We start from the raw sequence: 67,094 nt of genomic DNA, 5'->3' as shown, positions 1-67,094 counted from the left end.
GGTCGATGTTTCTCTCTCATCGATGTTTCTAGCTCTCTCTCTCTCCCTTCCTCTCTGTAAAAAATCAATAAAATATATTTAAAAAATAAAATAAATAAAAAATAAAATAAACTCAGCCCGATTTAAAGTTTTTAAACAAAATGAGGGGAACGGGGATAAAGTACAACTGAGCAACAGCCTTCCAATGCAGTGAGCGTGTCACGGTTAAGGAGGCCCTTTACCTTTCATTTCATCTATCTGTGTTTTCAGAAAATCATGAGTGGCAAGAACACTGCTCACCCTGCGCTGTATTTTAAATGAGCGATTCTTCCCGCACGCCCGAAGCTCTGGAGCCTCAGAATCAGCTCCACATCACTTCAGGGGAGAGCAAGTTCCCACACGCGTCACAAACCCCCTTACGACACCCCACACTGCCGTGTGCACAGGCACAGACACCACCCGACCCCCCCGCCGCCCGGCCTCCTCCCTGACCCCAGGAAGCACTGCCCGGACACCTCTGATCTGCCTTCAGAGCAGCCATCATGTCACTCCCCTCCTTCACCCCCTGCCCTTCCTCCCTCTCCCTCCCTTTCCGTGTCCTGCAGTCACAGAGAAAAGCCTGCCCTCCCTGTTCCCACGTCCTCCTTCTCCTGGTGGAGGGATATTTCCAATGGACAAGCATGGACACGGCCGTACCTCCAAATCAGAGACCTGGGAGCTCCGCACTCGGCCGTTACAGAGATGAAAACCGGGATAAAACCGGGGCGCCTCCCAGTCAGGTACAGCGAACAGAACATCCGGCCTATCTCTGCGCGCCGAACCCCACTAAACGCAGCCTCCGGCTCCTGAGCTCCGCGGATACTGAGCCCGAGCACGGCGCTCTGCTTCGGCCCTCTCCTCTGCTGAGTTCTCCCTTCTGGAGTCCATTCGCCACCGCAGTGCCTCTAAGTCCTTAAGAAGTACTTGAATGAGTGGGTGACAGATGACAGCACACCAGGAATGTCAACTTAATTTTGAGCAGTGCGAGGCAAAGCCAGAAACTGGAAGTTAGCAGTGCGAGAGGCAGGGCCGATGTCAGAACTCAGCGGCAGCCCGGGATCTCTGGGGCCTCAACAGTGACGGACAGAAAGCACGCACGACCCCAGCCTGCAGCAGCAATGCCCAGACCTCCTCCGCCCTCCACATCACGCACCCCCTCCCAGAAAGCTGGCCGCTGGCGCGGACCACACTACCCCTCAGCACCCAGGCCGGAGAGAGGAACCCCTCTCTGGCGAGACTGACAAGCCCAAGACAAAGAATTACTTTAGCAACTTCTGGCGCTCGCCCCTCCAACTGGCAAGGTCCCACCCTGTCTCCTCGAGGTGCGACAACATTTAACACTTGTCCACGCACAAAGAATGTCCCATCGGCCCACTCACGGTTATGAAAGAGCCAACCGTCACCAACATTTGGACAAAGGCTTCTGGCATCAAAGACAAAGGCCTACGTGGAAAAGAGGAGAAAAGGACTCAGAAGAACAGCGACAACACAGCAAACAGAAATTGTCTATAAAGTATAAATGTGTGTACATCAACCAATAACAAATTATACACAAGGAGAAATGTTCAGAAAAGGCACTGCCTTCATGAAACAAAACAGGATGTTACAGAGAGAAAGCCTGAGCCGGTGGGATTCAGTGGTGGAGTGCTGACCCAGGCACCAGGTCACCGGGGTCAGGGGTCAGGGCCCAGCCGGGTTGTGGGAGCGACCTCCAGTAGGAGACATGTAAGAGGCAGCCAATCAATGTTCACATTCTTCTCTCTTTGATGTTTCTATCTCTCTCTCTCTCTCTACAATCAATAAAAACAGTGAAAAGAAAGAAATACTGAGGACAAAAGCACTTAGAAATGAAACATATGATGGCAGAAATAAAAACTCAATGTAAGAACTAGGAGATAAAGTTGAGGGCCTCTCCCGGAAAAATCAAAACAAAAATATAATGAATGGAGGAGAGTAGGAGAAAAGGAAATTAGCAGGACATGCTAGAAGGTCCAACATCTGAATAATAGGGGATCAAGAAGGCTAGAATGGAGAAATCAGAGAAGTGATTATCAAGAAATAATCAGAAAAGTTTCCCAACTCTGAAGGACCCCAGCCAGTGTCCCCGCCCAAAGCCCCGCCACCCGCCAAGGAGCACCAGGAACAAAGACAAGGGCCTGCGAGCTTCAGGGGTGAAACAAGCCCCTCAGAGGCTTGGGAGTCACCAGGTCTCAGACTTCTCATGACCAAATCTGGGAGGCAGACAGCAACGGAGGGATGCTTTCAAACGTGTGAGGACACTGGTTTCCCACCTGGAATTCAACACTCAGGCAAACTGTCATTCAGTGTGAGCCAAGGAAAGGCATTTAGACAGGCTAGGTCTCACAAAACTTATCTCTGATGAACACTTTCTCAGGAAACCACTAGAAGACATACGCCACCCACAGGAGGAAGACATGAACTGCAGAAAGGGGACCAGCAGAGAGAGACACACCAGTTCCCGCAGGACAGAAGCCAGTCTCGGGGGTGGCTCAGCAGCAGCTGAGAGAGCAGGTGCGAGGCCCGGAAAACGGCAGGCTCTGCACGGGCGGAAAGCGGGAGACGACTCGGGGGTCAGGCTGCCTGGGGAGTCCCATCGAAACACCCGGGACTCCATTCATGACGGTGCACTGGCATCCAGCTAACGGGAAAAGAACTCATTCCGATAAAAACAAAACCCCCGTCTTTCCTAAGATCCACCTATGACAGCAACATAAGCAATGAGTATCAGTTTAAACCAAAATCGTTACACAACCTTATATTTGGGGAAAAGGAGAGAGAGGAAGGGATGTGTGTTTGGGGCACAGGTTGTGGGAAGGGGGTGAAAAGCACCAGCACGTGAAGTCGTGTGGAGGTTTGTGAAAAGGGGGAGGCGCTGACATTACAGCAGAGTTGAAGACAGCCCTGGCAGAGGCATTTAAGTCTGCGCGGGAGGGAAGCGTTCCTTTAGGTCTGGGGCTTGAGAGCTTCACCTAGGCCAGTGGTCGGCAAACTGCGGCTCTGTTGACTAATGAGTTTGCCGACCACTGCCTTAGGGAAAAACACTTAAAAAACATTTTAATAATGTACTAACGTCAAAACTTCCGGGTAAGGGTAAGGCCTTACGCAGTGGTCGGCAAACTCATTAGTCAACAGAGCGGCAAACCGCGGCTCTCGAGCCGCCGTTTGCCGACCACTGACCTAGGCCAGTGATCATGAAAACGAAAAGAAAAGGCTAAAATAAAACGGAGGTATTTCAAAGCAGGTGCCAGCAGAGGCCCAGGCTGACCATGGTCCAGTGGAGAAAAGGAACCCTGCTAGGGGCTGCTTGCTTAGAAATGATCCGGAACACGGCCAGAGTCTGAGTTTACCCAAGGGAGAGCGGGGGCGGGGTAGACGGCAGACATGTCACCACTCAAATTCCTGTTTTCAAAGCCCTGCCTCTGCAATTTTGGAGGCTAGAGAGACCATCACCGTCCCAATGGGGTGAGAATCATCTAAGAAAAATGAAGTTCCACATCTCCAAGAAGCTCTAAAACGGGATAAATTGAACTGAAATGTATGAGCCCTGGCTAACAGCTCAGTGGGTTCAGAGTGTCGTCCTGATACGCCAAGATTGCGGGTTCAGTCCCTAGTCAAGAGCACATAGAAGAATCAACCAATGAGTGCACAGAGAAGTGGAACAACGAATCAATGTCTCTCTCTCTCTCTCCCTCTCTCTAAAATCAATCAATTTTTAAGATTTTTTAAATTCAATTTAAATTTCTCTTTGAATTTATAATTGTTTCCTAAGGATAACAAAATCCAAAGTCTTCTATTATATAAATATCCTTTTTGGCAAAGCTTTAATCTAAAAACAATTCTGTTGCCAGCATCTGGCAGTCAATAAAATTTACCTACCAGTCAGAACCTAATACACAGATTGCCTGAAATCATCCTGTAGACTCTAAATTTACAGTGTAGAGTGTAACTTTTATTTCATAGGTAGTATCTTTTTTTTGTTTAAAGTATTACATGTCTCCTTTTCCCCCCACTGATCCCCCCCAGTATCTTTTTAAAAAGTTGTTCCTCTGTAGATTTTAAATATATATATATTTCACATTGTCAAAACACTTGGGATTTTACATTTAAGGAATGTGTATTTTCCTCTCAATCCATTTGCACACACATTTAAGATAACTTGAACATACTGTCATTCCGGAACACTCTAAGAATGTAAGAATCCAACTTAAACTGGGACAGGGACTAACAGAGTTGTGTTAGTTATGGGGGTTAGGGTGATGTGATTACAGGATTACTGCTTTTCTCAATTCTTTCTAAATTTCTTTTAATCCCACTTTGATTTTTAAAAAGGCTAAAAAATCCGTATTTGGTCTCTTCCAGCAAGATCCTTATTAGTCCCAACAGATACTCTGCCTCTTCACCGAGGAAGCATTCCATCGTTTGGCCGTACTTAATGTCGTTCGGAATTAACGTCTTGTTTGCTCAGTGTTCACCGTCGTCACCGTCAGCAGACAGGAGGGACCTCCGAGGACAGCGCGGCTGCGGCAGGGGGCGGGCAGCCGCAAGGGCAGGGGTGCGGGTTTTACCACGCGCATTACTTTGCCGGAGAGCAATTCGCTGACCGTGTCAGCTTTTCAGGCTGCTCACCTGGTGGTGCCCTAAAGTGAGAACAAATCTCTCCAACTTCGGTATTTCCTGGAGGTCTGGGCTCAGCACAGACTCCGCTGCCCACTTCCAAGTCTGTCGGTGAAGGAGGTTTTAGGAGAAGAGGGAAAGCCCGCATGGTGACGTTAGGCAGTTTCAGTTGTCCCAGCTCATGCGTTTTAAACAGCTGTTAATAAAACCTAAATTATGTTAGCCTCACCTTTTATTATGCAATCCCAACATCTCCCTACAACCTATATCTTATTATTCAAAAGACCTGCCTCTCAAATCTGTTACTTAAAGAGTGTTCTTGCCTTGGCCAGTGTAACTGAGGTGGTGGGAACATTGTCCAGTGCACTGAAGGGTCGTGGGTTTGATTCCCGGTCGGGTGTGTATGGGGGCAACCAATTGATATTTCTCTCTTGCACAATGTTTCTCTCTCTCTCTCTCTCTCTCCCCCCCTCTCTCTCCTTCTCTCTAAAATCAATAAAAAGCATATCCTTGGGTAAGGATTTTAAAAAGTTGTAAAAAAAAAAGTGCTCCCATGTTATGCAACCGCCCTAGCTGGAGAAACCACTCAGATTAGAATGAATCTTGAGATGCCCAGCACCATCTGCGAAGCCTGGATTGACTGATTTGCTAGTCATCCCACTCACACTAGCGCTGAGCACCCATCCCACAATGACAGATCCACCACTTCACATCGAAGGCGAGAGCTCTGAGAAGGCACCGCTGCAATCATAACGGGGAAATCACAAAGGAGAACGCTTAAAACTCCTTACAGAGGAAGTACGTCAGGAGGAGAGGAGATGCCCCGGCCCGGGAACCGGGCAGCCCAAGCCCAGGTCGGCCTCCACCAGGTGTGCCTACCCAGCCGCGAGCCCCGGACCTCCCACCGTCTGCGGCGTGGGGCCGCGCAGAGGGCCGCGAGCCCCGGACCTCCCACCATCTGCGGCGTGGGGCCGTGCAGAGGGCCATGTGCCTACCCAGCCGCGAGCCCCGGACCTCCCACCGTCTGCGGCGTGGGGCCGCGCAGAGGGCCGCTGTGGCCCACCCAATGCCGGACAGCAGCTCCATCCGATGCAGCACCGGCCACGATACGTAAGTGGTGCTGCAAAAGCATCTCCATGTGACAGGTGAGAGAACACCTCCTCTTAGCTGTCCGTACTTGTTGCTGTTCATGTGCTGAAATTTCAGTGTCTCGTGTGCTCTGCTTCAAACAGTATCAAATATGCATTAAGAAATAGCTTAAAAATACACGTGCAAAGCAGGACAGTTCCAACTTTTAATTAAGGCCCATGATTTAATAGAGGAAACTAATCAAACTATAAACACAATGAAAGGAAAACTAAAGACAAAAACCTGCAATGAAGCCAGGATGACTCTCCCCATGCAACACTGTGGAAATAAGAAAACAAGAGCCAGAGGCAGTCTTCTTTTAAAGGCAACAACTTTATTACCTGCCAGAGGCCCAGTGCACGAAATTCGTGCAGGGGAGGGAGGTCCCTCAGCCCAGCCTGCACCCTCTCCAATCCGGGACCCCTCGGGGGATGTCCGACTGCCGGCCTGGTCGCAATCCGGGACCACTGGCCCCTCACCACTCTGCCTGCCTGATCGCCCCTACCTGCTCCCCGCCTGCCTGATCGCCCCTAACCACCTCTGCCTGCCTGCCTGATCGCCCCTAACCATGTCTGTCTGCCTGCCTGATCGCCCCTAACCTCTCTGCCTGCCTACCTGCCTGCCTGATCGCCCCTAACCATGTCTGCCTGCCTGCCTGATCGCCCCTACCTGCTCCCCGCCTGCCTGATCGCCCCTAACCACCTCTGCCTGCCTGCCTGATCGCCCCTAACCACCTCTGTCTGCCTGCCTGATCGCCCCTAACCATGTCTGCCTGCCTGCCTGATCACCCCTAACTGCTCTCCCCTGTGGGCCTGATCGCCTCTAACCACCTCTGCCTTAGCCCCCGCCACCATGGCTTTGTCCGAAAGGACATCCAGAAGACATCTGGTCTAATTAGCATATTACCCTTTTATTAATATAGATACTTTCCAGATTTCCCCAAAGATTTCCTAGTAAGTCTCCAAGTCTGAGCTGAGTCAGCTATTTTTCTTCATTAAGTTTCAAGAATTCCACATAATTGTCCTTTGACAACTAGCAAGATTTGGAAGGTGGGAAAGGATTGGCCCTCTGCATGGCAGGACACAACCCAGCCAAGGCTTCAAACACCACACACAGTGTGACTCCAAAAACCCAACCATCCACAGGCTGAGAGCCTACACTAGCTTCCTGAGCAGAGGGAATTAGGGTGCCTGATAATGCTCCACAAAGAACTCTGTTAAAAAGACCATTCTTTGCCTCCCAATCTCAATCACCAGGCATCCCAAGTAACAATAAATAATGACTGCACGCACATCGTACTACTAACACACCACTGCAGTTACAGTGGCGCATATGTTAACATACAGGAGGCTCAGTACTATTCACAAAATATATTAGTATTTCATTAAAATGCCACCTTAAATTTAAGTCCATTCTTTCTCTGTGTAACTTCAAGTTTACACTTCCGTGTGAATTAAGTTCTGAGGGTAATGTAATTTATTAATAACTAGTGACCTGGTGCATGGATTTGTGCACACTGAAAGGAAATTAATTAGAAGGTGGCTGGTGGGGTGGGACTGGGCGAGATGGGCTGGACACACCCTAGAGCCAACCTCCCGTGGTCCCTCCCCAGCATCTGCAGAGTGAGCGGGGTCCCTCCGCAGGTGGGGTCCCTCAACCTGGCCTGTGGGGATCGGGTCGGAACTGACTCTCTGACATCCCCCAAGGGGTCCCAGCGTGCGAGAGGGCACTCTGTAAAGGTGCTGTCACACAGGGTGTGGAATGCAAACCCAAATGTGCAGTGAACCAGATTCGGGGCCGACAGTGCCCTAGCAACAACATGATTCCATTCCGAAGGTGGAATCATGCGGCCCCGTGAGGAATCAGGCTCCCTCCTTTCTGGTTTCGGGGTGTGTCACCCGAGAACTGTTGCTGCCAAGTCACTACAGCTCAGCAGCTCCTGCATTAAGCGTCTGCCCCCTAGTGGTCAGTTCGCATCATAGAACCCGTCAGATGGGCGGAGGGACACTTAGCATGTTATCCTTTTATATAGCCTATATAATAATCCTATATAATAAAAGGCTAATATGCAAATCGACTGAACGGTGGAATGGCCAGTTGCTATGGTGCGCACTGACCACCAGGGGGCGGACGCTCAACACAGGAGCTGCCCCTGGTGGTCAGTGTGCTCCCACAGGGGAAGCGCCCCTCAGCCGAGCACAGCAGTGCGGGGAGCGGGCCTAAGCCGTCAGTAGGACATCCCTGGAGGGCTCCCAGACTGCGAGAGGGCACAGGCTGGGCTGAGGAGACCCCCCCCCCTGCCCAGGGCACTAATTTTGTGCACCGGGCCTCTAGTCTTACCTTATAATAGACAAATATGCAAATTGACCGCACCTTCGCTACGCCCAAGCCACGCCCATCAACCACGCCCACCAGGAAACCGTTGAAGGGAAGCACTTGCTCCGATCACAGGAGCCAGCCGAACCCGCTCCTGCGATCGGGTCTCAGGGACGCTGGGGTGCGGTGGAGCCCAAGGCCCGGGAAGCCGCCCGGGGCTTTCCGGGCCTTGGGCGCCAGCCGGGTGCGAGCTCCGATCGCAGGAGCGAGCCGACCTGGCGGGTCGGCTCACTCCTGCGATTGGGTCACAGGGACGCTAGGGTGCAGTTTTCACCTGCACCAGTTTTCTGCCGGCACCAGGACCCTGAAAGAAGGTAGAAGGCGGTGGCCACAGCCAAGGCCTGGGTCCCCGGTGCCAGCAGAAAACTGGTGCAGGCAGCCAGGTGAATGAAGGTCTATTGCATGAATCTTCGTGCAAACGGGCTACTAGTATAGATTATAACTCCCCAAGGGCCAGGATACAATTTTGAAAATAGTTCTACCTTCATAGCACACAGCTCCTGTTCAGATCTGATAGACCTCCACGCATGCTGGGAGAGCCTCCTCCCGCGAAGCCCACCGCTCACAGAGGGGCTGACCCGCCTGGGGGGCGGGGCCTGCACCAGGACCACTGCTCCACAGGGACCAGCCCCAGTCCAGGCACAGCCCGATCCCCAGCCCACAGGCCAGCTGGTCCACACCTCACCAGCTAAAACCTTCCCTCTGCTCCTCCCTTCCATCATCCTATTACTCATAGGCTGAGCTGGGTTGAACCTGATTGTGGAGCTGGATTCCAAGATGAAACGCTCAGAAAGGAATGGCCAATACAATATTCAGAAGGCTGAGACGTAACAGGCACCGAAGACCTCACTTTCAAATTAACTGTGAAGCCGGTAAGTTGCTCAGCTGGAAATCAGGTCACTGATAAAGGACCCCAGAAAGCGAACACTCCCTGTCCCTTATACGGCATGTGACCAAGGCCGGGGGTCCCCACGGAAACACAGCATGACAGGGACAGGCGGCCCTGAGGGTCCGGGCCTCCTCCCGCCGCTGCTCTCACAGGACGTCATGTCACCATTTCCCTTAGGAGCAAAAAACCCCGGCAAGCCCTGCAAAGAACATGGCAACCTGAGCTTTAACTTGCGGACACAATTCCAATTCCGGTTACCATTTTGGCAGAGCAGGAGGCCTTACTACATTCGCTTGTTTCCTCATGTAAACAGCAGCCTGATCAGAGATTAGATTAGAAATGACTGGTGCGCACTGCCCGTCCTGCCTACCCGATGACACCAATGACCCAGGGACAGGGTTCTCCTAGGTGCGGCCTGCACACGGCACCGGCCAGGCCTTCCCACCGCTCGGTCTAGGTGAGTCTGAGGGTCTTGACAAGACGCCCGCGTTAGCAGAAGGGGAAGCCAACGGGTTTCACTGCCTTCCGGATTCTAAGGGTCATTAAATGGCTTAATCACATGTATGCCCCAATAAACATAACCGGTCAGGTGACCAAGACTACAGCACCACAGATCCCCGCATGAAGCGGAGGCGGCATGGAAAGATCGGGTGAAGAAAGCTGAGTGACGCCCACGGACTGACAGTCCAACTCCCCCCAAAACATGGCAAGGGTCCGGCGCCATCACCAAGGAACGAACCAGCGCGCTCTGGCGCGGTGCGCACCGAACACGGCTCCCGGCCTCCCAGCTCCCGTGGAGGAGCGACAGCGAGGGGGCTGCAGGCCGGCTGTCACCTAGGAGATGCAGCGGGGCGGGGGCCCACGGGCGGGGGGGGAGGCACTGGACGCCGATCCCGGACCCCACGGCGGGGGGCGGGGGCGGATATCCAGGCAGCGCTGCAGGAAATGATCTCCAGACTCCAGGGTGGATCTAGGAAGCGGCAGGGGCGATGGCCCGGCGAGGGGTGGGGGAGGGAGGAGGATGTGGCTCCCGGGGGCAGGATGAGGGGGCGGGCCGGCCGAACGCGGACGTGCGAAGGCCGGAGAGCGCAGGGAGGGACCGAGAGCCGCGCGGGGACCCGCGCCCGGGAGCGACCCGAGAGGGACGGGGCGGCGGGTGGGGCGGCAGCCCGAGGGCTGCGTGGAGGCGGCGGCAGGGTGGGGGCGGCCCGCGCGCACTTACCCCACTCGAGGAAGTCGGCCACGTACTTGTCGCGGCGCAGGGCCGCGTGGCTGCACTCGGTGTACAGGCAGACGAGCACGTCGAGCAGCGTCTCCACGCTCAGGGCGCTCTCGTGGCGCCGGGGCCCGTCGAGCAGCAGCTGCTCCAGCTTCTTGAGCCGCACCTTGGCCGACATGGTGCCGCGCGGCCCGCTCCGCGCGCGCCCGCCTCTCGCCGCCCGCTCGGCAGTCCGTCAGGGCGAGCCCTCGGGGACGCGGCGGCCGCCAGCCCCGGCAGCGCCTCGCCGCCGCCCCGTGCGCGTCGTCGCGCCCCGGCCTAGGCCGACATCTTGGGCTCGGTCCCGGTGGCGAAGCGTCTGGGGCGCCGGGCCCCGCGGGTCCATGGGCCGGTCTCCTCCCCTCGGCGCCGCCGCCCGCTCCGCCCGGCGCGGCCCGCCCCGCCCGCGCCCTCGGCCCCGCCCGCGGCCGCGCCCTCCCCGCCGCCCCGGACCCGAGCGCTGCGCGAGCCCGGCCGGCGCCCCAGCCCGACCCAGCCCGACCGGCGGCCCAGCCCCGCGGCCCGCAGCCAACCAGGGCGCGGCCAGGCGGGCGCAGCCAACCACGGCGGGGCCGGCCGTCGCCGCGCTGACCTCAGCGCGCCGCCCCGCCCCGCGTCCCGGCTCCAGGCTCCAGGCTCCCGGCGGGATCGGGCCTCGCCGCTCGCCGTAGGGAGGCGGGATGCCGGGAAGGCGGGGCGGGGCGGCGGGAGCCAGGGCGCCGCCGAGATTGCGGCGCGTGCGCAGGCGCGAGCGCCCGGCGGACCGGCTGGCGGGGTCCCAGGCCGGGGAGCCCGACGGTGACCCTTCGCGCCGCCGGGCCGCCCCGCAGCCGCAGCTCCGGTCGCCTCGGCGGCGGGACGTCCGAGCTCGGAGCGGCCCTTGGCCGGACGGGAGGCCGGGACCGCGCCCGGCGCGTTCGCGATGCCCGCGCCGTGGCCACGGCCAGTCGCACTGCCCCCCGCACCCCGCCCGCAAACACACGTCTCGGGGCGGCGGTCGGGTAGGAAGCCCCGGTTCCCGGCGGGCCGCCGGTTGCACTGAGGCTGTTGGCTTGTTGGGGTGACGGGGAGGAGGGTGATGGATATCCCCGCCCAGACAGACCCGGGCATCGGGAGACGAGGGGCCGCCCGGAACTCGTGGGCGATCACCCAGGCCCTGGGGTGGGTGCGGGCTGGGAGCGAGGGTGCGGGGCTGTGGACCCCCTGACCCGGGAGAGGGAGGGGCTCCTGTAGGGGCGGGGCAGCCACGTGGATGGAGCCCAGGAGGCGGCAGGTAAAGGGTTGAAGACGGGAACCACGGAGAAAGGGCAGAGGGAGGCCCCGGGGCTGGAGGGAAGGGGGTGTGGTGGGCGGTGGCTTCGCGGGGTGCCTGTGAGTAGCCGTCCCCACGCTGTACACCCAAGAGCAGTGCAAACCACTCGTAATTGTGCCTTAATCTTAAAGAGCGAGCCAAGACCGCTTTGGGGTTGGAGGTCCGAGTAGGGGCTTCTTGGGGGGATTATGAACTGGAAGGGGTGCGGGGGAGACCTCTGGGGAGGCAGGAGCATTCTGTGTCTTGATTAGGCAAACCCGGCTTATTGCATGGGTCGTTACATATATGAAACTCAGCCGTGTTCTAAGTATGTGTGCGCTAGCCAGCAGTGTGCCCAGTGGTTGAGCTTCGACCTGTGAACCAGGAGGCTGGGGTTCAATTCCCGTTGGGGCTGTGCCCGGGTTCCAGTCCCCAGGAGGGGGCGTGCAGGAGGCCGCCTGGTTCTCTGGCATCATTGCTGTTTCTCTCTCCCCCTATTCCTTCCTCTTTGAAATCAATAAAGACATATACTTAAAAATATAAATGTTTGTGCACTGTACTGTGTGTGTATACTACCTCAAAAAGGGCCGAAACCGGTTTGGCTCAGTGGATAGAGCGTCAGCCTGTGGACTCAAAGGTCCCGGGTTCGATTCCGGTCAGGGGCATGTACCTTGGTTGTGGGCACATCCCCAGTAGGGGGTGTGCAAGAGGCAGCTGATCGATGTTTCTAACTCTCTATTCCTCTCTCTGTAAAAAATCAATAAAATTAAAAAAACAACAAAAAGGAAAAAAGAAAAAAGGTGCCAGCCTGGCTCAACACCGAGATTTCCCACTGGTGTGAAGATAAAGACCGACTTTTTTGCCTTGGCCTTTAAAACATTGGGTGATCGGACCCCTGAATGTGTCTGGGACAGCCCCTGTTTTGTGTCTTTGTCCCAGTGTAAGTATAACCCTATCCTTCATCCCCCCATGTCCCCACTTGGGCAGTATATCCTTTCCTCTCCAGCCCGTCCCCGCTCAGCCCTCTGTCCTCACCCTCTTCAATCTCAGACTCCGGTTCCACAGCTGTTCCTGCCCCTCCTGCCCCAGGGCCTTGGCACTTGCCACATCCTCCGCCTTGGACGCTCCCCTCCAGCCACCCTCACTGCTCAGCACCGTCTGTTTTTCCTGGCTGGGGTCCATCAGAGTCCCCTGCACCTCCAGATCAGGGCCACGTGCTAAGCTCTGAGGACTCCCTTGAGAGCCACCCTCACCAGGCTTCAGGGGAAGGGCGGCACGCCCCATGCTGTGCCCCCCTCTCCTCGCTCACCTCTGAATCCGGGTCTGGGACAGGTTTCCGGGTATTGTCCTTGTACATATGGTGACCTGACACCTGATTTGAGAACCCACATTTGCTGTCCCTTGAGATTTCACTTTAGGGTTCTGATACATGTTACACCACGTACCCTGGACACAGGTCATTGTCCCTCGTGTTTGTCCGCCTGGTTCCCCCAGCCACTCCCCCCACGCCCTGTGAGTCTCCACTCCGGCTCCACTCTGATCGTGGGACCCTAGAGGGGCTGCCATGGGGAGTGGGCATGTCCCCCAGGCCCAGCTGGCCAGCTCTCCATCCCCCCGATCAGGGGTCATTGTGTGATTTGAGCCACACCAATCAGACCACTTCCTGAGGGTGTTTATACTAAAACTCGGAGAGAGAATGCTTGTCTTTTCCTTCAGACCAGAGGCAGGTGAACTTCTGCAAAGGGCTCGCGTCCCCGACAGGAGTGCTTCCACCAGGAAATAGTCCTGCTTCCGAGGAAGTAGCGCTGGGCGGCCCGACCCCCGGCAAGTTCTGGTCCCTCTGGCCACTGGCCAGCCAGCAGAGAAGGGGTCCCTGGACCCCCGGCCTCAGAGGGAACCTGACGAGCTCTCCACGTGGCGGCAGGTACTGTGAGGAGCCCTGGGGGTCCCTGCGGTGCTTCATGGCTCTCCCTCTTGGGAAAAGGGAAGGGGGCTCCTTAACCACAGGCCCATAAAGGACCCCTGTCCTGAAGGAACAGTTCGGGGACCCCCCCCCCCCCGGCTGAAAGGAAGTGCTGCTGAGGAGCGGTGGAGGAGGAAGGACGGGGTTGAAGACGCGGGGAAGTGGGCGCTGTCAGTGTTCCTCATGGGCTTTCCTTTTTTTCCTTAAATATGTTTTTTAAATTATTTTATTTTTAAAAATGTGTTTTTATTGATTTCAGAAAGGGAGAGAGAGATAGAAACATCAATGATGAGAGAGAATCATTGATCGGCTGCCTCTTGCACATCCCCCTACTGGGGATCGAGCCCACAACCCAGGCATGTTGCCCTTGACTGGAATCGAACCCGGGACCTCTCAGTCCGCAGCCGGACACTCTATCCACTGAGCCAAACTGGCCAGAGCCAGACTTTTCTTCTTGCCTGCCTCCACCCACCCTACATGAAGGGCACTTCTGATGTCCAAGGTCTCAGGCTCCAGGTGGGCACACTCTCCGGTGTCATCCCCCACGAGCATCAGAGGCCAGTGGTGGGACATCGCGCGCCCTGAGTGCTGACATTTCCCTACGGGACGAGGGGGATGCAGAAGGCTCGAGGGGGGAGAGTGTGCCTTCGCCCCTCCAGGTCCACTCGCCACCCTGCTCCACCTGCTGTGTGCCCCAAATGGGCTGTCCCCATGGGAAGGGGGGCTGGGGAGAGTGAGCCGCTCTCTACTCCCCCATCACTCAGCCCCAGCCTGCCTGGGACCTCTTCTAGAAGCAGCTGTCCCAGGTTCTGGCCACCCTGCCCTCCCGCTGCCCCCAGAGGACCCAGAGGTGGCCACAGCTCCCTGGCCCTGCCAGCTCCCCATCCCTTCCCTGCCCCAGCCCCTGCCCACACCTCGGTAAACAGCCCACTTTCCATGCTCTCCATTGCCCTGTCCCCGCGTGCCCCTGCTGGGACTCTAATGGTCATCTGTATATATAAAAGCCTAAGTGACCGGCCAACCGGTAGCTATGACACGCACTGACCACCAGGGGGTTGACGCTCAAGGTAGGAGCAGAAACCACAGGCATGGGAACATGGAAGAGACTGATGAATCTCAGCGGGAAGGGGAGAGGGGAGAGGGGAGAGTGGGAAGAGATTAACCAAAGATCTCATATGCATACTGGAGGCCTGGATTCGTGTACCAGTGGGGTCCCTTGGTGTGGCCTGCACCCTCTTGCAATCCAGGACCCCTCGGGGGATGTCAGAGAGCTGGTTTTGGCCTGATCCCCACAGGCCAGGCCAAGGGACCCCACCGGTGGATGAATCCATGCACCAGGCCTCTAGTATACAATAATAATCATTACTGGGTTATTTGCAATTAAAATAATGAAAACCACCCAGCCGGTGTGGCTCAGTGGTTGAGTGTCGACTATGAACCAGGAGGTCATGGTTTGATTTCTGGTCAGGGCACATGCCCGGGTTGTGGGCTCAATCCCCAACAGGGGACATCCAGGAGGCAGCCGATCAATGATTCTCTCTCATCACTGATGTTTCTATCTCTCTCTCCCTTCCTCTCTGAAATCAATAAAAATGTATTTAAATAATGAAAATGTAAACATCCATTGGTAGACACAGATAACTATGCATCCATCATATGGAATTGCATGTAGCTGTTAAGAAGTGATGTGGCTGCCGAAACCGGTTTGGCTCAGTGGATAGAGCGTCGGCCTGCGGACTCAGGGGTCCCAGGTTCAATTCCGGTCAAGGGCATGTGCCTTGGTTGCGGGCACATCCCCAGTGGGAGGTGTGCAGAAGGCAGCTGATCAGTGTTTCTCTCTCATCGATGTTTCTAACTCTCTATCCCGCTCCCTTCCTCTCTGTAAAAAAAATCAATGAAATATATTTTTTTTAAAAGTGATGTGGGTGCACTCATTCAACCAACCTGAAGCACTGGACGCTGCTACTGTCAGCCCTGTTCTAGGTGCCGAGGCGGAGGCCAAGACAGACACCCGAGGGTCCATCCATGCGGGGGGCAGACCACAGACCCGAGTGTCCATCCATGCTGGGGGCAGACCGCAGACCCGTGCACAAGCGTGAGAAGAGAGAATTGCTGAGCTGTGAGGGCTGTGAGGAAGGTGGCCACCGTGTGATGGCGAGGGAGGGGTGCCTGCCTCTGTAGCTGAGATGTGTGCAAGAGAAGGCCAGGCGGGTCGCTCTCCAGGTAGGAAACCCGCAGGCAGGGCCAGTGCGGAAGGCAGAGGGGAGGGGAGAGGAGGGAGAGAGGGAGGGGAGAGGAGGGGAGAGGAGGGGAGGGCAGGGGCGGGCCTTGGCCATGGGAGTCTGCGCTGCCTGCCAGGCCTGGTCCTCGGCTACCACAGCCCTGGCAGTGGCTCCTGAGGTTTCCTGCCGTCTGACTCTCGGGCCACAGCTCTCCCTGAGGGTGCTTCGCTTCCTCCTCGCGCCCAGGCTGACAACCGGAGGCAGCATGCAGCGCCCGCAGGACGGACACAAATGGCCACTGGGTGTGTGCGAGGAGGAAGGAGGGAGAGGGGCCAGGGGAGGCAGGTCGGACAGGCCTCTCTCCAGGTCCCGCCTCTCCTCCCTGCCCCCCTGGGGTGGCCCTGGGCAAGCTCTGCCCTCCCATCCCCATGCGTGTCCTTGCAGGGACCAGTCCACTGCACCAGCCGTGTGCCCCGCACCCCCAAACACAACCCCCGCCGTGCCCAGCAGTGCCCAGAGGGTGCCCTGTGGGCTGGGTGTGAGGACTGGCCTAGCTGGGACCCCCGGCTCCTTGTCTGAAAGGGAGATGGAGGCCCCCGGGCAGAGTCTGTGTGGCACAGCCTGCGGTCACACAGGCCCTCACCTGTGGGCAGTCAGCCGGGCGTGCTCCTGGAGAGGAACAGGCAGCGGTGCTGGGGGGAGGGACAGGTGGCCGGCACCAGCCTGTGCACCGGCCCCTGCCCTGCGCTCCTCCACCCGCAGGCTCCCCAAAGGCTGGCTCTGAGCACAGCTCCAGCTCAGAGGCCTTCCATGGCTCCCTGCTGCTCCCCCAGCGAGAACGGGGTCCTCCTGAGCCTCTGACACAGGATTCTTCGCCTTCCAGCGCCTTCAGCTTCCGGAGAGAGCCAGGTGCTGCCTGGACGGGCGGGCGGCGGAGGCACCCAGAGTGGAGGGGCCTCTGAGGAGGACGCCCACTGAGGCTGAACTGCAAACACTCACAGAGCCTGGGCCCAGCCCGCCCCCCTGTAAGCGGGGACAGGACTCGCCCCCTTTTTCAGAAGAGCAACCAGAGGAATAACTGCTGGTCCTGGCAGGGCGGCATCTGAGCCCCGAAACCCAGGCCCAGCACCCCTCCGGCCCTGGCACCCCTCCGTGCCCCCTTCCTCAAAGCAGCGGGCACCCTCTTCCCAGGAAGAGCCCTGTGAGGGGTGCTGACCCCCGCGACCCCTATTTGCCAGCACCTTCCACACAGCCTCTCCCTCTCTGCCCCCTGAGGCTCACAGCGGGCGAGAGACCGCCTCAGGGGCGGGGGGAGTGGAAGGGGGTGTCAGTAAAAGAGAGAACATGTCCACACTCCTGTGGCCGGCAGAGGCCTGGGCACCCCCTTCCACCCCCCCCCCCCCAGCACAGAGCTGTCCCGGGCGGTCAGCCTGCGGTGGACAGAGGAGGCCTGGGGGCAGACTGAGGGCACTCCTGTCCCTCTGGCCACCCTGCCCCACGGTGGCCCCGACCACCCAGCAGCGCCAGCCCCTGGGGGCCCAGACCCCCCCCCCTCAGACCCCAGGCGCCCCGTGGCTGCTGTGCGCTCACCTCCAGGGTGCGGGGACCTTCGGGGCGGAGCTCTGGGGCGGGGGGTGGGGAGGGGAGGGCAGTGCGGGCCTCACCTGACAGCCCAGCCCGGGAGGGAGGTTACCCCGCTCCCCAGGGGCCGCAGGGGCCGCCGCAGCCCCGTCGTGAGGGTGGGTCACATCACGACGCTCAGCCCTCGCGGAGCTCAGGCCCCACTGACGGGGCCCCTCCCACCCGCTCCCCCGCCGCTCCCCTCCCCGCAATCCGCGCCCCGGCGCACCCCCTGGAGCGCAGGGCTGGGGCCTCGGCCCGACCTGCGGGTTTGGTGACAACACAGGCGTTGGGGGCGCGGCGGGAGGCCTGGCGCTGCTGGGCGTGCGGAGGGCGGGGGGGGGGCGGTGCCGCCCAAAGAGTCGGTGGCCGAGGCTCCCGGGTGGGCAGTTGCTGCGTCGGCCGCGGGCCTGGCGCCGTCGGGCTGTCCGCGGGGGACAGGGCTCCGGGCAGCGGGCCGCGGGGGCGGGGAGCCCCGGGACCAGCCGCCCCCTCTCCGGGTCTCAGCGGGAGCCGGTGCGGGAGGGTGACCGCGGGGCGGGGCGACTGGGCGGCGTGGCCTCTCCCTCCCCCGCCGCCTTGGCCCGCGCCGCGGGGTCCGGCCTGGGTCCCAGCAGCAGCCCTGGGCTGCCCCCCGCTTCCACCCGCCCCCGCCCCAGGTCCCCTGTCCGGTCCCCCGTCCTTCAAGCCGGAAACCAAGCACCGCCCCCCCCACCCCATCACCCGGGCACAGTTCTCCAGGCCCGCCCAGCCCGACCCCGTCCTCCCGGTCCCGCCGTCCTCCCCAGTGAGCGGGTGTCAGCGCAGCGCGGGGCGCCGGTCCTCGGACCCACCCCTCTCTCTGAGCCTCAGTTTCCCCGGCTGTGCGGGGGCGGCGGCGCTCAGCGGGGAAGGAGGGTCACCGGGGCCTCCTCTGGCTCGTGCACCCCGGAACCCCCCCCCCGCCCCGCCCCGGGGGGAGAAAGGGGGCGCAGCGACTCGCAGAAACAGACGGAGAGACGGGTTCCGAGCCCCCAGGTCCGAGGGGAAGCGCCGGGGCTTCCTTCACCCCCACTCCCGCCGTCGGAGGGGCCAGGTCCCCGGCCGCAGCCCTCCGTCTGCCTCTCCGCCTGCGGCCGCTGGAGCCTCAGGGCAGCCGGGAACCGGGAGCGGGAACCCAGGAGCCTCGGGGCGACCGCCGGCTGCCCACCTGGCTGGCGCCCAGCCTCCGGCTCCCCTCCGGCCCGGCCCTCCTCCTCCCCCCGCCCCCATGACCTGCCCCACCTCCTGCAGCTGGGCGCGGGGGCAGCCGCAGGACCGGGGAGGCTGTGCCGTGGCCGTGCCCGCGGCTCCTGGGTTACCACGACCCTGGGAAGGGCGCCCTGCCCTGTGCCCCCACCTGCTCGCCCTGCTCCCAGGGGGCTGCCTCTTACGGTGGCATTTTTAAAACCATGAAGTCTGGTTGTTTATATTAGGAAGAAATGTCCAGAAACTGCGCAGTCAGCCAATAGTTAGGGGCGCGGCGGGGGGGGGGGGGGGTGAGTGTTGGGACAAGACCCTTGAGATCCCTGACTTCCCTTCCAGCGGAGGCAGTAGATAGGACGGGGGGACGGGTTCTCCAGCCAGACCCTCCTCTTCCCGCCGCCGATTCACCCCCTTGGGACCGTCCACTCCTCCCCGGGGTCATGCCCACCAGCCTGCCTCTCGCAGAAGGTCAGCACGTGAGGACAAAGTGTAGGACGGCCATGCTCATGCCACACTGCAAAACATTAAATGTGTCCCACTAACCCCAAACGCTGTTGTGTTGCTTTGCTCTGCTGTGACCTTCGCGGAGTCTGGGTGCTTTACCCAGGAATGGCCACAAGAGGGCTCCGAGAGCGAGCCTTCCTGGCCCTGCCCTGTGCCCTTCATTCCACCACCCCGTGGACACCCAGACCCGGGACGCTGCCCTCGCCTCCATTCACGCTTTGGAGGGTGAGTGTGTGGGTGAGGGGGCTGGGCAGGGGACAATTTCAATCTCAGGGATGACTGCTCTTCAGTCTTCATTTAGTCCAGTCCATCCTTCTACTGGATTGGCAGGGACAAGGGGCTCAGAGAGGGGCGGGGCTCCTAAGGACTCAGAGCAAAGGCTGGGCGTGGCCAGGACAAGCTTGCCTCCAGATCTGCCGGTTTCCTGTGGAAAGGTGGGGCGGGGCGGGGGGTAGGGGTGGGGTGGCTGAGAGAAGGGAAGGAGGGGGGAGGAGAAACAGAATGGAAGGCTGGAGGCAGAGATGGGACTCAGAGCTGACTGTGCAGGCTCAGATAAGGGCCTCCAGGCCCAGCTGTAAAGAGACTTCCTGTCCCCAGTTTTCTGCTCTTGGTCAGAGCTTTACTCCACAAGGGCCTTGAGCCCTGTTAGGAGCCACCCCCAGGAGCTGTGACACCCATCAGCTGACACCTTGGATGACATCCAACACCTTAGGTGACAGCTAGCACCCTCATTAACAGGTACGGGGAGCAATTCTGCCCACGTGGGAAGGAGTGGGGTGGCCTTGTGGGGGTTGAGGGGTGGAAGGGGGAGCATGCAGCACACACTTCCCGGACACCTGTGTGTCTGGGTGTGGAGCAGCCATGACCACTCCAGCTTTGTGGCCATAAGGTGCAGGGGCTTCGAGTGGACAAGGGTATGTACGTGAGTGGGGGTCTCCTGAGAAGTCAGCTGACTGGGGACTTGCCTCCCAGAGCGCCCTGTGTACTCAGACCCCATCCTCAGTCAGGCAGTCCTACCATGCATGTGCCAGCCTGTTTTCCACTCTCACCTCTCTCTTTTAAAAAAAATGTTTTTGTATTGATTTCAGAGAGGAAGAGAGAGGAACATCAATGATGAGAGAATCATTGATCAGCTGCCTCCTGCACGCCCCCTACTGGGCATCAAGCCTGCAACCCAGGCATGTGCCCTGACCAGGAATCAAACTGTGACCTCCTGGTTCCTAGGTGGATGCCCAACCCTGAGCCACGCTGGCCTGGCCAGGTCGCCTCTCTTTACACCCACATCATCAGGTCTCCCTCGCCGCAGACACTGTGCCCAGATCAGGCCTCGCCTGATTCCACTGTGACACCCCCCCCTCGCCCCCCCAGGCTCCTCATGACGAACTTGTGCAAAGAGCTCCAGCATCCCGTGGCCAGAAGATGGAGGCACCGGGATTTTGACACAATACACATGTTTACAATGATGTGTCTCTATCTGATCTATTCCCTCTGTGGACCATCATACCCTGAATTCATCAGACCATGAATTTGGATGGGATCTTTTCCTCTTGATGATCCCAGAACCCAGCACTGGAACTAGTAATAAATGTTTAATATTACATTTATCAATAAGTACATGTTTAGTTTATGAATGAATCGCAAAAGAATGGTAAGAAGATGGATGGATGGATGGATGGATGGATGGGTGAGTGATGAAGATGGGTGGTGGAGAGATGGAAGTGAGAGTGGTTCACTGATGTTTATGTGTATGGATAGCATAAGAACAAAATACAAGGATAATAGAAGAATGCATGTCAGGTTGATGGACAGGTGGTTACTAGGTAGGTGGATGGTTGGTGGGGATGAAGGGCTGTAAGGGGAGGTGAATAAACAGATGAATGATGCAAGGTAGAATGTGGGGGTGAGTAGATAATGGTTGTATAGGTTCTGGGAGCACGATAGATGGAGGTGCTAGGTTGTGGGCAGATGGGAGTGGTGGGTGGTGAATGCAGCTATGTGATGGTAGTTGGCTAAGATTGTAGATTGGATAGAGGGTAGAGGGATATGGACACAAAATTGATGAATTGATGGATCCCTGCAGCTTCGCCTCCGATTCTCAGACCCACCCCTCTCTCTGAGCCTCAGTTTCCCCGGCTGTGCGGGGGCGGCAGCTGCAGGTGGCGGCGGCGCTCAGCAGGGAAGGAGGGTCACCGGGGCCTCCTCTGGCTCGTGCACCCCGGAACCCCCGCTCCGCCCCGCCCTGGGGGGAGAAAGGGGGCGCAGCGACTCGCAGAAACAGACGGAGAGACGGGCTCCGATGGATACTGAAAGAACCTATAGTGGATTAATTGCAGGTAACAGGTGGTGACTGGCGGCTGAACCATAGAAGTATGGATGGATGGTGGATAGATAGGAAGTGGATGATGGTGATGGATCTATCCATAGAGAATGGATAAGTAGATGGGAGATAAATGTGATGTATACACAATTGATGGATGGATAATGAATGGTGGACAAGTATATGGTGGCTGGATAGTGCATGAATGGGGGAATAGATGGCAAATAAATGGATGGTTCCTAGGTGGCTGGGTAATGGATTGTGTACTGTGGATGTGGAGATGGAAGGTGAATAGGGAATAGATAATGGGTTCTGGATGAATAGATGATGATTAGGTGATTAATGGATGATGGCTGATACGTGGCAATATCTTGGAAAAGGGATTCATGAAAGGCGAGTGGTGGAGACGGTGGAGAGATGGATGGATGGTAAGTGGTGAGTGGTATGTGGCAAATGGATGGTTTAGTATATACTGGTAAATGGAGGAAGATTATGGCAAGTGGATGGTGAATGGATAGTGAATGAAGATGGATATTGAATGAATAGTGAATAATGGATGGGGATAATGCACAAATAATGAATAGATGGATGGTGGGTGGAGTGTTATGGTGGGTGAATGCTCACTGCTATCTCTGTATTCTATCCTGAGCACCTGGAATAATGCCTGGCACATAGAAGGCGCTCCATCAATCTTCTAGAATAAATGACTATGGATGGGTGGTAGATGATACTTGAACGGGTTTTGGATGAATAGGGAATTCCGTAGCTGGGAATTCCATTACCCAGCCACCTAGGAACCTTCTATCTATCTATAGCTGGGTAGTAGATAGATAGATAGATAGATAGATGGATGGATAGATAGAAGATTCTGTGAGATGGACAATGAATGGATAAATAGGAGTAAGAGATGGTTGGGTGGTAGGTGGTTGGTAGGGAGGTAGTTGGTGGATTGTAGTTCATAAAAATATGAATGGATGAGGGATTATGAATGACTGGTGGTGAGTGAATGTAGATGGATGAATTGTGGCTTATTGAATGGATGGAGGCTCGTGGATGGGTGGTGGGTGAATCCGGATAAATGAACAGCAGATAGATGGTAGATTGGCATTGGCAGCCAGATATGTGGTGAATGTATAAATGAATGGAAGGTGGGTAGATAGGTGTTACATATTGATGGAAAGTTGTTATATAGTGAATGATGGATGGATAGGTGGTGGATGGATGGGTGGATGGATGGATGGACGGTGAATGAATGTTGGACTGATGGGTATTTTCATAATGTGCTAATGCTTGGTAAGTGGTGGGTGGTAATGGATGGGTGCATGATGGGTGGGTGGTGGGTGGAGAGTGGATGGTGACTGTTGGATGGTTAATGGATGGTGGATGGTGGCTGCTGCCTGGCGGGTGGTGGGTGAATGTTGGATGGCACATGGTAGATGACAGTGGTTGGAGGAGTGGATGCTGAATGAGGGATTGTGGGTGCTGAATGGAAGTTGGACGTCGGATGCTGGGAGGTGGGAGGGTGGGGATTGGGCAGATCAGAAGGTGCGCCTTGGCCTCAGGTGTCAGGGCTGACATCCATCCAGCTGAGTGGGACCCATGTCCCGGGCTGTTTGCTCCTTTTTGGGAATGGGATGGAGATGAAGACAAGAGGGAGTGTGGATAACCCTACGCGCGCACACACACACACACACACACACACCCCTTGGCCCTCCACTTCCCCGTCCACTCTCCCTTGTCCTCTCCCCTCCTTCCGTTGGGAAGGTGGCCTTTTTCTCCGTGTCCGGCCCCACCCAAGTCTGTGCCCTGAATTCCTGAACCCCACACTTGGCGCTTGGGATCTCCAGTGAGGGGGGTCAGGTTGTGGGGACCGGTCTTGTCAAAGGGAGGATAAGGCCAGACGCCCAGACGCCGGGTCCTACCTGGGAGCGGAGCCCCAGGACGGAAACAGCGGGGCGTGGGTGTGAATGAGGGGCGGGCCCGCGGCGCGGGGGCGGGGAGCGGGGCGGGGAGCGGGGCGGGGAGCGGGGCGGGGCGGGGGCAGCGGGGAGGGCGAGCCGCGCGGGGCGGCAGCGCCGAGCAGAGCGGGCGACCCGGGCGCGGATCCGGCGGTGAGTGTGCGGAGCAGGGCGCCTCCTCCCGCCCGTGCCCGGCCCATGCCCGGGGCGCCCGGCGGCCAGGCGCGGCGCGAGTGGGGAAGGGGAAGCGGGTGGGTGGGGGTTTGAGTCGGGGATCCCGGGGAAGAGGAGGGCGTGGGGACCACCGTGAGCCCTTGGCTGACGGACGCCAGGCTCCGGGCGAGAGCAGTGCCCTGGGGGCTGCGCACCCCGAAACTGGCCTCACACACCTGGGAGCCGGCAGCAGGGGGGGTGCTGGGAGCCTTGGATGCTCCGTGCCCCGCGGGCACCGGACCCTGGCGGCGCGGGAGGCAGCCCTGGGCAGGGCACTGGCCCTCGGGTGACAGCGCTCACCTGTGTCTCAGCCCCTCTCCGCCCGGAGGAGGCCTTTCTGGGTCTGTGTCTGTCTCTCGGGGTCTCTTTCCCGCTGGCCCATCGCTGCTGTCTGCGCGGTCCCCCTGCCTCTCCTCTGTCTCCCAGGCTGCCAGGCCCTGGGCTCCGGGATGAGACCCCCAGGGCGGGCTCCTGGGGAAGGTCAGACCTGGGAGCAGGGCGGGGTGGGCCTTTGGCCTGCCCTGGGAGGAGGAGGCCGGTGGGTGTGGCCGGCGGCCCACCGCCCCAGGGCACCCCAGGGCACCCCAGGGCACCCCAGGGCAGTGGCAGCCTGGCCTCTCCCACCTCCCAGCCGCTCAGGGGGGCCAGGGCCGAGCCAACCTGAGCTGGGTGTTGGCTGAAAGGAACCTCACGTCCCAGAATAGCAGCCTCCTCTTTCTCTGGCACCCACAGGACCCCTCCCCACAGCCAACTGGGCCTGCGGGCATGTCCCCCTGCGATCACCGCTCACCCTCTGCCCAGCCCCCGCTCCTGCCCTTGCCCAGGTCCCTGGCTGCCTCCCAAGCAGCGCCAAAGGGAGGCTCTGCCTGCCAGACCCACCCCCAGCTCTTTTTTTCCTTGTTTTTTTAATTCTCACCCGAGGATATTTTTCCCCATTGATTTTTTAGAGAGTGGAAAGGGGGAGGAGGAGGAGAGAGAGAGAGAAACTTCAATGTGAGAGAGACACATCGACTGCATCGACGGCAGACTCCCGACCCAGGTATGTGCCCTTGACCAGGAATGGAACCCATGACGCTTGGGTGCGTGGGCCGATGCTCTAACCACTGAGCACGCTGGCCAGGGCCCATCCCATTTCTCCCTCTGGCTTAGTGCAGGCGGAGAGTCTGAGCCTCTGCCTCTGGCTGACGTGAACCTGGGCCCTGCTGCTCCCAGCCTGCAGTCTCAGAAGCTAATTTGGACCCCACCCTCCCCACCTCCACTTTCCTCCCCTCCCCCGCCCCCCACCTCCCTGCTGGCCTGGCTCCCTCCCGCTCATCCCCCCTCAGGTCAGCTGACCCTCTTTCAGGAAGCCTTCTCAGGTCTTCAGGCTGCAGCAGCCTCAGCCCTCCTGCCGCCCTCAGAGCCCTGGGCACTCAGCGTGGTGCCCGCCCAGCGGGGGGGGGGAGGGGGGGGCGCCGGGCCGGGCTGGGGTGGCCGTGCTGGAGTAGCGCGAGGCCTCCGGGGGAGGGGCACCCAGCCTCTGGCCACCGCAGGCCTGTCCTCACGTCTGTCTGCTCGCTGTCCTCTCCGCCCCGCAGCATGAGTGACCCCCCGCCCAGCGTGCCCGAGCCCAGCCCAGCAGAAGGGGCTGGAGGCCGAGCTGGAAAGGTATGGATCTGGGGCCCTGGGGGCGGGGGCAGGCCTCAGCCTGGAGGGACAGGAGGGAGCCAGACTTAAGGCCCCGCCCATAGCTTGGGGCCTGCCTCAGTTTCCCCACCTGCAGTGGGGGAAAGTCTGGTGGAGAAAGCGATGGGAGGCTGAGCTGCCCTGGCTCAGCTCACACCCGCGGGCTGCAGGGCTTGGTCTCAGGCAGTTCTCTGCCAGGGCCCTGCCCTCGGCTCTGGGTTGGGGGGGGCAGTGCCCATGCTCCCCCCACAAGGCCCCGCGCTCTCCTTCCCGGCGCTGTGCGGGCGGCAGGGCAGGGGCGCCAGACCCAGCTCCCTCCCTGCTCTCTGCCTGGGCCTCCCTCACCCGAGGGGCAGAGTGACACCCTGTGCCCTCCTCCTCCCAGAGGAGGCAGGCGGAGGAAGGCAGGCTGGAGGGCCGAGGGCCACAGCCGGGACTGCAGCGCCAGCAGGAAGACCCCGCGCTGTCCATCCGGCCTTGGGGTTGGCTGTGTCCCTGCTCTGCTGCTCCTCCGACCACAGCCCTCCAGCCCAGGGACCTGTTCTCACACTTCAGGGTCCCCTGGGACTTGGTGCAAACCAAGAGAGCCGGGCGGGAGCCGGGAGTGGGCATCTGAGCGCAGGGCAGGTGGTGCCAGGGCAGGGTGTGTGCCCGCCTTCCTCATGGCTCTCGTGGTTGGGGAAGGCGGACCGCGCACCACCTGCTACCCTGCCGGGTGAGGGGCCTCCAGGAGGGACCAGCCTGGGCAGGGGCATGGAGGGGCCCGCAGGCCGGCGGGGCGGGGCGGGGCGGGCCGCGCAGTGGACTGGCGCTGAGCCTCTACCTCCAAGGCCTCGAATGGGAGGCGGAGATGCCAAGGGCACGGGAGGGCGTGGGAGGCGCCCCGCACACTCTGGTGGGCACTGAACAATGAGCCTGGAGGGAGCTGCTCAGGTCGCCACGGCAACCGCTTCCCAGCTCCTCTGAGCAGGGAGGAGGCCGAGGACCAGCAGGGGAGACCCCGCAGGGGCGGGGCAGGGTAGGTGGTGGTGGGAGTGCAGCCCCCGGGTGATCTGATGGGGCCTCGCCAGCCTCGGGCTCCTGTCTGCGGAATGGGCCTCAGGGGTCAGCCCAAGCGGGCCCTGTGGGTCCCGGGGTGGGGCGCGGGAGGGGGGCTGTGACCCACAGTGCCAAGTGCCCCAGCCCCAGGGGTGGGTGGAGGAGGGGCTGGGACCCTCTCAAAGCTGTGTGTGCGAGGGTCCCAGCACAGGAGTGGGAGGGAGTGGGGAGCCCAGGGCCCGCACTGCCCTGACCCCTGCCCACCTCCCGCAGGCTGCGGCGGGTGCCAGGGAGAAGGGCCCTCGGCTGGGCCCGCGGCTGCCCTCTATCGTGGTGGAGCCCACCGAGGTGGGTGCTGTGGAGAGTGGGGAGCTGCGGTGGCCCCCGGAGGGCGTGCAGAGGGGTTCCCCGCAGAGCCAGGCTGCTGCTGGTGAGTGAAGGCTGCCTGTGCCCCCAAAGAGAGTCAGAGCAGGTCTCCTCCCCACCCGCCCCGCTTGCAGGCCCTCCACTCTCCACCTGCTCGCCCGCCCAGCAGCCCGCCCTGTAAGCCTCTGCCTGGTGCCTAGGCACTGCCTGGCCTTGCACGCCTCCTCCCCGCTACCTGACCCCCCCCCCGCCCCCCGCCACTGTCACCTGCTCACAAGTCCCTTCATCCACTGCTGGGCCCGGGTCCGGCACAGGGTGGTGAGCAGGGAGCACTTGTTGATTGCATGATTGCAGGGTCTCACCCCTCAGCCTCCAGTCCCTCCTCCTCCCTCCTCCTCTCTCCCTTCCTGCCTCTTGCGCTGTCCACTGGGGCCTGGAAGAGGTGAGGGTACGGGTGCCGAGCAGGCCCAGCCCAGGTGCCCACCAGGTGGGGTGAGGGGCAAGGGGCCCACAGGTGCTGGTTCAAGGCTGAGGGCCGAGGCTGGGGAGCTTGCTGGAGGAGCAGTGAGGGCAGGAGGGTCAGCCAGGAGCCAGCGGAGGCACAGGAGAGCCAGGGGGCTGGGCGGGGGGCCTCTGTGGAGGGCACGTGCAGGGGCGGGGGCGGGGGAGGTCTGTTGCGTGGTTTGGAGATGAAATTGGTCTCGGCTGGGGTTGCTTAGCACCCTGCCTGCCCTCCCCCCTCCCCACATGTCACCCCCCACACCCACACAGCAGCCCCCTGAAGCTCGGGCCTGGTAGGGGCCTGTCCACGCCATAACCCACCCGCGCCCCCAACACCGTCCCACCTTCTGTCAGGTTCCACTCAGAACGGCACCAGGACACCCCCTTCTGTGGGACTTGGGTTCCGGGGCGTCCCCAGGTCTGCCCTGGACCCATCTGCCGCCCCTTATTCTGGGGGTGGGGGTCAGGGCAGGGGGTGCTCCTGCTCCCAGAGGTTGACCTCGTCCTTCCTCCCTGCCCAGGGGTGTGACCGGCACCCCTCCTTCCCCCATGGGAACTTGTGTCCAGCCCACCCAGGTGCAGCCCCCGCGTTTCCGTGCAAACCTGCCGGGGCGCAGCCCCACCAACAGGGCCTTCTTGTCTCGCAGCCCCCTCGCCGAGCCTGCCGGGAGCACCCGGGGACGCGCCAGGCCACCCCGGCAGTCAGCGTGCCAGCTCCGAGGCCCAGGCCCCACAGCCCAGGGACAGGACAAGGCCAGGGCCAGACTCTGCTGTCCCTGCCAACGCCGCCACTGCTCCCTGACCGCTGGGAGGACCTCGCCCCGGGAATAACGGGAATAACGCGGGGCCACGCCTCGCTCCGCCTCCACTCACCTCCTCTGGCCTCCCCCCTCTGGCCAGGCCCACAGCCCCGCCCTCTCCCGCCCAGGGTCAGGGGCGGGATCACCCCTCCACATCCTGTGGTTTGAAGCAGAAATAAAGGCATTCCTAGGAGTGGCACCCTCGGGCCCGAGGACAATTCGGTTCTGCTGCTGGCCCCCCGGGCCAGGGTTTCGGCTCGGAGCCCCGGCTGGCCAGGCAGGACCAGCTCCCTCACTCACCGCGCCACCCCTCCTGGGGGCCTGCAGCCCTGGCGGGACCCTGAGGGCAGGCGTCGGCTTTCATCCCTCTTACCCTGGGCACTAGGGCGCAGGAATGGTACGGGGGTGGGATGGGGGGGGGCCCTCTTCCAGGCTGGATCTCGTGAAATCCTACACGGCCCCAGTTCACAGTTAAGGTAACTGAGGGGTGAGGGGAGGTGTCCAAGGCTGTAATGGGGTCACTGAGGCTGGGACGCCGCCCGCTAGACACACAGCCCACCTGGGAGACGAGGGTCCCAGCGCCATTGTCTCCTGGCTCTGTCCACTGCACCAGGACAGGGGCAGGCGGGCCTGGTGGGCAGCAGCCTGATCACTGCTGGGCCACCCCCCAGGTGTGCCACCCTCCCCCCCATGCAGGAGATGTGGGAGGCGGAAGTGCCAGTTTGCCTGCGGTCTGGGGGTCTGCTTTAAGTTTAGTCTTGGGACCCCTGGGCCCCACACACAGGCCCAGGCACTCCGTGGCCCTTCCCCTGTCTGCAGCGGGAGAGGTGTTGGGCTGTCCTTCAAGCCCCGGGGTCTGGTCCCCCAGGAGGCGGGGAAGGGGGTAGACATTTCCCAGGAAGTGCTGCTGGCACTTGCTGACACTCGGAACACAGGGCAAGGCACGGAGGGAGGGGGGGCGGGTTCCAGGTTCCCCCTGTGGCACGGCGGGTGGGCGATGGCGCCACTTGCAGAGATTTCATCCGCACCCGTCCCGGCCCATGTGCACGTGACTTTCCCACGGTCCCGCAGCGGACAAACAGCTGAGCTCGGAACCCCAGGTGCGCCTGAGCCCCAAGCGAGGCGGCGCCCACAATGCCACTCCGGGGCTCCCCGTGCCGGTGAGCTGGGACGGGGGGTGCAGACCCAGGGAGGCAGCCCCGTGGGGGTGGGCAGAGCGTCCCTACCCGTCACCTGCTCCCGGGAACAGCTCAGGAACCCGCAGCCGCCAGACCCGCACCTTCCCCCAGCGGGGTCCCCGCCCTCCACGCCGCTCGCTCCTCTGGGAAAGGCCGGGGGCGGTGCCCGAGAAGACGCCCCGCCCACGGCTAAGCCCCGCCCCGGCCCGGTCACCGCCCAATGGGCTTCCGCGATGGGCCACGGGTATTTGCGGTAAACACCGTGGAGAGAGGGACGCTCAGCCAGGTCCACAGCCCGTTAGGGCCGAGGATGGAGCCCCGGCCTCCCGCTCTCAGTCCGCCTCCGCCCGGAGCCGGCAGCGGGGCCGGGGGGATCCGCGGTGGCCTCCGCATGGGGTGAGAGCCTGGCTCCCAGGAACGCTGGGTCAGACAGGCACCTGGTGCTGAGGGTCCTGCCCTGCCCTGCCCCACCTGGGACCAGGTCCTCCGGAGGCGAACCCCTTAGATCCCAGGTGCCCTACCTTATGGAGGAGGAAAGGGCTCAGAGTCAGCAGTGCCTCTCCCAAGGGTGCAGCCCAGCCTGGACTGCGACCTCCGACCTCCGTCTGCCGTCCAGCAACCGGCCAGACCTGCCCGACCGGCCCTGGCCCGAGGCTCCCCTGAGGCAGGCGGCTTTTCCAGGGGAATTCCACTCGGAATGCTGGGGAAGCAACATGGACATGGAATAGAAGAAGCATTGCAGCCTCTGGCTGAAAACTGGCCTCTTTCTTGGGCAGGTTGGGGTGCAGCTGGGACTTGGGGAGAAGTGCAGGAGCGACCCCAGGCCCTGGGCACCACCAGCTTCTCAGGGACCTGTCTGTTGGGTGGAGGTCCCAGGATGTGCCCTGTGAGCGAGGGAGCAGGAGGGTCAGACGGAGGGTCCCCCAGGGCCTGTCCCCAGGGGATGCCCGTCCTCCTGGTCTCTCTCGCCAGCTGTGGGCCGTGAACAGGGTCCGGGGCTTCTCTGAGTCAGAGTCCCAGTGCAGCATGGGTAGAGGTCACCTGCCCACAGGGCACCCAGCAGGACCCCCCACGGGGCGGCCCTGGGAGGTCGCCTCTGTCTCTGGAATGGTGCTTGCCGCTCCCACCTGTCCGTCTCTGACTTAGAGAGCAGGGCATGGGAGGCCGCGGGCAGGCAGCCGGAGCGAGGGGGAAGGCCCACCCAGCCAGCGGGGTGCCCCGTGGGCTCGAGCTGGGACTCTCACGACCCCACTTCACAGAGGGGCACCCAGGGCTCAGGGGGCTCGTAACCCCAGTGGTAAACCCAGGGCTTCCGGGGAAGGTGCTGGCAATGTAGCCCCCGGCGTGGCCCACCTGCAGACGGCAGAGGCGCTGCAGCATCCCAGGTGCCTTCCAGTCGGGTATGGGCTGGATTTCGCTCTCATACACTTCTTTTCTTTTTTAAAAAATATATTTTATTGATTTTTTAAAGAGAGGGAGGGAGAGGGATAGAGAGTCAGAAACACCGATCAGCTGCCTCCTGCACACCCCCTACTGGGGATGTGCCCGAAACCAAGGCACATGCCCTTGACCGGAACCAAACCTGGGGCCCCTCAGTCTGCAGGCCGATGCTCTATCCACTGAGCCAAACCGATCAGGGCTCTCATACATTTCTTATGCTGAGACCCGCAAGTCTCCGTAACTCCGAAGGCGCCTGCATTTGCGGAGTGGGTCCCTAGGCATGCTTACGTTAAAATGAGGCCCGCAGGGTGGGTCCGAACCCAACATGGCCGGTGTCCTTATCAGAGGAGGAGACACAGACTCGTACAGAAGGAAGGCCACGCGGGGACACGGGAAGAAGACGGCCACCTTCAAGCCGAGGGCCGAGGCCTCAGGAGACACCAGCCCTGCGCACACCTGGGCCCCGCCCTCCAGCCTCCAGCGCCGGGAGAGACACCGTGTGTGTTTGCGGGCCTCCGGACACCAGCCCACGGCTTGTCTCCGTCCTCCCAGCGCCCCGCTCTGTCCCCCTCCCTGGTGGCTCCAGCCCAGGTGGGACAGGCCTGGACCTGTCCTGCCTGGATTTTCCCTAGGTTTTTTCCGGGGCCGCTCCGGGCGGAATCCCCCGCGGCAGGGCGGGGGGCCGCCTCTTCTGGGAAGTCTCAGTGACCCTCCCTCCCACGAAGCTCTTCAGCCTGAGCCTGGGGAGTCCTGGGCCTGCCCCCACACACCGCTCCCAGGCGGACCCCTGCCCAGGAAGCCGCCGCCTCAGCCCTAGGGCCTCCCCTTCCAGCTCCTGCACCCTCTGTGCTGGCGCGTGGCTCCCAGCGCACCAGTGCTGTCACCGAGTCCCCCCCCCCACGTCCCCCTCCCCTCTGCCCCCGCCAGCCAGGCCCACGGTTCTGCTCTCCTGGCTCTCAGGCAGGGCCCCTGGGGCGAGCCTGGGTCTGGCAGGCAGGCCTGGTGCTGGCACCTCTGTCCTGGAGGGGGCAGTGGGCGGGGGTCCCCCGCTGGCCCGGGGCTGACCAGGAGGAGCTGGCAGTGAGAGCTGGCCCCAGCGGCGTCCACTGCTCCGGAGCCGCCCCCTGGTCCCTGAGCCTCAGCCTGCGCCCGGGCTGGCTGCCGGGACTCAAAGGTTGGGGAGATTGCGCTGGAAAGGCAGGGGCTGGAATGCTTCTGAAAGTGAAAGCGTGGGGTGGGGGAGGGTGGGGCTGGGGGTGGGGCCGGTGGGCAAGGCAGTGGCTGGTTGCTGGCTGCAGCTGGGAAGTCCCAGCTGTTGTCACTGGCTCTGGCTGCTGCAGAGGCCTCGCCGCTGGCCAGCTCCGAGGGCCCGCTCAGCGGCCTCTCCTGGTGGCCACTCCTGTCAGGGCCCAGTGTCTCCGTCCTCAGCAGGTACGTCCCATGCAGGTGGAGCAGGAGGGTCACAGGGGTGCCGTGGCCGGTGGGCGGGGACTCGGGGACTGAGGACCATTCCGGGCCTCCCAGTGGCCTTCCGGGCCAACGGCCTCTGCTCTAGTCGGAGCCCAGGCCAGCGCGCCAGCTAAGTCACAGTGGACACGCTCAGGCAGGCAGACAGGGACATAAAGACACGCACGCAGGCACGTACAGACACGGACTCGGGGAGAGCACTCGCAGGCCGCCTGAGGCACATATGTCCTAGGTCAGAGGCGCACACGAGGGGACACACTTAGGCCAACGCACAGAAGTGTGGGCCCCACACGGGCTTACGCTCCCACCTTAGATTGCTTATCTGTTTCCTTGGGCGCCTGCCCAACGGGTCAGGCCCTGAGGGGGTCCCGGTCAGAGGGCAGATGCCCAGACCCTGTAATTGTCCCTGAGTGACGGGAGAAGGTATGCCAGGGCCAGACCAGACTCGGAGCGGGAGGTGCTGACCACGCTCTGCGGTGCAGCTGGTCCAGGAAGGCTTCTTGGAGGAGGAGTCCCTTGTGCTGAGCCTTGAAGGAGCTGGCAGCTGGGGGAGGTCCCTGTTGGCAGAGGGCACAGCCGTGCAAATTGGGGGAGAGGTGAGTGCTTCTGAACCTCAGAGGTGGTGAGTGGGGGAGGAAGCCAGAGGGGCTTGAGCGCCAGCTAAGGGGAGTCTGCTTCTCTGAGTGACAGCAGCCCCGAGGGTCTTACTAGGATGTGTTTGTGGCTATCTACGGGGAGTCACAGGTTTTCCTGGGGGATGGGAAAGCTCTTTGCTAAGCAGACGATCGTATCTCCTATGAATAATGACGGTTTTATCAGGTGCTTCCCAATATTTCTCCCTCTTATTTCTTTTTCTTGCCTTATGGCGTTAACAGACAAATGTGGATTAGTATGGTGAGAACACACCTGTCTTATTTTTAGAAGGCTCTTAGCTTAGCTTGCAAGGAAGGGTTTCAAGGGAGGTTTATGTTTCGGCAGGATCCCCCACCCCCCTTCTCTCCACCAGCTGCTCTGAGGAGAAAGGATCCGGGGCCCAGGAAGTAGGACCTGTGACCAGGTGATGGGGGATGGCAGGCGGGAGGTGAGAGGGAGACGCGGCCGCCTGGGGTATGGCCCAGGGTGCAAGCAGTCACCTGCTTGAAGTGGCTGGTGTGGAGCTTTCAAGGGCGGGGTGATGGCTCAGCCCAGGGCAGGTGGGAGGCTGGGGGTGGGATGGGCACTGAGGGAAGACGAGGAGGGTGGGAGGGCAGGCCTGGGAACAGGGGTGGACGTCGAGGCGGGGGGTAGGGAAGGGAGGAAGCCCAGACCTCACTTCTTGGTCACCGTCGGGTGGCACCCGATGGGAGCTCCCAATGCCCCTGTCTCCTGGGTGGCAGTGCCGCCCCTCCCGCTGGCTCTGCAGCTGCGCTGGCCTAACCGGGGGAGTGTGGGGCCAGGGCTCAGGCTGGGTCTGGGTTTCCTGGGCCTTGAAGCTGCGCCCCAGACACAGGAGCTGGGCCTCTGGACACTCAGGGCAATGGGGCAGGGAGCCAGAGAGATGCCCTAGGGAGGCGCAGAGGCCAGTGGGGGCCAGGCAGGGGCGACCTGACACTGAGGGTTCACTCCTCCTCCAGGCTGGCTCCGGGGTTACGGGAAGGCGGCCGGTGCTCAGAGGCTCTCAGGCCAGGAGGAGGGGACAGTCCCAAGTGCCCCTGAGCCGACAGGTGGTGCAGCACAGTCCAAGGGCCCCTCAGACGGCAGCGGGGCACCAGCACCCCTGGGTCCTGAACCCAGGTCAGATTTGGAGACCAAAGAAGGGGAGGCCGAGAGAGGGCGCAGAGGCAGGGAGGCGGGACTTGCCGGAGCTGTGGGTGCAGGTGAGGGCGCTGCAGGTGAGGCTGAAGGTCTCCCCGATGCTGGGCTTCAGCTGCCGCGCTGTGGGCTGGGGCGTGGCCCGAGCGGTGGGAGCCACTGTGGGGCTTAGAGCAGGGGAGTGGCCGGCCGCCGTGTGCCTCAGGGAGGTCCAGAATGGCTTGGGGAGCTGCAGGAGCAGGGCCGCAGGGCTGGGGGACCGGCTGGGCCCCATGGACCTTGGCTGCAGCTCTGATTTGAGCAGGCTGGGCCCCAAGTAACCTCCCAGGAGACCAGTCCCCAGCTACCCCCCAGAATCTGCCTCTAGGCTCCGGGGAGACCCTCAAGTCTGACCCCCCTCCTGGCATCTGGGAGCTGCCCGCACCTTGGGCCCCTCTGCCAGCTGGCACGGTCCTCACCGCCACGCCTGCCCCTGCTGGGTGCTGAGGGGCGCAGGGAGTGGGGAGAGCAGGGGACCCTGGCTCCCGTGGTAATGCTCCCTGCCTGTGTGGGTGGGTCTGAGTCAGGGCAGGGTCACTGAGCCCTGGCCCCAGGGAGGACCGCGACCTGTGGCCGGGGCGGGGCTCACAAGGCGCCTTCAGCCACCTGGCCTGCCCCTCCCTCAGCAGGGCCTCCAGCCAGCTGCCCGCAGCCTCTGCGAGAGGAAGGTAGGCCTCTGCTGGCCCCTGGATGGGGTGGGTGAGGGCCAGTTCCTGCCCGATGTGCCAGCACCGGGTGTTGGTCCTCAGCTGGCCTTTGTGGGGGTGAGGGAGCTGGGACTGCGCTGGGGCTCAGCCTCGTGGTCAGTGACTTCAGCAGGTCCTGCCCTTCCTTTGCCCCCGTTTCTCTGAGGCTAAGCCCCTCCACACAGCCCTGCTGGGACCCCCTTCCTGTCCCGCCGGCACAAAGGCTCTCTCCTCTCCCTCCCAGAGCTTAACCCAGAGCCTGGAAGCCACGCACAGCCGTGCTGGCTGAAAGGGAATGTGCCAGAGCCTGGGGGCCTGGGTGGGGGCAACCCAAGCTCTGGGTGGGCAGGGCCAGCCTCTGGTCTGCACCCCCAGAGCCTAGGGACCCTCTTCTCCCCTGCTATGGGGGCAGATGTAATGGGTGAGAAACTGCCTTGGGCACCCCCAGCTCCTAGTTAAATATAGACCAGGGCCCCTCCCACCACTCCCCCGGCCTGCTGCGAGTCCCCGATAAGCTGCCTCCTCCAATGCCCTCAAGCTGACCCCTCCTCCCTCTGGTTCCGACTCCCCTGGGAAAGGGGCCTCCCAGGAGGGTCTGAGTGCCCCTTGAGCAGAAGCAGTTAGGCCTGGCAGGCCGCGTGGGGTGAGCTGGACCTGGGGGGCGGTGAACGCTGCGGTGGTGGTTGGCATTTCAGGCCTGAGGACCTGCGGTCCAGGAAGTCCTGGATGTGGTTGCTGGGTCCAGCCCAGGGGACCGTGGCTCGGGCTGGGCCCCGGGAACTGCATGCCCATTTCCCCTCGCCAACTCTGCTGGAGGGTCTGGCCTGGCAGAGCGGTGAGGACGGGCACCTGGGGGAGAGCCCTGGAGGGGGTGTCCGGGGGGCTTCCTGGAGGAAGTGGCTACCTCTCCGCGCTGGCTGCAGCCTGGCACACAGCACTGGCCTGAGAGCTGCCTGGTGACACGCCATTTTGACAGCCCGGGGCTCACCTCCTGGGGGAAGCTTCCCTGACCCCGCGGCTGGGCCCCCACCAGGCCCCGCAGGGCGCTCATGGGCTCTGTGCCGCTCCCCGTGGCCGGGCACCCTCAGGCCTCCTGCGCCTCCTCTTCGTCCCCAGCTCTCCTGCGGCTGCGATGCTGACCACACCTCGGACAGCGGCCGCTGCGCTGGAGCTGCACAGCCCCAAGGAGCCCGGGGAGCCACCGCCCCCCGCGCAGGGCACTCGGCGGGCAAGCAGCGGGGAAGCGCCCAGCGCCCAGCGGGAGGCCTTGGTGCCAGGCCTGGGCACCTTCCGGCGGGCCTTCTCCCGGGTGAGCCAGCGGGCCGCGGGCCGCGCCTCGGAGGAGGACCCAGGCCTGCTCCGCCGCAGCTCCCGCTTCCTGTTCCGGTCCCTGCGGCGCTCCCAGGACGACAGGCCAGCTGTGGGCCAGTGCCAGGCCCCTGCTGTGCCAGGGCCGGGCCACGGCCCCGAGGAGCCCTCCAGGGCCACTGACGGTGTCGGCCGGCAGGCTTCCCCCAGGGAGGAGCCGGAGGAGCCGGAACCCGAGGCAGGTGAGGGCTGCACCCACAGCACTAAGTCTGGGAGGAAACTGAGGCCAGAGGGCGGACAGCGGAGCCGGGGCCTGGCGGGCTGCCCCCCACCCCCGCACAGTTGCATTTTAAATTCCTCTGGCATTTCCAATGGCGCAGGAGAGGGAGGCTCAGAGAGATGAAGTGACTCTCACGGCTCACAGCTGGGACGGGGAGAAATGGGGTTTGAATGCAGATTTGCGGCTCCAGAGCCCTGGCCTCTTCCAGCCTCCCTGGCTCCTGGCCCAACCAGAGTGATGGGCAAGGCCCCGCCCTCTTAGGTCACGGGGTCACAGAGCTTGCTGGGAGCCACGGTGGCCTGGAGGGGCCCAGGAGAGGACACACAGGTGCTGGGCCCTGAAGGGGGAACAGGGGGAGGTAGCGGCTCCCAGAGCGGGGGCTGGCCCCGAGCAGGAGCAGCAGCCTGGGCGTTGCAGTCTGACCCCTGGACCTGCAGGAGGGGCTGCACTTGAGGCCCAGATGAGGCTCAGCAGCGCTGGGGTGGCGGGAGCAGGGGCGGAGGGGGGGTGCAGGGGCTGATCCACATGCTGTCTGCAGCCAGGCTTGGGCCTGGGGTTCTGCCTCTTCAAACGTGATTCTGGGGGTCCCGGCGGTTGGGGATGTTGCTCCTGGAGCGGCCTTCAGCCGAGCTCTGGGGCCAGGCAGCGCCGCTCCGGGGTCAGACTGGGGGCTGCAGGCGCCCTCACTGCCCCTCTCCTGCCTCCTGGCGAAAAGGCAAATCCGTGGCGGATCTCATCACCGAGTGGCAGCTGCTGGCGGCCTTCGAACAGCTGCAGCGCCTGGAGACGCGACTGGTGGCGGAGAAAGCGTCGCACACCTTCGAGCACGACCCCACGGGCTTCGCGCGGCGGGCCATGGACGTGTGCCTGCATTACGACGGGCTGGGCGCGGAGATCCGCGCCATCGTGCGCGAAACGCTGGGCCCCGACGGCGTGGCCGCGGACGCGCTGGCCGAGCTGGCCCACGTCGTGCGCGCCGAGGAGGAGGCCCACCCGGGCTCCCCCGCCGACGGCGACTTCCTGCGCACGCCGCGCCGCTGGCGCCAGCACTGGGAGGACGCGGTGCGGCGGAGCGCGCAGGAGCGCGTGCAGCGGGCGGGCGCCGGGGAGGCCGGGGAGGCCGCGGAGGGGGCGTCGGGCCTGGCGCGCCTGCTGGCCGAGCTGGGCGGCCTGGTTCGCCGCGACCTGCAGAAAGTGCGGCTGGAGGTGCAGCCCGCGTACGCGGCCGCCGGCTTCCCGGCCTGGGAGACCTACCTGCGCGCCTACCACGGCGCCGTGGCCCAGCGCCTCCAGGAGCTCGCGCGGGACGCCCGCGGCTGCGAGCAGCTCTACATCCTGCTGGACTGGGCCGCCAATGTCTACGGCAGGTGAGGGCCCCCGGCGGCCACAGGGGCGGCCCCTCCTCCTGCCCTTCCTTCCTGGGCGCGGGCTGGTGATGGCGGGGGAGTCCCGAAGGCTCTCGGATCCTTGCCTCCGGTTCTAGGCCCCGGTGTGCCCTACCAGTGTTTTCACCAGGCCCACCCAGGCGCCGGCTCCCCAAACTGGAGAGCGCCAGGGGGACGTTCCTACCTGGGCAGGGAACCCAGCTAGAGGGCCTATGCTAGTCCTCAGGGTGCCTCTAGGCGACTCAGAAAAGGGCACCCTCCAGGCAGGACGCAATGCGGGCTCACACTGCTCGGGTGGGTTGGATGTTACCCTCAGGCTCTCCTCCGATGCCCCCGAGGAGCAGGACACAGGCCGGCCCACCCCGGCTCTGCAGGGTGACGGGTGGATCACCTCTGGCTGAGCGCCCGCAGCCACAGGCGGGAGAGCGCGTGGGGGGAGGGTCCTGGGTGTGTTCTCAGAGACACGCGCCCCTCTCTGGGCTTCCCTGGGGTGGGCTGGAGAGCGACAGGTGCCTGAGCTGCGTGGCACTGGGCCGCTTAGAGCTCAGTTTGGGGTGGACTCCGACCATGAGGGTAGAGGTCACTTCCGAGGCGGCCTGGCCAAGGTCCACGTGGAAGCCGTTCCTGTGCGTTCTGTGCGCACACAGCTGATTGGACCGGAGCCAGGAACCCCGGCAGGGAGAAGCTTGGGGGTGAGGCGGGGTGAGATTGGAGACCCAGGTTTGGGGCTCTGCGGGGATGGTGGTGATAGTGTTACCCTTTGAGCCCAGCCAGTGGGGCGTGGGGGGCAGCCGCTGCCTCATCACCCCCGTCCTGCCTTCCAGTCCTGATTTCCTGGGCGCTCCGGACCTGACTCTGTCCACGGAGCCACTGCCCCCGCTCCTGGCCCCAGAAGTGTGGGCCCAACTGGAGAGCGATTACACCAGCTTCCTAGAGGTGAGGCGGGGCGTGGCTAGACGGCAGGGGGCGGGCCTACGCTGAGCGCCCAGGCTGCCCAGAATCGCCATGCAGGGCTCCCCGCGGCCTGAGCCCTGGCGAGGTGGCCCTTGTCCCCAAGGACGCGCGGTGCGGCTCCTGAAGTAGGGGACACCGATCTCCTCCCGGGAGGGTCTCACCGCGCCCTTTCCCCGCCCTCCCCACCCCCTTCCCCCCCAAGACCAAGATCGCCAGCTGCTTCGAGAGCATCTTGAAGTTGGAGCAGAGCCGCTGGGCAGCCGCCGTGGCCCCAGAGGTGCTGCAAGGCCGGTACCACTCGTCGCTGTCCATCGACATCCACATGGTGCGGCCCGGTGGGGGGGGGGGGGGCTGAGGCGGGGACCTGTGTTGGGCCCCAGGCGGTGTTTGGGTGTCCCCCTCGAAGTAAGGACACCAAAAGCTATAAAATCCAGTACCCCCTCCCCAACTCAGACGGGAGCTTGAAGGCCCACGTGGGGAGGATGGCCAGGCAGGGAACGCCAGGCCACAGCTCCCAGTTGGCCCCCACGCTGAGGCGGCTGGAAGCTGGAGCCGAGATGTGAGACAGCAGGGCGGGCTGGAGCCACTAGCTGGGGGACTGGGGCCTCGGGGTCCAGGGCTCAGAGGCGGGCTCACGCATGGCCTCGCTCCCAGCTGGTGGCAGAGCACGTGAAGGCGGCGGGGGCCATCTCGGCGGAGCTGGAGGCCACCACCTTGCGGATCTGCGCGCGGGCGCTCGGCCACTTCCTGCCCAGGTGCGCGCCATCCTCGGCCAGGGCGGGTGGGTGGTGTCTCCCCGGGTAGAGCCCAGCCTGTTTGCTCAGAGTGGGCGATCCGGACACGTGTGTGTGGGGGGGCAGCCTCATCCCAAGGCCCGGAGTTTGGATGGGGACTGGAGGGGAGGGTGGTCCTGAAGGGAAGGAGGACCCGGGTCCTAGCGCGGCCAGGAAGGCCCCCCAAGGCCTCTGCGCTCCCCGCCCACAGGTTTGAAAAGACTTTTCTGGAGTCGGAGGCGGTGAGCGAGCCGCACCTGGGCGCCTACATCAACGCCTTCGAGGAGCTCAGGTGGGTCTCCCGCTCCTCCTCGGCGCGGTGCCCAGCACGGTCAGCAGGGGGCGCGCGAACTCTGGAAATCGGGACACGGAAGGCGCATGCAAAGGAGACAAATTTGAACCCCGGCATAAGGGGGAATTCCCGGGAGGCCTCCAGAAATGCCCCTCACCTGCCCCGGTCCCCGCTGTGGGCCCCCTGGGCACCGCGGAGCCGAGTTCCCGGAAGAGATGCAGAGAGTTCCAAGGCTGAGCAGCGGCTGAGACGTTCCAGCCGGCGGTCTCTGTCTGTTGCCAACCCGGCCCACATCCTGCCAATGTGGCTCCATTTCTCTCCTCCCTGCTTCCCAGCAGCCTTCTTTCTCCTTAGGACACTCCCCTTTCTGGGAAGCGAGGCTATGCTGGGCGTGGGGCCTGGGTCCCTCTGCCCCCCCGAAGCCAGAGGCCCTCCCTCTGGGCAGGCAGTGCTGCCCCCATTCTGTGCCTTCAACCCCAGGCCAAGGCTCAGTGTCCTCCGTTGTGGAGGCACCGCTGCTGCAGGGCAGCCAGCAACTGTGGACACAGACTGAGCCGTCCTGGGTTCAGATCCCAGCTCGGCCATTGCTGGCTGCGTGCCTTGAGATAAGTCACTTCCGCTTTCTGCGCCTCCTTTCCTGACCTCTCCCGTGGAGGTCAGACCACGGCTCCCTGGGACTCAGTGCCTTCGGGGGTCCGTGCATAGCGGCTTCAGGAACACTGGGGATGTGCCAGGCACCGTGCCAGTGCTTTACCCGCCGGTGCATTTCACCCAAGGGCGGCGTCCCTGTGTCCTGAGAGGGACCCAGAGGGACACATGCCCCCCGTGCACTGTGTGTACTGAGAGGCTTAGAAAAGAAATGCCACTTGCCCACCGTCTGCAGCCAGTACGTGCTGCAGCCGGACTCGGGAATCCACAGCAAGACCACAGTGAGAAACGACTCTCTTGTCTCTGATCTGGGTCCGGCTTGTCCGTTCAGCCCCAGGGACCCTTCTCTACCCCTGGGCAGGTAGCCTCTGGCCCAGCCCTGATGGCATTTTAGCCGCCCTTTGTGTCCCTGCACTGGGCATAGCCTAGCCCTCAACTGCCTCCACACGGAAATGGGACATTGGCACCTTCAGGGGGGCGGTCCTGAGGCTCCAAGGAGGGCCCCTGTGCCAGGCTGGGCTGGGCTGCACTATCCCGGGTTGGCCTAGAGCTGCCGCAGGGGCGCTCTGCGTGCAGTGGGGCCCCCCCAGCCCCCCCATGCCCCCCATGCACTGCGCTCCCATGACTGGCTCCTGGGGCTTTGGTGCCGTGCCCTCACTTGGCTCTGCTCCCAGGGTTCCTACCTTGCGTGGCCCCAGGCCCTTTGCATTATAGTCTAAGGGATGAAGTTGCATGGCACCTAGCCCGCATGACTGATGCCAGGCCTTGTCCGCCACCCTTGCTACTTAGTAACCTGTCCTGGCCCCTCCCCAGGACCAACCTTCTGGCCAGGTTCCCAGGAGCCTTCACGGAGCTGGAGCAGCCCCTCGTGGCTGCCACCGGCATCTTCCAGAAGCGGCTGCTCCAGGGTTTGCAGCACGACGTGCAGGTGAGTGGCACGGGCCCCTCTGCCCACTTTCCACACCCAGGGAGTGGCCCCTGCACCCTGGGGTCTGGGGCCCAAGTCACAGCATTCATTTACTCCAGGGGCAGTTTCAGGGGCGGTGTGGGGCAGGTGACCCAGGCGAGGACCCAGCTGGGCAGGGATGGTCAGTCTCCACTTCCTGGAGACTGTAGGTCAAGGAACCAGGCCTGCCCGGCCAGTGTGGCTCAGTGGTTGAGCATCGACCTAGGAACCAAGTCATGGTTCGATTCCTGGTCAGGGCACATGCCCAGGTTACAGGCTCCATCCCCAGTGTGGGGCCTGGAGCAGGCAGCCGATCAATGATTCTCTCTCATTGATGTTTCTACCTCTCTCTCCCTTTCCCTTCCTCTCTGAAATTAATAAAATATTTTTTTAAAAGAAGAGCCCTAGCCGGTTTAGCTCAGTGGACAGAGTGCTGGCCTGCAGGCTGAAGGGTCCTGGGTTCGATTCTGGTCAAGGGCACATGCCTGGGTTGCAGGCTCCATCCCCAGTAGGGGGTGTGCAGGAGGCAGCCAATCAATGATTCTCTCTCATTGATGTTTCTCTCTCTCCCTTCCTCTCTGAAATCAAGATATATAAATATATATATATTTAAAAACGTTATCACTTAAAAAAATAAATAAAAATAAAATCAAATAAAAAAGAAAGAAACCAGGCCCCTTACCCAGCAAGACCTGGCTGCAGGCTCAACCCCAAACCCGAGCCCCTGGAGCCCACGGTTCCTGGGAAAGCCCCGGAGGCATGACTGCAGCAGGGGTGCCCGGCCACTGTGTGGAGAAGGGGGTCAGAGAGACCCCCAGGGTTTCTTCCTGTTGACAGACTGGCCTCGCCTGCCTGGCTGTCAGGAGCCCCGCACGGCTCCCAGGGGAGGCGCTAGTGGCTGGGGGGCACAGTTGGAAGACCCCCCTCGTCCTCGCCCAGCCGCTCTTCAGGCTCCTGTGCACCAAGGCCTGGCTGACGCAGGACGCGCTGCGGCCCCTCATGGACAAGGTGGTGGCCTTTGCCGGCCACCTGGAGCGCGTGGCGCCACCTCGCGCCCAGGTACTTGGGAGGAGCGTGGCCCTGGTGGGTTCCTGCCCAAAGCCTGGACTCTGACCCTGACCCTGACCCCTGACCCGCCCCGCCCCCCCCCCAGGAGACTCTGCAGGAGGCGCACCGCTACGTGGTCCGCGAGTACCTGGCGCAGGCGCTGAGGCCACGCGAGCGGCTCCGGGGCGCCGAGCGCCTGACCGGCTCCCAGAAGATGGGCCAGGACGCCCAGGCCATCGGCGACACCTTCCGGGGCCTGGTGAGCGGCTGCCTGCCGGCCTCGCCTCCCCTCCCCTCCCCTCCCCTCCCCTCCCCTCGGCGGGTTCTGGGGCCGCGGGCTCTTTACTCACAGCTGGGCCTCTGCGAGAGGGGCGGGGCCGGGGCGGCGCGGCGCATACATTTGCATATATTTACATACATTGTGTGGGGCTCCCAGAGCGAGGGTGGCAACTGCATCTGATGGGCGGGGCTGTGGGAGGCCTTCCCTCCACCCGACCTCCCGCCTGGGGAGCGGAGGGCCTCCTCCCCACACATCCACCCTCGCCTGGCTGCGGGCCTGACTCCAGGCAGCACTCCCGGCTGGGCCTCAGTTTACCCTCTGAGCAGAGGCGGGGAGACCCTGAGCTGTCCCTGTCAGGGCAGGTGATGGCTGCTGTGCTGTGGCCCGTCTACCCCAGGAAGGGGTCGCGGTGGGGGCTGCGAAAGGCCAGCGGTGCACGATGGAGGGGCTGCAGGCAGGGCCGCAAAGGGGTCCCCGGGAGGTGGCCAGCCCCACAGGCTCGACTCCCTGCCTCCGCAGGGCTCGGAGGCCACGTGGCTGGACCAGGCGATCCCGTGCGTGGCTGACATCCTGGGTGAGACCCACAAAGACGACATCCAGCGGCACCTGGAGGCGCTCATCGGGAGCTACCCCGACATCAGGTCTGTACCCTGCGGCTGCCCAGGGTTCCCACAGCGCTGCGGGCCCTGGGGCGGGTCCTTCGTGCCTTCCCAAGGGCCCCATCCCTGAGGCTTAGGTGGGCAGGTGAGGAGCCCGAGGGTGATGCGAGCTCATGGGAGGGGGGCGCCTGGAAAGGGGGCTCCCTACCTCATCATCTACTCTCTGTGGCTTTCACTCAGTCCTGTGGTGGGATGGGGTACTCCTGGAATCTGAGCGGGGTCCGGGCCCTCTTCAGTGTCTGATGGTGGAGACATGTCCTCCCCACCCCCGCGGGGGAGTTTTGGGGAACAAACCCCGCTCTGGAAGCCCTGCCAGGAGGAAAGAGACTTTGATTGGGGGGGGGCCCGGGGGAGGGGTGAGTCATCAAACCATGGAAATCCCAGCTCCTGGCCTTGGAGATGGGATGGTAGGGTGCAGGGTCCTTCCCGGAGCCCCAAGCGGGGAGCATTCCTGCCCAGTTGGCTCTGTCTCTCTGACTGACTCAGAGTGGCCACCCTCAGCGCTCTGGGGCTCCCCTCCTGGCCCCGTGGGGTTCCCCTACCCTCAGTGGCCCTGCCCTCCCAAGCTCCTGGAGGCGGGGTGCCCTGGCCGGGAAGGGGTGACTAACAAGGCCTCCTCCACCCCCGCCTCCACCGGCCTTTCTCCTTGCTGCCTGGCTGGGCTCCCGGCACAGTGCTCTCAAGACGGCCCTCCTTTCCCAGGCCCGTGATGCTCCTGGCCCGCCGCCCTCTGCATACGCATCCCTCCTCCCTCGCTCCTCCCCACCCCAGCGTTTCCTGAACCTCTGCCTAGGCCGTACCCCAGCTGGCGGCCCCTTCTCTCCACCTGCCGGACCCTCCACAGCCAGCCAGCTCCTCCAGGAGCACTGCCCCGCCCCCCGTCCCTCCCCCCCTCTCTCAGACCAGCCCCAGCAGGGGTTCCCCTCACCCGGGGCCTGGGGTGACCCTGGAGGTGCTGGGTCTCCAACCAGGGCCCGTGTCTCTGCAGGCGGGAGCACGTGTTGGCCATCCTGGCGCTGCGCCGCCTGGGCCGCGGGCGGAACCACCGCCTCCTGCAGCGCGCCCAGGACCTGCTGAGCGCGGGCCCCGCCGGCCCCGCGGGGGGCCACGTGCTCTTTGCGGAGATCCCGGTGCCCGCCTCCGTGGACCTGCTCATCACCTGCATCTAGTGCTCCGGGGAGCAGAGCTGACCTCAGGGGGCGCTGCAGGAGGTGGCGGCTCAGCCACTGTCCCCCGGGCCAGGGAGGCACTCCCAGCCCTGCCCCGTCTAAGCACTGAGTCATGAAACTTCCATCCTCAGCCACGCGTGGCCGCTGGGCCAGAAGGGACAGCAGTGAGAGAGGCATTTCAGGCATTTGCGGGGGAGCGTGGGGCAGGGGCTCCCGTCCCTGCTGCCCGGCACCACCCCTGTCTGAGCACGAGACACAGAGTTTTGAAAAATAAACACGAGCCCTGACCGGTGTGGCTCGGTGGATAGAGCGTCGGCCTGCGGACTGAAGGGTCCCAGGTTCGATTCCGGTCAAGGGGCATGTACCTTGGTTGCGGGCACATCCCCAGTAGGGGAGTGTGCAGGAGGCAGCTGATCGATGTTTCTCTTCCATCTAAGTTTCTAACTCTCTATCCCTCTCCCTTCCTCTCTGTTAAAAAATCAATAAAATATATTTTTAAAAAATAAACACGAATTACAATGGTGTTCCCCTAAGAAAGGCAGGCCGAGGTGGCCGGGAGCAGGTCTGGGCCCGTGTGCCAGGGAAGGCTCTGTGGCCCCATTTCGTGGATGCAGAGACGGAGGCAGGCCCAGAGCTGGGAAGGCCCACACCTGTGGCTGCCGGCAAAACAGGCTCCCGCCCTCAGGTGCTGGGAGCCCCACTCAGCGGGGGGCCCGGGAGACAAGGAACCGCCAAGGTTTGTTGTGCAGCGTAAGGGATTGGGTTAGACACGAGGGACTTCAGGCTGTGGGGCTCCTGCCAGGCAAGTGAGACCCTGCGGGGGGGGGGGGGGGAGGGGGGCTGACGCCACAGGCCTGGCCTCGGAGGGGGCGCTGAAAGGAGATCCCTCCATTGGGCACCTGCACCCTCCTCACCCCATCCTCTCACCAAAAGCCAAAAGCGGCACTGAAATTTGACTCCAGCCTTTGGGCGAGGCTGCTGGGAACCCCATTTGCATTGGCAACCTCAGCTTGGCAGGAACCTGGGCATGGAGGTGAGGGGTTGACAGGAGACAGGCAGCAGTAGAGGCCTCCCCTCCTTCCCGCCCCCCGCGCCCCCCCCCCCCCCCCCCCCCCGCACAGAAGGCCCCACTGGCTCTCAGCCTGGCCCTGACCATGACTGCGGGAGGGAGCAGGTAACTGCAGGGGGCAGGACTTCCCTGCTGGGCCTCAGCTTACCCCTCTGGAGCCAGGCCCCTCGGGAGCCCGAGGAAGTTGTCTCCCAAGCACAGGCCGAGGGTCCTGAAAGGCCGCAGGGCCGCACCAGGGGCCAGTGCGTCTCCAGACCCTCCGGGCCCACCTCCCGCACTGCAGACCGGCACTGAGCAGAGCCCCTGAGCAACCATGGAGGGGGCAGCCCCTGGTACCTGCTCCCTCCCCGGGGCTGCAGCACAGCCAGGGCTGAGTCCGGGTGGGGCCGCAGGGGGTGGGAGCAGGTACCAGGGGCTGCCCCCTCCATGGGTGCTCAGGGGCTAGAGGTGGGGTGGGGGGGAGAGGGAGTGCCCAGACCTCCCTGGTGGGAATCAGGTGGGGTGGGTGGGGTAGGTGGGGTGGAATGAGGAAGAGGAGAGGTTGGAGTTCTCAGGTTCCAGGTTGGGGGTGGGGCAGGGAATATTCCAGAACTGCCACTGACCAGCAGTCCTGTGCGTGTGTGTGTGGGTGGGGGTGGGGGGGACGGCCAGCAGAGTGTGGGCTGGCCCTGCCGCACACCAGGTGCCTGCACAGGTGGCCTGGATCCTCAGCCACGGGGAGGGGACCCACAGAGGGTGCGAGCCCAGGCTGGGCTTACCCCAGGACTGCGCTTGGGCTGGAGGCTGCCCTGGGCACGGCCTCATGCCCTCCAGAGGGGCCTGGGCCGGAGCCCCCAAACTTCACGGGGCAGGCCCCGCCTCCAGGCCCCTCAGCTCAGGGTTGGACAGCAGGACAACCCTGTCCATGGAGGAGCCCGGGAACATGGGCACAGGGGGGAGGCCAGCAGAGGGAGGAGCGGGCACCGCCAGGGAGGAGGGTGCCAGGCAGAGGCAGGGCCAGGAGCCCGCTGGATGGGCCGCAGCCGGGCCGTCCTGCCCCCGGAGGACCACAGACACGGGCACAGTCCCTCCGTCCTCCACGTGGACCAGGGCCAGCACATTCCAGGGACACACGCACACGCACACACACACACACATTCACGCACGCACATGCACACACACACGCACATTCACACACACACTTCCTTATTAGCCAGACAACTTGGCCAGCAAGCCCGGAAGCAGCTCTGGAGCCAGGCCCTAGCCCACGCTTGGCCTGGACCACAGGAGCCAAGTTCTCTGGGCTCTCTGCAGGGCCTCATGGGACCTGGTACCAGGGAGGGTGGCAGGGTCCTGGGCATAGCCCCCACCTACCCCTGGGCCAGAATGACCAATGGCCAGAGCCCTGGGCCGGAAGCACCCAGGGTGTCCCCACCTCAGCCAGCCCCGTGGCCCCCAGCCTCCCCAACTGCACCCTCGTTGGGAGCGGCTCATCCCGACTTGGCCTTGGGAAGCTGACTCCAGCCCCCAGCCGCGGCCGGGCTCACAGGAACACGCACCAGGCCTGCCAGGCATGGAGTTCCTGCCAGGAAACTCTGACTTCCTGTCTCCGAACCTGGAAGCTCAGGGAGACCGCGTGGTGTCCGCCTCAGTGACCCCCTGCACCTTGAGGAGGCTGCTCAGTCCTCCTGGGGCCTCCCCACGCACTGCCCCACTCACCTCGGGTTTGCTGCCACTCAGAGTTCCCCCCCAGCCTTGCACCCAGGGTCTTCCCAGCATTTTCTTGCAGACCATGGCCAGTCCAGGCCCCTGGGAACATGCAGTCACAGCGGGGCCAGGGGCCTGGCTTTATGGCTGGCTTTTACGTCACCCTCCCCAGCCTGGGAGTCACAGACAGCGCCCCGTTTCACAGCTGGAAAAACTGAGGCACAGAGAGGTGAAGGACCTGGCCTACAGGCTTGTGGCTGGAAAGTGCAGAGCTAGGCCTGAACCCTGCCCCACGGCTGCAGGCCCCTTCCTGCCTGGCCCTGCACCTCACAGGATCCCTGTACACGAGGACAGCCCCCCTTGAAGGGCCCCTCACCACTGCCCAGGAGTGCTGGAGGTCATAAGACCAGCAGGTCATAATTATGCAAAAAGTCCTTTAGAAGGCTGATGGACCTTGGGGCTTTTTTTTTTTTTTTTAATATATTTTATTGATTTTTTATAGAGAGGAAGGGAGAGGGATAGAAAGTTAGAAACATCAATCAGCTGCCTCCTGCACACCCCCTACTGGGGACACGCCCGAAACCGAGGTACATGCCCTTGACCAGAATCGAACCTGGGACCACTCAGTCCACAGGCCGATGCTCTATCCACTGAGCCAAACCGGTTTTGGTGACCTTGGGGCTTTTAGCAAGGGCTAAAAGCTATGCACCAATTGTTCTGTGGAGACAATGTTGGCTGAATGGCTCAGGGGTTCCCCTAACCTGATAATCTTTTACTGTTTACCAAACCTTACCTTTGATATGTATGTTTGCTTTGCTAAAGGACAAAATCTATAATAATAAAAGCATAATATGCTAATTAGACCTCTGGATGACCTTCTGGGGCTGCAAGAAAAAACTGGATCTCAGGTACTTGCCAGCAGCCAGGGGAAGGAAGGCCTACTCTTGCATGAATATCGTGCATCAGGCCCCTAGTGTGTAAATAAAAAGCCGTGGGCCCGGAGATTCGGCGAGCCCGTTCCACTAGAGAAGGGTTTCCGCCTGGTTCCCCATGCCTTCTAACTTTATATCTCTTGTCTAGTGTACCCATTTATGCGCGGCCCTTCTCCAGATTCCTGAACCCTTGCTGCGAAAGACTGCAGCATAGGAGGGGAGAGGAGGGTGCTTGGTTCCCAGAGCAGCCTGCTTCCCCAATCTCACTTCCTTCCTTTGCCACCACAAAGTCCCTTTAGGAACCCTACAGACCAGCCGGCCCCCCATGGTGGTCAGTGTCTGTTTGTGCTCAGGCCTGGGGGGAGGCACAGGGACCCGGCCTCCTCCTGCTCACTGCCCTTGCCCCTCCAGTCTGTGAGAGTGCTGGGCAGTGGCTCTGTCCTGGGCACCATGGCAACACAGAGGGCAGGGTCCCTTCCTGGGCCTCAAGGGGGATGTGCTGGGAGTTGAGCGCCAAGGGTAGGTGCCACCAGGTCACAGCCCAGCCTCCCCGGAACCTCTACTGTAGTGACATGCTTGGAGGGGGCAGACACGTGGACATGTCAGGCCCACACCTGGCCACTGCTCTCCTGGGGCCGTCCCCCTGCCAAGGCTGGATACACCACACACCTATTAGCGGCTAGTAAAACGTGTTCCATGTTTTCATCTGTGACTTCGGTGTGTTTCGGATAGTGGTCCATTCACTTAGTTCAAGATTAAAGAGGTATAAGGAGGATATAAGGTAAAAAGTCTCCAGTTCCTCCCTCTGTGTCCTTCCCTGGCGGCGCCTGTGTGTAAACAGCCCAGGTTGACACACAGGCGCCCCCAGGCCAAGAGCCTGCCTTTGCTGTGGCAGTTGGGGGCGGGGCAGCCCTCCAGCGGGGTCCAGATCCCAAATAAGGGGATCTCTGGATCTCTGGATCTTAGGGAAGAGGAATGTCCTGAGCCGTGGGGCTGTCAGCCACCGTGTGCCCGGCTCCCTCCCTCCTTCCCTCCCTCTGTGCAGAGTTAGGAATCAGCTTCTGGGTTCCGACGCCCCTGGCCTGGGGTCCCAGCTCGGCACCTTCCTAGCTGTGTAACTCTGGGCAAGTGACTCCACCTCTCTGGGCTCTGTCTCCTGGGGTAAAATGGGGAGCATTCGTGCAAAAATGCAAATGTGGCTCATGAGGGCCTGGCTGGCAGCAGTGTCCGGAGCGGAGCAGGTACTGCTGGCTGTATGCACGGGCACTGCAGCTTCCCTGGCAAACCCAGACCACGTGCCAGCCCCTATGTAGCCCGGCTGGTGCCGCTCAGTGGGTGAGCATTGACCTCTGAATAAGGAGGTCACTGCTCAATTCCCGGTCAGGGTACGTGCCCGGGTTGTGGGCTCCATCCCCAATGAGGGAGTGGGGGTGTGGGGGAGGGGTGTGCAGGAGGCAGACGATCAATGATTCTCTCTCATCGTTGATGTTTCTATCTCTCCCTCTACCTTCCTCTCTGACATCAATAAAAATCTATTAAAAAATAACAAAATAAAAACACCGGTGTGAGTTACGCCTTCCTTCTCCAAAGTCCGGACACCCCGAGCTCTCGAGTGTCGATGAGGAGGGGAGCCCAGCACCGAGGCTTCAGGCCCTTTACGTCTTTGGGGGAAAAAAGTCCCAGTATTTCATAATCTTGTTCATTCACTGAGTCTTCCCCCGCTCCCTCTGGGGCCCAGCCACATGGGGGAGGGGGGGGGGAGGGGGGAGAGTGAGTGCCGGCTGTGCTGGGACTGTCCTTTGGGCAGCCTCCTGGCCTCTGGGCCCTGGCCCGGCCCCGCAGAGCCCTGGGATTCCCAGGAGAGTTCCTGCCTCTGCCATTGGGTGAAGTCCAGTGGAGAGCAACATGACTTCCTGGAAATCATGCGGGCTAGGGGAAGGACAGCAGCTGAACTTGGCCGTTTGCATCACCACCAAAAGCCACTGCGTAAGCCCAGGCCTTTTTAGGGGAGAGTTTGGGCCATTGGGGCTGGCGTGGAGAAGTCCCTGACTCCCTGGAGGGGCGGTTCCTCCAGGAAGCCCTTCTGCGTTGCACTCCGTGGAAGGCCAGGTATTGGGGTCCTCTTGCCCCATGGACCCTGCAGAAGCCATTTCTCCTCAGGCCTCAGTTTCCCCAACTGCCAGACAAAAAAGGAAGTGCGGGGCCTGGCTTCCTCCTAGGAGGGAGGTGAGGGCGGCTTCATGTGGGGCAAGCGCCCCCGAGGGAGAGGGTGCCCGGGAGGGTGGCTCCTGGCCAGCTGTCCCGTGGCCCTGGGGAGGTCAGCTGACTCCGGCCCAGGACTGTGCAGCTGCAAGTGACCCCAAGCCAGTGACTTCTCCCACTGGCCACAGGCCCAGCCTCAAGGCCTCCATCTGCGAGCTCCTTCGCTCTTCCCAGACTCAGTTTCCTCCTCTGTCATCGTGGGGCACAAGGGCCCTGCCCAGTGCAGTTAGTGAGGGGGCAACCCCAGGGAACCAGAGGCCCCAGGAAGGGTCCCCCGGTCAGGCGGCAGCCTGAGAAGTAGAGGGAGAAGCAGGACTGACGGGCCAGCCGTGGAAATGCAAGTCATCTCACAGAGGGAAGTGGGCCGGGCCTCGGGGAGCTGGGCGACAGCCCGGTGCCCTGGCCTCCTGGTCCGCGGAGCCCACCCCACTGTCAGCACCCCCCAGTGCCCAAGGCCACTGCTGGTCCTCCGGGTGCAGCCGGCCCCACGACCCACAGCCCTTCATTCCTGAGACCCTCAGCCTCTGCCCTGAATGTGCCCCTCGGCCTTCCAGGCCCCTCTTTCCAGGAGCTTCTCCCCAGCAAGGTCCCCCTGCCCCCCCCCCCCCGACAGTCAGCACAGCCGGCACTCACTACCCCCTTCTCCCCCCGCCATGTGGCTGGGCCCCAGGGGGAGCGGGGGAAGACTCAGTGAATGAACAGGATTATGAAATACTGGGACTTTTCCCCCCGCAAAGGTGTAAACAAAGCAGAAGGCAGTAAAACCTCTCATTTCCGCATCTACGCTGTCTGGCCTGGCAGCCCCTCCGTGTGACTTAGTACATAAAACTGCATTTCCACCTTGATCGACACTGGGGGGAGCCATGTTTAGTGGGGCGCCCAGCAGGACAGGACCTGTCGCAAGGAGTGTGGTCAGGGTCCACCTGTGGAAGGGGTAGATAGTGAGCGAGCACTCATCTCAGAAGCTGGCCTGACGGAAGCAGTGAACACGGCAAAGCCCTCCCAACAGCCTGGGGCCTGTGAGGTCCAGGGACGTCGGCTGTCTGCCCGGGAGAACGGACAGCAGGCTGCGCCAGGATCTGCGCGAGGATCTGCGCTCCCCACGCGCAGGGCCGCGTTCACGCAGCCAAGAGGTGGCGGCAGCCCCGTGGCCGCCGTGCGCAGGAATGAACAGCGGGCACTCGGTCTACAAAGGAAGGGAAGCCCACACGCACGACAGGGATGAACCTTGGGGACGTCACGCTAAGAGAACTAAGCGGTGCCCCACGGACGGACACTGTATGATCCCACCTCCGTGGGGTACTTAGAATCGTCACGTGTGTAGAGTGGAACGGTGGTCGCCAGGGGCTGGCGGAGGGGGAGGGGCTAGTGTCTGATGAGTTTCTCACGGGGAACAAAGTTCTCAGATGGCGCGGCGATGGCTGCACCACAGGGCGAAGGTGCTTAATGCCGCCCAGCTGCACCCGTCCAGGGTCAAATGGTCCTTTTGGTTAAGCGTCTGTGACCACAGGTCTAAGGAAAAAGTCAGCTGTCACTGCTGAGCAGAGGGGAGGGAGGCCGGGCCACAGGCGAGCGGCTCCCCTGCGTGCGTGCGGTGGGGCCACGGCCCTGGTCGCAGGTGAGAATCAGACCACCCACGGCTCCTGCTGCCACCCTCCTCGCAGCCGCAGCCGGGAGCCCCGAGGGGAGGGGACGGGATAGGCCTGGGAGGGGAGGGCCAGCAGCTGGCCAGCAGCACTCCCACCGCATCGATGCGCCCTCCTGCTGAGGTGGATTCTTGGCTGGCCCGGCTGGCTCTCCCTGGACGGTCTGGCCTCGGGAGGACAGTGTCCTCATATTTCACGGAGTAAGAATAGCTCCTGTCCTGTCCGCCCCCCTCCCCCAGCTGTCATCCACGGCCTCAGTGGGGCCCATTTGAGAGGATTTCCCTCGCGCTGGGGCTTCAGGTGCACGCCCTTTGCCCGCGGGAAGTGACTGGTGCAACACACAAGGGCAAGGCAGCTCCCCCCCCCAAACCCCCCACCCCCACCCGCTGGCCCTGGCCGCTGCTCAGGTGAAGCGTGGAGAAGGGGGCAGGTGGCCCGGGCGGCCGGGACCAGGCTGTGGCCTGTGGAGTGTCATTCCTGTCCCTGCCGACCAGGTCCCTCCGCCCCTCGCACCCGGGAGTTTCACCCGTGTCCCAATCTGCGGGCGAGGCGGCAGGCTGACCGGAAAGCAGGTTTGCACAACCAGGCCGGCAGGCCGGGTTCATCCCCAGGCTCTCTGGCAGGCTGGATGGCCTTGGGGGCCTGGCCTTGCGTCTCCCCATTCATCTGTGCAGCAGATGGGATGACCTCCCAGCACCCCCTCCGTTGGCTTCTCTGAAAAATGCGGGCGTCAGGGAGAGAAAGGGTGGGGTCCACCTTACTGTCGCTCCTGAAGCCCCGCCCCTCCTCCCAAGCCCCCCAGGGACAGGGTCGATGTCCAAACCCAAGCCTGGCACTCCCACCCACGAGGAAGAGGAAGTTCTCCGTTCCCAGGGGCACCCCCAACTCCCATGCCCCGTCACCCTCCCAGGCCCTCGGGGAGCGGGCGGCTCTCGGAGCTGGAGGGGTCAGGGAGCCAACAAGAGGGGGCGGGGCAGAGGCAGCAAAAGGGAAGCGGGGCTCCGCCGGGAAATTCCTGGATGACTGTCCTTTCCAGGGGCGGGATTCCGGGCGTGTGCCGGAGCGAGGGGCGCGCCGCTGGGGGGTGCTCTCCGCCAGCACCCTCTCCCCACCCCACAACAGACCCAGGCAGCCGGGCTGAGAGGGGAAACTGAGGCCCAGAGAGGGCGGTGAGCTGCTCGAGGCCGCACGGTGAGGACAGAGCCGGGCTGAGGGACGCTCAAGCCCTCGCTGCCTGGGTCCTGGCTTTGGGCCCCAGGAGCCCGGCCCGGCCCGGCCCGGGTCCCAGAAAGGAAAGCCCTTCAGCGGAGGTTCTGCGGGTCCGCCGTCCTGCCTGCGTGCCCTCGGCATCTCCCCCTTTGCGGGGACCTGACCACGAGGCAGGCAGCACCCCGCACCGGGGCCCCGTCCACAGCGACCGCTCAGCCCTCCCCTAGGACGCCTCCTCCAGGACGCCCTCCGCGCCCTGTGAGGCCACAGTGCCCCCGGAGTGGGATGCGCCCGTGGCCCAGAGAGTTAGGGCGGGACGGCCCGGCACCCCGAGTGTGGGGAGGGGCTCCCAGAGCTTGGCACGGGGCTGGCTCTGTGACGCGGGGACGTGGTCCTGAACCGGGGGGCGAGGGGTCGGGGAGAGGGCGGAGGGAGGGGCCTCCAGCTGGCCAATCAGAAGCAGCCGTTGCACAATGGGGGGGAGCCAGGCCCGATCCCCGTCGGCCGTGGGTAAGGGTCCCCGCGCCCCAAATACCGGGGCGAGGTTGCGGCGGCCGCGCACTCCGGCCCGGGCCCCCGGCCCGCGGTGGGAGGCAGTGACCCGCCCACACTTCCCTGCCGGACAGGCCCGGCCGGCGGGGGGCGCGCTCCCGTGCTCGGGGGCCGGGCAGCCCCGTCGCCCCCGCCCCCGCCCCCGCCCCCGCCCGCGGTTGTGGGGCGGGGGGGGGCGGGGGGCGGAGTCGGAGGCTTTTTCAGGCCGCGCGGGGCTGGGCCGGGACAGAGGCGGCGGCGGCTCAGTAAGTGACTCCCTCTCCCGCGCCGGCGTCCGTCCCCAGCGCTCCGGTCCTCCGAGGGGCGGCCGACCCAAGGGCCCCGCACCCCGCAGCCCACTCCCAGGGAAACCGAGGCCCCTGCCCGGGGCGCTGCGCGTGCGGGCGCAGAGGGCCGGGGCTGCGCTCCCAGCGCGGGGTGCCCCTGGGGAAGGCGGGGAGGGGGCTGTGGCGAAGGGCGCGGGGCTCCCCTGTTTGGCAGGAGGAGGGGAGGGGGGCTGTGTGACCAGCCATCACCCCACCTGCGGCGCCTGCGGTCCTCACCTGGGGGATGACACCCAGGAGCAGCGGCAGGGGAGGCGTGTGACCCCAGCCCGGACCCCCAGGGAAGGGGGGAGAGAGAGGGGTGTATGCCTGAGGAGAAGCGGGGAGGGCGGGGATGCCACGCAATCGGACTGAGCCCCCCTTTATCTTCACTGCCCAGCAAGGGCTGCACTTAACGGAATGAACTCTCCTGCCGCCCCTGCGGCCTGACAGACCCCCACACCCGTCCTGGGCCCCGCGTGGGGCGGGCGCTGGGCTGTGTGGGTCTGCAGTTTTGGGGGGCCTGGATGGCCACGGGCGGCAGGGCCCTGAGAAGGAGTCTGTGCCCAGGGGAGGAGGCGGGCACCACGTGGGGACCCGGCAGAGCAGGGTCTGGAGGTCAGACGGAGCCCAGCTTGTGTGGGGACCTGGGAGGTGGGGCTGGGGGCCCTGCTGGTCAGGATGGCCTCTCCCTCGCCCCAAGAAGAGGGCAGAGGTGGGGCAGGTCCCTGGGGTGGCCCTGAGCACCCCAGCCAGCCGGCCAGACCAGCTCCTAGGGGTGAGTGGCATGAAATGGATGGATTGGGAGGGGATGCTGGGGCAGTGGGTGGGAAGGCAGAAATGGGGACCTTGGTCTGGGGGCTCCCTAGAGCACCCCTCCTGGGTTCTGCCGCGGGACTGCCAGGCCAAGTGGCAGGGGAAGCGCTGGAGGACCCTGCCCAGGGCACCTGGAGAGGCCCGTGGGAGTGGGGACATGCCAGGCGCCCTGGCCCCGAGTGGCTCTGGCCAAGCTCAGGGTTGGGGTGAGCAGCGGGGGGGATGGGACAGGTGTGTGGGTGATGGGGAGGCAGGGGGGCTCCAGAAGGTCAAGCTGAGCCTCCCCATCACCCACACTTCGGTTGCTCCTGGCTGGGGGGCCAGCCCATCCGCGTGGCGGGGCTGCGGGGCTGCGGCAGGGGCGGTCTAAGTCATCGCGCTGCCTGCGTCATGACTGGGTATATTTACTCTTGGGTGGGAGAGAAGGCACTGTGGTTATGGGTCACCCCAGTTCCCAGGAAGGCCTGGCCCCGTCTGCTCCCTCTTCCCAGCTCTGCCCCACTCACTCCCTGGGGTCAGCCATGCCCCCCTCCAGGACCCTGGCCTCGCTCTGACAGTGGCCAAGCGCTGCTGGGCACAGGGGCCCTGCCTCTCTGGGTGCAGCTTGCAAGGTGGTGGGGGACCCGGAGGCAGGGGGTGAGCTCCGAGTTCACGCTGCTGACTGTGGGGCGTTTAAGCCTCCCTGAGTCCTCTCTGTGAGATGAGGACCCCGCTTCCCCCCGCAGTGGGAGTGAGGAAGAGATGGGTGGGCACCCGGGAAGGCACAGAAAGTGAAAGCCGCTGTGATGATGACGTCACCCGTGTGGGAGCAGGGAGAAGCAGAGGCCAGGAGTCGGGGTCCCCAGTTGGAGTTGCTGCGGCCGCAGGCAGCCCCGGATCTCACCACGTGGGAAAGGCTCTCCGAGGCCCTTCCCCCTGGCGTGGGGGGCGTGCTGTGGCTTCTGCAGACGGAGCCCCACAGCCAGGCTAGGGGGCGGCCCTGCTTGCTCACAGTGTCCCTCGGGGACCCCACAGCCAGACAGGACCGGAGAAGAGCTGGGCAAGATGGAGGGTGTGCCGGGGTGGGCCTCTGCCTCAGCCGCCTTCGCTGCCCCGGGCCCCTGCGGACCTCGGTCCGTGCTCCGCGCAAGGGGACCGGACCCACGCTGTCCCTCCCCAGGCCCCGTGGGACCCAGGGCGCATGCTCTGCAGCCCCTGCCCGGAGGGTGGGCTGTCAAGGAAGCTTTGCCGGGGAAGGGAGGTTTTGCCTGGCGGTGCTGGGGTGGGGGAGCGGTGGGTGCTGAGAAACCGTGTCCAGGGAGGGAGCTGAGTTGGTGCCCAGGTGGGCCAGGAGAAGGCCAGAGCCCTGGTGGCCACCCCGGGGACGGCTGGCAAGCACACTTAGGCTGCCACACGCCCGGGGCTGTGACCGCTGACCCTGTCCTGCCCTCCCCTCGCCACCCAGGCCTGAGCCGGAGCGATGCTGAAGACGATGACCTTCCAAGGCCTGCCAGGCCCGCAGCGGGGGCCAGGGGCCCTTGACTTCCCGGGGAGCCCCCTGAAGTTTCGCACTGCGTCCGAGGCGGAGTCCGAGGCCTCCATGTCCGAGGCCTCCATGTCCGAGGCCTCCTCGGAGGACCTGGTGCCACTCCCGGAGGCCCAGGTGGCCCAGGAGAGGGGCGAGGAGGAGGCTTCGAAGAAGAAGAAGAAGCCCAAAGGCCTGGCCAACATGTTCGGCATCTTCTCCAAAGGGAGGAAGAAGGGCCAGGAGCCCGCGGGCAGGCCTGAAGCCAAGCCCGGGCCGGGGGGCCGGCTGCCCACAGGTAGGCGGGGACCCGGGGTTAGGGTCCCGGGTCAGAGCTGGCGGGGCCTGGCTCACTCGTCCAGGAGGGAGGGCAGAATGATGGGCGTGGGCGTCTCTCCCCTCCTGGCTCCCCGCTGCACCCCTGCCTAATTTGGGGGGCTGGGAGGAGGCGAAGCAGGCTGCAGTCCTGTCTGGGACGCCGCCGGGCTCTCGGGCGCATCACTTCGCCTTTGGGGCTCTCCCGTGGGCGCCATGGGGGTGAGCTGGCCCCGGCCCCCCCCCCCCCTGGCCCCCTCCCCCCGGCCCGTGGCCGGCGCGCTAACGCGTGTCCCTGTTGCAGTGGAGGAGCTCAAGGCGGACCTGGAGCGCGGGCGGCTGGAGGCGGCGGCGCCGCTGATGCAGCTGGAGCGGGAGCTGCGGGCGGCGGCGGCGGCGGGCGGCACGAGCGAGGAGGAGCTGGTGCGGCGCCAGAGCAAAGTGGAGGCGCTGTACGTGCTGCTGCGCGACCAGGTGCTGGGGCCGCTGCGCCGGCCGCTGGAGGCGGAACCCGAGCGGCTGCGCCAGGCGCTGGCCGTGCTGGCCGAGCAGGAGCGCGAGGACCGCCGCGTGGCGGCCGCGGAGCCCGGGGCCTCGGCGCTGGCGGCCACGCGCCCGCGGCACTGGCTGCAGCTGTGGCAGCGCGCGGTGGCGCGGGAGGCCGAGGAGCGGCTGGGCCGGCCGGCCGCCGCCGCCGCGGGCCTCTCGGAGGCCGAGCGCACGTTCCTGGGCATGGGCCGCACCATGAAGGAGGACCTGGAGGCCGTGGTGCAGCGGCTGAAGCCGCTCTTCCCCGCCGAGTTCGGCGTCGTGGCCACCTACGCCGAGAGCTACCACGCGCAGTTCGCGGCCCAGATCGCGGCCATGGCGCAGTTCGAGCTGTGCCAGCGCGACACCTACCTGCTGCTGCTCTGGGTGCAGAACCTCTACCCCAAGTGAGTGCGGCCTGGCGGCGGGAGGCGTCCCGGGGCCGGGGGGGGGGGGGGGGCGCAGGTCCGCGGGGAGGTGTCCCCGTGGGGGAGGCGTCCGGGTGGGGCAAGTTCGCGGAGAGGTGTCCCCGTGGGGGGGGGGAGGGCAGGTCCGCGGGGCGGGGTCCCCGTGGTAGGGGGAAAGTACTGGGGGAGGCGTCCCTGTGGGCGGGGCCCTGGTCCGCGGGGCGGGGTCCGCGGGGCGGGGTCGCGGTGAAGCCTAGGCCTGCTGGGCTCTGCTCTGCACCTGGAACCCTTCGTTCCAGGGCCTCAGTTGGGGAAACAGGGGCAGTTGGGGCAACTGAGGTGCAGAGAACGGCAGGGACTTCATTTATTTTAAAAAATACATTTTTATTGATTTCAGAGAGGAAGGGAGAGGGAGAGAGAGAGAGAGAGAAACATCCATGATGAGAGAGTCTGATCAGCTGCCTTCTGCACACCCCACACTGGGGATGGAGCCCACATCCCGGGCCTGTGCCCTGACCAGGAAAAGAACCGTGACCTCCTGGTTCATAGGTCAACGCTCAACCACTGAGCCACGCCGGCCAAGAACTTCATTCATTCATGAACTGGGCAAGGGGTGGGGCAGACGCCGAGGGGGCCAGGGACTGTGGGAGCCCAGGGCAGGGCCTGGCCGGGCCTGGTCAGTCCGGGAAGTGGGCCTGAGGAGGTGCCCATAGGCTCTGCCTGGAGCAGGAGCCAAGGTCCCTGAGCAGGGGGCGCTCCCAGTCCCACAGGGGGAGGGGCGGGGCCGGGAAGAAGGCAGAGGGAGAGTGGTGCTAAGGGAGTCACCTGCCTGGGCCTGAGCTGAGCCGGGAGGCATTCAGGGAGCTGTGCTGAGCTTGTCCATGTTTGGATTTATGGACAGCTTATGGGGGCCCCCAGGAGGCACGGAGAGCAGGGGTGGGCTGGGCCACGTGGCCCATTGGATGACCCCTGTGAGCCCACAGCTGAGCTGAGTTCTGGCCAAGGGCCCGGAGCTTCTCGGGAGGCTGGCGGTGAGGCGGAGGGGACCTGGTAGCCGTGGGTCCAGCCTCGGCGTCCCGCTTTACCCAGACTCCGTGGGTCTCAGCACCAGCTGGGTGGGGAGAGAGCGAGTGTGGACGTGCCCAGCACGAAGCCAGGGGTGCCATGAGGGCTGACCCAGCCCCAAGTGGAAAGCCCGTGGAGCCTGGAGGAGCAGAGTCTGAGCAGCGTTGAGGGCCTCGGGGAACCACCTGGGTGGCCGGTGGGCTCAGTTGGTGCTGGTGTGTCAGCGGGTCCGGAGGAGGGGCCCAGTGGGGTGGTGGGCGAGGAGTCAGCAGGTCACAGGGAGGTGGCACAGGGCAGGGACTGCGGGCCTGACTCACCAGGAAACGCTGGGCACACACACCTCTGCCAGGCAGGCAGCCTTCCTGTCCCGGTGACAGGGGCCTTTGGCCTGGGCCCCCGGGGGCCGCCACAGCAGGAAACGGAGCTGGCTGGGCCGGGAGCCCTGAGGGGGGCTCGGGAGGCTTGTGGGGGCCTGTGTGGCAGGAGTGCAGGGAGCAAAGGGACATGGTATCCAGGCTGCGAAGGGGCAGAGAGGGCCGCTCCTGAGCCTCCGCAGCCACAGGCCCTGAGGAAGTGGCAGGGCTGGGCCGTCCCTGGGGCCCGGACCCTGCAGAGGCGCCAGGAGGGTGAGGGGAGCCGCCTCCAGAGCCCTGTGAGCAGCCCTTCCTGCTTGGCGGGCCCAGCCTCTGTGGGCAGCAGGGGTGGCCGGGAGGGAGGGGGCACAGGGCTGGGGTGCAGGGTGGGAAGCATCGGAGGGGGAGGGGTTGGCTGCCAGAGGGAGCGGGGTTTCCTGTGTGTGTGAGAGTGGAGATGGGGTTTGATTTGCAAGAGGAGGCGAGCAGGTTCTGCCTGCTGGGTGGACACGGGCGGAAGCCGGAGCATGGGAGGAGGCTCCGGCAGTGAGCCAGGGGGAGATGGGGTGGCTGGGCTGGGGTCTGGAGGCTGATGGGGGCAGAGCTGGGGGGGATGTTTTGGAGCCTGAGTGGATGAGAGGGTAAAAGGCACGATGACACCAAGGTTTTTTACCTGAACAGAGAGGATCCATCGTCGGAGATGGAGAGGCAGGGGTGGGGGTCAGTGGGGTCACAGCGGAGCTCAGGGCAGAAGAGACGCAGGTAGGGAGGTAGGCTCTCACCTCAGGATGGAGCTGGGCAGGGCTGTCTTCCTCACCAGCCCCCTCTGCCCACAGCGACATCATCAACAGCGCCAAGCTGGCAGGTGAGCTGCAGGGGGTCAACCTGGGGAGCCTCCTGCCTCCCAAGCAGATCCGGCTGCTGGAGGCCACGTTCCTGTACAACGAGGTGGTGAGTCCAGTGACGGCGCCGGGGAGGGGCAGGAAGGAAGCGGAGGGAGGCACTGGGGCAGACAGGACATCAGGGAACCTGACAGGGCTCCCCCGGGGGCAGGGCTGATGGGTTCCTGGCTACCTTGACCTGGCTCGCCCCTGCCCCCAGGCCAGCGTGAAGGAGCTGATGACCCGAGCCCTGGAGCTGGAGTCGCAGCGCTGGGCCCAGGATGTGGCCCCCCAGAGGCTGAACGGCCACTGTCACAGCGAGCTGGCCATCGACATCATTCAGGTGTCCCAGTCCGCCCCGTGCACGGCAGCCCGCCCTGTCCATCCCGTGTGCACACACGTGCCACCTCTGAGCCCGCCCCCGTTCCCAGCATGCCCCCCCCCCCCCCAGCCCTGGTCCAGTTGGGCCCCTGCTCAGCTTACCCCCTCCCTGCAGATCATCTCCCAGGGCCAGGTCAAGGCCGAGAGCATCACGCTGGACCTGGGCAAGCAGATCAAGCACATGCTGCTGGCGGAGCTGGCTGCGTTTCTGAGGAGGTGGGTGTGTGTGAGGCGTGCACAGAGGGCCCTGCAGCCTCCTCCCCGCGCCCGGCTGGGCGTCCAGGCTAGATTAGTGCCCCTCCGGCCCTCGGGTGTCTGTCCTTATGGGCAGGAGCTCTCTCCCCCTACACTGGGCCCTGAGGCCCCCACTCTGTTGGGCTCAGCTCCCAGCAGAGCACCCTCCAGCTGCAAGGGGGATGCCTCACGAGGGACGGAGACCCTGGGCTCCCCTTCAGTGACAGCTCTAGTCTCCACCCCCCAAACTCTTGGCTGCCTCCCTCCCCACTTCTGAGGACCCCTCCATTTACCCACGGCCCCCTCCAGTCTCCCAGAGCGTGGCGGCCCCCTGCTCAGGAGCTGGGCAGGACCTGGCTCCACTGGCCCCGAGGGCGAAGTCAGCCGCGGGGTGCCTGGGGCCAGCCGCCGCCCTAAGCTGAGGGGCCCCCCTGGGAAAGTGCGCTGTGACCCAGGGCGCTGCTCCTGTCCCAGTGTTTGTGCTGGTCCTGCAAATGCCCCTTCCTGTCTCACCAGCTACCAGCGGGCCTTTGATGAGTTTCTGGAGAGGTGCAAACAGCTGAGAAATTACAGGGCCAATGTCATGGCCAACATCAACAATTGCCTGTCCTTCCGGTGAGAGGGTGAGGGCGGTGCGGCTGGGAGGCCAGGATGGGGGGTGGGAGCAGAGCACCAGCCTGCCTGCTGGAGAGAAGGGGCTGCTGGGAGGTAGAGGAGAGTGCGGAGGGTGGGGGATGAGGTAGATGTGGGGAGGGGCGGGGCCGGGGGAGGCCACAAGCAGCTTAAGCACAGCCGTGGAGTAAATGAGGAAGGGCTGCCCAGCGGAAACCGCTCAGGGTGGGGCCACGCCTCGGGCAAAGGGTTCGCTGGTGATTTTGTCCTCGGAACAACGGGCAGTGATTCTGCCCATGAAGCAGCTGAGCACACGGGTGTGCAGGGGCTGAGCCACACGCCCTAAGTTAGGAAGAGGATGTGGTGTGGGGTGTGCGGGGATTGAGCAGGCTGGGCCTGCCTGGGGGTTATAACGGGGTGACTTGGACTTGCTCCCAAGGGAGTGGGGAGCCATTGAGGGTTCTAGAGCGAGGAGGTGTTTAGGAAGATTGGCCTCGGGCTAATTGGCTCTCTGGTCTGGGCTGTGGGCCAGCAGAGCCGGTGTGACCTCCCTGCCCCGTGTCCTTCCAGGATATCCATTGAGAAGTGGCAGGCGCCACAGGACCTCCTGAGCCCCCTGAATGAACTCAAGAGCCACGGCTTTGACACCCTGCTCCAGGGCCTGTTCTGGGACCTGAAGGTAGGCTACGTCCCGCCCTGGGCCCGCTGAGGCTCATGCGCAGGACGTGGGGGTGAGAGGAATGGCAGGAGCCAGGCTGCCGTGTGGAGGGCACGGTGTGGGGCTGGGTGTGGAGAGGCTGGTGTGCCCAGGTGAGGTCGAGGCCTCCACGGGGTCTTGGCCTCAGAGGGGCCTCCCAGGGCTGGGAGGACACAGAAAGGCTTCAGCGTGCCCCCACCTAGTCCCCAAGTTTGCACACACTCCCTCCCCCCGGCCCCCCACCCCCGCCTGTCCCCATGCCGAACTCCAGCTGTGATGCTCAGAGCCTCTGGCAGCCACCGCCACGCCACATCTGCCGTCTGCCGGGGCCAAGAAGCCCACAGAAAGCCCTTATTACTTTAGCCAAGGGCTCGGCTCCCGGGAGAAAAGCAGGAGGGTTTCCAAGCCTGCCCGCCCTGTACCCAGCGACCAGAGTGGGAGGCCGTGGGTGGCCAGCTGGCAGTGAAGGCCACACCGTGACCCGGGATGACTTGGCACCAGTCAGGCGCGAGGCCTTGTTTATGCAGGAATTTATTTATTTAGGGTCGGGGTGGGGGGGGATGGGGGGGAAAAGGCCTCAGCAGGCAGACTGCACTGCAGGAGCCACAGCTGGGTGTCCTTGGGGAAGGTACACAGACCCCCCTCCACTTTCTGTCTGTGATCTGAGTCCTGCCCTGGTCCCTGGCAGCTCTTGGGCCCCCTGGCCTCTGGTCCACCCTGAGTGTCAGTGTGCGTGTTTGCGTGTGGGCCGGCTGGCAGCCTGCCCCTGCAGGGCGGGCCAGACATCCTGCCTTTCTCCCGGCGCAGCCGCTGTTCAAGAGGCTCACGCAGACCCGCTGGGCGGCCTCCGCGCAGACCCTGGAGGAAGTCGCCTCCACCGTGGAGGCCAGGCTGCCCGAGTTCTCGGAACTGCGCGAGTGTTTCCGGGAGGTGAGGCGCGGGGCTGGGGGCTGGTCCTGGCAGCCGTGCAGCCTGGGCACGCAGCTAACAGGCCTGTGCACACCCACCAGCTGCACACGCACACACATGTATGCACTCCTTTGCCCTGGCATCTGTCCTCCCTGAACTCCCGGCCCCGGGGCTTCCAGCTCCCATCGGGAGGGTGTGAGCCCCGCGGGGAGCTGGCTCACAGCCCTGCTCTGCCCCTGGCCGCGCAGGAGCTCATGGAGCTGGTCCACCTGCACCTGGTGAAGGAGTACATCGTGCGGCTCAGCAAGCGGCGCCTGGTCCTCAAGACCGCGGAGCAGCAGCAGCAATTGGCCGGGCAGGTCCTGGACAACGCCAACCTCATCCAGCACTTCTGCACTCAGAACGTAAGCCCCGACTGCCCCCCACCCCCACCCCCCCTCACACACCCATGGGCTGCCCTTGCCCTCTGGGCCTCTCCAAACTCAATGTTCCGGCCTGACCCTCTCTGGGCCCGGGGGGCACTTCTGGAGCGGGGCAGCTCCCTCCAACCAGGCCTGTGCTCGCAGGGCTCCCCGGCCACCTGGCTGCAACACGCCCTCCCGACGCTCGCCGAGATCATTCGCCTGCAAGACCCCAGTGCCATCAAGATCGAGGTGGCCACTTACGCCACCTGGTACCCTGACTTCAGGTGAGACAGGGCAGCCCAGGGCCTGGGCAGTCAGAGCCCTGCCGGTCCCGTGGTCAGAGCCTGGCTTGGCTGCAGTCAGCCCTTTGGGGTGGGCGCTCCAGTACTGGCCACGCAGCGCGGTCCTGGCTGCTGACCTTGCTGAGGGCCGGGACTGGGCCGGCTCCCGGGCGAGGTCTTACAGCGGCTCATTCCTTTGATCCTCAGCCCTACCAGGCTGACGCTTTTCTTTTTTTCTTTGTTAAACATATATTGGTATTGGCTTCAGAGAGGAAGGGAGAGGGAGAGAGTGACAGAAACATCATTGATGGGAGAGAATCACTGAGCAGCTGCCTCCTGCACGCCCCCTACTGGGGATCAAGCCCAAGCCCACAATCTGGGCACATGCCCTTGACCGGTATCAAACCCGGGACCCTTCAGTCCGCAGGCGGACGCTCTATCCACTGAGCCAGACTGATGCTTTGCATCCCTGATTTACCCATGAGCCTGGAGAGCGAAAGGCACGTGTCCAAGGTGACACAGTGAGTCAGTGGTGGAGCTCAGATGGCTGCACAGTCCACACTCTTAGCCTTTTATGATACTGCCCCTTGGAGGGGAAACTGAGGCCAGAGAGACCAGGGACTTGCTAGAGGCCGTAGCAGGTCAGTGCTGAAGCTGGGGTCCACCACTCAGCCTAGGAATCCTCGGGGGCTTGGACCTAGGCCCTGGGCCCTGCGCCCCGGTTCCAGAGTGGAGGTTGCCTGAGGATCTTGTGAGCCAAGGAAATGGGGTTTTGGGCTGAGTCCTCCGACATGGAAGAGAAAGTTTGAATAGGCCCTGTGTTGGATTGACAGCTCAGCCTAGTGTAGCCCCTGGCTGAGCCACTGCACTCATCCACCTAGCCCCCTGCTTACCTACACATGCACCCATTTATTCACCCACCCATAAAAGCAGGATCTCCCCATTTACTCATCTAACCACCCATGTAGCTATCCCGCTATCTACTCACCCACCATCCACATCTAGCCATCTAGCCATCCATTCATCTACATATCCACCACCTATCCATTCATGCATCCATCCATCATCCACCCAACTCTGCATCTCTCCATTCACTTACCCACTCACTCATTCATCCTTCCCTCCCTCCTTCCTTCCGTCCATCCATCCATCCATTTATCCACTCACTCTTCCATCCATATATTCACCCACCTATTCATCCATCCACCCATCCATCCACCCATCCATCCATCCATGCATCCATCTACCCACCATCCCACCCACAATTACCAGTGGTCTTAGGTGCCAAGCTCTGTTCTAGGTACCAGGATGCAATGAAGTGCAAGACGGAGCAGGCCTCAGCTCTCCCTCATGTGGCTTAGAGTCCACTGAGGGCTCACAGTAATGAAATAATCAGGCAAAGGAACACACGTGCAAGTTGTAAAGATGACGTAACCGGCAGGAGGTGCTGACTTTAGGGTGGGGAAGCCTCTTGGGGGAGGTGACATTTTAGCTGAGGCTTAAAGGTGAGAGGAACTGGTCGCCTCCAGAGCGTGTGGAAGAGACTCCAGGAGGGACAGCCAGTTAAAGGCCTGAGGTGGCAGGAGCAGGCGTGCCCTTGGGGGCCAGGCGGCCATGCTGCCGGAGCTCAGCGGGAGGAGAGCGGCGGGGAGCTGCTCAGGGCGCTGTGGCTCAGGCCGGGGGGCTGGAGAGCGGGAAGGGTGTGAGCAGGGGCGTTGGTGACCTGCTGGACTGACGGGACTTCCTCTTGCCAGCAAAGGCCACCTGAGCGCCATCCTGGCCATCAAGGGGAACCTGTCAAGCAGTGAGGCCAAGAGCATCCGGAGCATCCTGGACGTCCCCACGGGGGCCCGAGAGCCGTCCAAGTCCCTATTTTCACTTATAAAACCTGGTTAGCTTTTCCTGTGGACGGACCTGCTTGTGAGCCCGGCGAGCTTCAGACACACTCCACTTCGAGCCAGTCACCCCACTTGGCTTCCAGCCCTCCCAGGCCTCCTGCCTTCTGCTGCTGCTGCCCAGCCCTGGCCATGGTGCAGGCCCGGGGGCAGCTGGACCGGACGAGTCCCCGTTCGTTACCAGCCTGGTGGGGCGGAGCACCGCTCTGAGGAGCCAGAGGCCGTACCTGAGAAGTGGCCGTTGGTCGTCATGCACTAAAGGAGGCAGAGTGGCCATGGGTCAGCGACCTTGGGTCCCCTCCTATCCGGGGGGCCCTCCCCGTCCGCCTCAGAGCTGCCCTTGTGGCCGGGGCTGAGTGCCTAGGGCCGGAGGCCGAGCCTTACCTACCTGCCCCCTTCACCCAGGGCTGCGACCAGCTGCGCTCAGCAAGTCTGGAATGGAAGGCAGCTGGGAGGGAAGAAGGGAAAGATGAGCTCTTACCTGGGGCTGGAAAGGGGCGGGGCAGTCACCTGCAGGCTCGGGCAGAGCCCGCATCAGAGCCCCTCCAGTTGCCCCCCAACCCCTGCAGCTCAGACCCCGACCCCTCTCTGCTTGCATTGCCCGAAGGCACCCCCTGCCCAGAAGGGGGCCTCCTGGGTTTTCTAGGGTTCAGCCTGCCCCCCAGGCAGGCCCAGGCCCAGGCCCAGGGGTGCCTTCCTGGGTCCTCCACCTGGAAGTCCGGCTGAGGTCTGGGCTGGGCGAGCTTGACCTCTGACCCCTCTGCACCTATATGAGTTTCTTACTGCTGCTATAACGAATTTCCACAAACTTGGTAGCTTAAAACAAGACTAACTTTTCAGTTCTAGAGGTCAGAGTTCTTCTGATGCGGGTCTGGTGGGCTGAAGGCACGGGGCCCGGCGCTGGGCCCCGCTGGCGGCTCCAGGGGAGGGTTCCCGGCCTCTTGCGGTTTTTAGAGGCCGCCTTTCCGGACGGCGCGGCTGGGGCCCCATCCGTGTCAGAGCCTTGCACGTGCAGCGCTTCGCTCCTGCCTTCCGCTTCCACTCGCAAGGAGCCAGCGCTTACCTTTGGCCCCTGCGGACGGAGAGCCCGCACCGCTCTCTCCGAAGGCCGGCTGGTTGGCAACCTGGTTTCGTTCCCTTTCCCGCGGAACCTCGCATGGTCACAGGTTCCAGAGCTTAGGGCGTGGGCATCTTTGGGGGACCGTGGTTTTGCCCACCACGGCCTCCATTCATCCCCTGCCCTGGAGAGCACCTGGTCCTGCCCCAGGAAGACGGGTTCAGTTACCCCCTGGCCTCTGCCCACCCCACAGGCCCTCAGCAGACTCCGGTGTGAGTGACAGCCTGTGAGGGCACCGCCAGGTCGGGCCAGCGCTCTCCAGGGTCTGTCCCCTCCGCCCAGGTACTTGGCCAGGGACTGGCCGTGTAAACGGTGCGCAGAGCCTTTGTACATTTGTGGGAACTCACGTGTTGGGAGTCATTAATGTTATTTTTGAGAGCACTGCTTTTGTACGAGTGTCCTCGGGTTTTGTAGCGTGACATAAAGCTGACTTCAGAAGTGGCTGTGGAGTGATTTCTTTGGGGAGCAGGGCTGGCCGCGGCGGCTTTCTCCGGGTTCGGGGTCTGGGCAGCCCGTCCTGGCTCTGTCAGGCCCGCGGTGTCCTTCCCTGTAACGACCCCCCACAGCTCGTTGCTGAGGAGGATGGGGGGCGGGGGTTAGGACGCTGGACAGTCATTTCATCACCACGCACAGGGCTCAGGGGGAGCGGACGCCTGTTCCGGGGACGGGACTGACCTGAAGAGCTACGTCGGTGGACAGAGGCCCCGGC

At 63.2% G+C, this 67,094-nt stretch overlaps 4 protein-coding genes across 5 annotated transcripts in view; 3 read left to right on the top strand and 1 right to left on the bottom strand.

The window, feature by feature from the left end:
• CDC42BPB (CDC42 binding protein kinase beta) overlaps positions 1 to 10,741 on the bottom strand; it is a 90,493-nt gene extending 79,752 nt beyond the window's left edge. The window contains exon 1 of the mRNA XM_054715718.1: positions 10,269 to 10,741. Within this exon, the coding sequence (XP_054571693.1) occupies positions 10,269 to 10,443 (175 nt within the window). The 5' untranslated portion in view covers positions 10,444 to 10,741. The remainder of the gene's footprint in view (positions 1 to 10,268) is intronic.
• A 12,783-nt stretch (positions 10,742 to 23,524) lies between these two features.
• On the top strand, positions 23,525 to 28,178 carry LBHD2 (LBH domain containing 2). Its single transcript, XM_054715430.1, has 5 exons — positions 23,525 to 23,556; positions 24,564 to 24,655; positions 25,194 to 25,263; positions 26,593 to 26,749; positions 27,834 to 28,178. The coding sequence occupies exons 3-5, from the start codon at positions 25,195 to 25,197 to the stop codon at positions 27,986 to 27,988; spliced, it is 381 nt and encodes a 126-aa protein (XP_054571405.1). The 5' UTR covers positions 23,525 to 23,556; positions 24,564 to 24,655; position 25,194; the 3' UTR covers positions 27,989 to 28,178.
• Positions 28,179 to 35,685: 7,507 nt separating this feature from the next.
• EXOC3L4 (exocyst complex component 3 like 4) lies at positions 35,686 to 44,644 on the top strand. The gene is made up of 11 exons (XM_028135604.2): positions 35,686 to 36,137; positions 36,891 to 37,542; positions 38,385 to 38,496; positions 38,717 to 38,839; positions 39,169 to 39,269; positions 39,499 to 39,579; positions 41,041 to 41,155; positions 42,113 to 42,232; positions 42,327 to 42,479; positions 43,020 to 43,141; positions 44,148 to 44,644. The coding sequence occupies exons 1-11, from the start codon at positions 35,720 to 35,722 to the stop codon at positions 44,326 to 44,328; spliced, it is 2,178 nt and encodes a 725-aa protein (XP_027991405.2). The 5' UTR covers positions 35,686 to 35,719; the 3' UTR covers positions 44,329 to 44,644.
• An 8,919-nt stretch (positions 44,645 to 53,563) lies between these two features.
• Positions 53,564 to 66,821, top strand: TNFAIP2 (TNF alpha induced protein 2). 2 transcript variants are annotated; one of them, XM_054715717.1, is made up of 12 exons: positions 53,564 to 53,642; positions 56,247 to 56,604; positions 56,926 to 57,556; positions 59,811 to 59,925; positions 60,076 to 60,198; positions 60,352 to 60,452; positions 60,987 to 61,085; positions 61,653 to 61,761; positions 62,587 to 62,709; positions 62,937 to 63,092; positions 63,255 to 63,376; positions 65,128 to 66,821. In XM_054715717.1, the coding sequence occupies exons 2-12, from the start codon at positions 56,262 to 56,264 to the stop codon at positions 65,267 to 65,269; spliced, it is 2,064 nt and encodes a 687-aa protein (XP_054571692.1). In that variant the 5' UTR covers positions 53,564 to 53,642; positions 56,247 to 56,261; the 3' UTR covers positions 65,270 to 66,821. The 2 variants fall into 2 exon arrangements, with proteins under 2 accessions (XP_054571692.1, XP_054571691.1); XM_054715716.1 differs by lacking the exon at positions 53,564 to 53,642 and adding an exon at positions 53,857 to 53,929.
• The last annotated feature ends 273 nt before the right edge of the window (positions 66,822 to 67,094 follow it).

Source organism: Eptesicus fuscus, chromosome 5, assembly GCF_027574615.1.
Source record: "Eptesicus fuscus isolate TK198812 chromosome 5, DD_ASM_mEF_20220401, whole genome shotgun sequence".
Taxonomy (NCBI): domain Eukaryota; kingdom Metazoa; phylum Chordata; class Mammalia; order Chiroptera; family Vespertilionidae; genus Eptesicus; species Eptesicus fuscus.
This window is presented reverse-complemented; position numbering and strand designations above follow the sequence as displayed.

Coding starts and splice junctions, on each gene's coding strand:
- EXOC3L4 (XM_028135604.2), top strand. CDS start 35,720: ATGCTGACCACACCTCGGACAGCGGCCGCTGCGCTGGAGCTGCACAGC. Junction 39,580..41,040: donor AACGCCTTCGAGGAGCTCAG/GTGGGTCTCCCG, acceptor GCCCCTCCCCAG/GACCAACCTTCTGGCCAGGT. Junction 41,156..42,112: donor GTTTGCAGCACGACGTGCAG/GTGAGTGGCACG, acceptor GTCCTCGCCCAG/CCGCTCTTCAGGCTCCTGTG.
- LBHD2 (XM_054715430.1), top strand. CDS start 25,195: ATGAGTGACCCCCCGCCCAGCGTGCCCGAGCCCAGCCCAGCAGAAGGG. Junction 25,264..26,592: donor CTGGAGGCCGAGCTGGAAAG/GTATGGATCTGG, acceptor CACCTCCCGCAG/GCTGCGGCGGGTGCCAGGGA. Junction 26,750..27,833: donor GCAGAGCCAGGCTGCTGCTG/GTGAGTGAAGGC, acceptor CTTGTCTCGCAG/CCCCCTCGCCGAGCCTGCCG.
- TNFAIP2 (XM_054715717.1), top strand. CDS start 56,262: ATGCTGAAGACGATGACCTTCCAAGGCCTGCCAGGCCCGCAGCGGGGG. Junction 61,086..61,652: donor AACAATTGCCTGTCCTTCCG/GTGAGAGGGTGA, acceptor GTGTCCTTCCAG/GATATCCATTGAGAAGTGGC. Junction 61,762..62,586: donor GCCTGTTCTGGGACCTGAAG/GTAGGCTACGTC, acceptor CTCCCGGCGCAG/CCGCTGTTCAAGAGGCTCAC.